The sequence below is a fragment of the Ambystoma mexicanum genome, chromosome 2q, assembly GCF_040938575.1.
Source record: "Ambystoma mexicanum isolate Mex_15411 chromosome 2q, UKY_AmexF1_1, whole genome shotgun sequence".
Classification (NCBI taxonomy): Eukaryota; Metazoa; Chordata; class Amphibia; order Caudata; family Ambystomatidae; genus Ambystoma; species Ambystoma mexicanum.
The window spans coordinates 587625459-587697547 of record NC_090924.1 but is presented as its reverse complement, the minus strand read 5'-3'; positions in this window follow the sequence as shown (position 1 = coordinate 587697547).

Sequence of the window (72089 nt, the reverse complement as noted above, 5' to 3'; positions counted from 1 at the left end):
ATGTAGTCTTTGCAGATGTTGATCCTATTAAAAGTTTGAAAGAATGTGAAATCCAAAATGCCGATAGACAAGAGATTAAAACAAGTAAGACAAAGTTTCAATATTTTCAGTATACGAGACATGCAAAGGACAGCACCATTGGTCAGACAAAAAAGCAGTGAAAACCTGTAGTTATTTCTCACCGCCCAGGACAGTCCTCAATACAATGTGGAACATCTAGAAACAAAAGGAGAACCTTGTTCCATGTTCAAGAACTAATCCCTCAACATTGATTTTTTTTATTTCACTTTCAAATCAAACCAGTAGTTATTACTATATGCAAACTGAAAGTGAGCAAAGGAAAACAGGCATAGTAATTCAGTAAAAAATGCAAAAGCACAATCTTGAATGATGACATCCAATTTCCTTTCCACCCATGACATTAACAGCACAAATTGTTGTGTCCAATCAATTATGGGTAGAAATGAGAAGAAGGAAGGCATTACTTGCTGTTGAGCTGTATCTTCAGAATGTAGAATGCCACATCCAAATTATGACTCACATGTTAGTGAAGAGAACAGTCTATGCCAAAAGTCACAGTGCAACTCTACAAATAAGCTATTTGATTAGAGAGTGAACAGCCAAAGTCATTCAGCTATTTAGAGTTATTGAGAACAGTGTTTTCAAAGCCAGTAGTAATTACTTGGTGCCATGCTGTGATTGTACAAAAACCTGTGAAACACAATACATTCTGCCCTGAGGGTCAGTGAAAGTGTTGCCCTCCTTTTGACAATTGCTATACCGACCAATAGTCCAGGAATTTGTATCTTCGAAAGCCTTGCCTCCAAGACACTCCCCCAGAAGCAATACCGACAGTGGTATACATAAATCGGCTGCTCTCTTCTTCTATTTGTTTGGAAAAAGTTCAAACACTATTTTAGAAGTGGTGCAAAATGTCCTATCTGTGTGGCTTCAGGTGCAGAATCTTCACTTTGATAGTAGCTGATAATGGGCAAACATATTGTCTGTATTGTGGAAGGTCAGATTACACTATGTGCAGTCCTTTGCCCATTGCTTGAATTTTACTGTACTGTCCCTGAGTTTCTAAAGGAGACCAGCATCATTGATACCTTGCTACGAACAGCAAAGTAAATATATGGCCCTTTCCACCATTCCGTGAAAGTACTGCAGTATGAGCAAACATCCAGGCAAATCGCTACTTGCCATTTCAACAACTTGTGCAAAATGTGGCAAAATGTGGCCACAGATTAGAACTCCACTACATACATTGGGATGTAATGTGTTATGTGAGACTAAAAGTTCGCAATGTAGAAGTAAACCTTGGGTAACAAGAGAGTTACTTAGTATCATTCATGTGCCCATTTTTTAATGAAAAGACTACACTTTAGTCAACGTTTAGTTTTTTTAAATGTAAATTTATAGTAAGTAAGTGCCCTTTTGATGACACGTGTTTCGACGATCACAGTCGTCTTTTTCAAATCAGGACTGGTGAATAAAAAATCAAAGATAACATATATTTTACATTCATTAAGTAATTCATAATCAGTGCCACAGAAAATGGTGTGATATGTAACACAGACAGTAGGGGTGGGGGGATTAGGGGAGGAATGGTAAGGATAAAGAGTGTTGCATTCAAGATGAAAAAATCACATCAGTACATTTGCAATTTGGAAACAGAACAATCAAGGAGAAATACATGTAAGCGGGGGGGGGAAAGGGAGAGAAAGAAAATGGTTTTCATGAGTTCATTCGTCTTAAAGATATCCATATAAAATATAAAAGTAAATTATAAATGAACTATAACTTAAAGCAAATGGAATTCAGTCTTACCTAAGTGGTATTATTGAATGATTTGTAATGAAGCTTTTCAGCAAGTCAAACAAAGTCATGGGTTCAATCCCATCCTGTCAAGTAAGTTTGGCATGGTTAATTGTTTGTGTGGATTAACACACATATTATTACACTCTTTTCTTTTTCAGATCGGTTAGAATGGAGTTGATTTAAAATTCCTGTACTTATAAATCAAGACTAAACAACAGGCTTGAGGAATCTAATGTTCGTTTAGTTAAATGCCGTCGGGTTGATGAAAAGAAAAGCCTCGTGCGGGAGAGGTGCATGTTCATATAGCATTAAATTGAGCTGATTAAGCCTTATGACCAATTTGAACGTATAGTTTACAAGTTCTAACTCATTAAGTATGCCGTTTATCATGCGGACCGAGAGGTCCTAATTAACGCAGCTAGCTCCTTACCTACGGCATCCGTGCAAATCCGTCCGCGTTCGCCAAGCAAGAGCGAAAAAGATGGTGGCTTAAGTTATTGTTGATGCGGTTACCACGGTGACTGTAGTAGTCCGTCTGTAGTTTCTATTGTGAGCGCCATGTTAAACCTTGCAGCATGTCGTTTCAGATGGGGTTAATCAAAATCATTAAAGTGGCACATGGTACAGCACTTAACTTACTTTCTGAGAAACTGACACATTTGCTGAGAGCATGCCATATTTAGTCAAGGGATCCCACTGACAAATATGTTATAGCAACATGTTATGACAATGGGTAGTGCCCTTCAAAGCTAAGGACGTGTATTTGGCATACCTCTTGCTGACTGAAGGCCTCAGCTGCTCCATACTTGCTAATGTTTTCACATACTGATGGACATAGAGCACTGTAATGTGGCAGCCCTCCTTGACCCACAGTTTAAACTGACAACGTCATCAGAGTGTCTGGAATGTTTCTTTTATTCAAAATAAAATGCTTGTTTCTGAAGTATTCAAAGCCTTTGGGGTTATTTATGTTCTGTAACAGATACGGAACATTGTTATATGTGTGTTTACCACCTTTTTTTCTGATCTGCCTCATTTTGTTAATTTTTAAGGCAGAGTTGTGGAGCAGGTCCGGCATGCCATGTCTAGCCCAATTTTTCACTCTGATTTACAAATTAGGATGTATTAATGGCAGATTGGATTTTAATGCCAGTGTTAATGCAATAGATCCCTACCACACCCAACTGAAATGATCACCTGGTAAAAGCAGGCAAATTCCAAGGTCATCCCCCTCCTGAAACAATGAATTTGGGGAGCAATGTACAATTTTCCATCACATTGTTTTACTGCTCACTTTTCAACAGCCTGGTAGAAATTAGGACTACTGAAAGGAGTGGACGTTTTGCACAAAAATATGTGGGGAATTAAAATGTCCTACCATGGAATATTTCGAAGAGGTTTGTGACCAGTCTCCTAGTAGACAAGTCACTACTTAAACCCAACATCATCCAGTCAACTAGTTGGAGTACCAGTTTAGATACATCACACATGTTAGAAATTACTCCACATTAGATGCAATAAACAGTACCTGTTAAAACAACCTTGGTCCCCCTTCCCATTCATCCTGTGCAACCAGCGCCTAGAGGTTTGTGCGCTCTTATAAATGTACTAAATAAATAAATAAATAAACCTTTTGGGACAAGATACACATGTACCCAAATGATGACACTGTTGGTATGCAGGGAGCTATGCACAGAACACTGTTGACAGCTATTTCAGAGAAGGTGTCACAACCATTTGACAAAGATCCATTGCAATTCCGGAGAGAAAAGAAGAACATCTGGCTGGTCCTTTCAGATTAGCTTGTTAGATGTTGTGCTGCCCTCAAACCTGTGCTTATTGAGGGCAACTTTGTCGCACAACTGGACATTTTGCACCTGAAACATGCACTTGACTAAATGCCAAAAAATGTTCAGTGCCTTGCTTTAATGAAATGTACCTACAGTATATACCAGAAACATTGACTCCCAAGGGAAACGCAACAGGGATTCAGTAAACGTGGCTTCAAATATGGACACACTGCTTAAATTGGAGGAGGTTGGCATTCATTATTAGCATTTTCAGTAGGTGATCAAAACCAAGAAAACATATTTCAGTATGAGAAGGATTAAGAGCAGTCAACCACGCACACCATAAATAATTGTAGCACTTTATTTCACAAGGTATGCAGTGCCTGTGTAATATTTGTAGTATCACAGATAGGCTTTCCTGTGAGAGAAAGCAAAAAGCAATAGATATCAGCTTTTCTGAGAAGAAGAGGCAGAGTCACCTTTCATATATAAGCTTTTTATGTGAGGGAGAGAAGATTAAACAATTCAAATAGCTGCTTGTATGCAGGTGAGAGACAGAACACATTTTCAGATAGTAGGTTGTCTGCCAAAGAGAGCCACACTAATTTATGAGAGAGCATCTTTTCTTCCAGATAGTGGCTTTTCTGTGTCAGGGGACCTAGAACATTTTCTTCAGAGAGTAGCCTTTTCTCTAAGGCAAATCCAGTCAATGAAATTTCATCCCATACAGAAAATCAGTGACGATTATGCTTATCACTCCAGACAGTCAATTTCACTTTACTCAAAACTTGAATAGCTTCACTTCACTTTTCCTGCCTTTGATCCTTATATATCAACATACAGAGACTGCCTCTAGCAATAAAGTTGTCGGAAACATGTTATGACAGGAGAGACCAACCAGCATGCCAGGGTTTAAAGGGGTAGTTTGCTCAGAGGTTTTATTGGCCCAATCGATCAGGCATGTATTTTAGAGCATACATCGATTGTTTTAAAAAAAAAGTCCAATGCAATTACGTGGGTTTTGATCACTTTAAAACATGCAAAAATGATGGGTCAGCTACCGCCACATTGTGATAATCCTATCCATTGATTCATCGCCCTATGTTCAATTGGCCTTGCAGCACTAATTCAGATCAACTGCCCCTCAAGCTGACATCACTAGATGCTCACACCGCCTTTTCACAACACCAATGCATGTCTCACGTCAATGCCCTCTGTGCGCAATGCATTGATGTGTCTCCATGGAAATGGCAAGAAAGTGTAAACAAACGCTTTCTTGTCACACAACGTTGGAGTTTCTTTTTCATTCATGTCAGTGCATTTCATTTTGAGCTTCTCTGACTTGTTTCTGCTCTGTTTAGCTCTCTGCCAAGTACAACGCACTGACAACTAGTACTTATACTGCCTAAAATGAATTAAATCAGAATTCGCTTTCCATTTCCTATATTATGGACAAATGTCCTTGAGAACTTTTAAAGTTTGAGCCTAATAATCTTGTCTTTTCACAATGTGTTTTTGTAACATGTCTGTTTCTTCGCTTGTCTTTCTTTAACATTCAATGTTAATGGGAAACCTCTTTTCTTTAGTGCATACAAACAAAAACGTTTTTATTTACCTCACTGTTGATTCTTTACTTCTTCACTATTCAGGAACTATGGCAACAATTCAGCCCTTCCTGTACGATCCGGAATATTGAGAAGAGGAAATTCTTGAAAGAGAAAAAACTCAAGACGATGCAGAATCAGATGAAAGTTATGGGGATCAATCACTGGACCCTGAACCCAGTCGCATGGACCACATTTCCACCTGGTGTACCTGCCATCATTGTGAGTTTATGCCTACTCTGGTGCAGAATTGCAATCATGTTTCCTTCACTTGGAAGTATCTTCCAAACAGTTTTTGCTGGAATGTGTGTTCGCATTTCTAATTGATCCCTACTTGAAATCACAAGTACTCTCACTACTTTGCATGCAAAGGTACTTTTTTTTTATTTGAATTTATTGAGTTTTTGTTCTTTACCAGTCACATTAATTGAAAATGAGTGTTAAAACAATATCAGAACATTTCAAAATGACTGGCTCTGTATGCTTTTGTTACATACATCCGTCTTTGTACTGTAACAGTTTTACATGACTTTCCCTTCTCCCTCCCTCCACCTCCCAGTGGGTCGAGCAGACATCTTTGGGAATATATCTACGCATATCTTTGAGTGGTCACAGTCTATTAATGAGGGCACTACCCATTTGTTGAGACCTTTTTAGTTTTTTCGATTTTGCCTTTACTCACAATCTTATGAGTTATACCCTTTGTGTCTCGACCCAGTGCATCAAGTCCAATGGCAGTTTGACTCCCCTGACAAATGTTTATTCGTAAAGTCCATCCATAATATCTCACATTGTGTGGCTCTCCCGTGAAGAGATGCTGTTATCTTTTCCATTATACGTAGGTTTGTGGCCACATTAATCCATTCATTTTTGCTCGGGACTGTGTTAGGCTTCCATTTTGTTACAAGTATGGCGCGAGCTGCTAGAAATAGGTGAGGGACCAAACCTTTAATTCTTCTCCAATCATCATCACATTTTTCAAGATCAAACAATATAAGATGGGGGTCTGGAACTCTTTGAATACTGTCTATTTCTATAATCCAACCTAGGACCTCATCCCAAAATACTCTTATTCGGGGACAGCCCAACCACATATGCCAGTAGTCAGCAACTTCACCACATTCCCGCCAGCATCTTGGGTTAATTGTTTAGAACATCTTGGAGAGCCTGAGAGGGTCCTATTGCCATCTGTGCAGCAATTTGATAGCATGTAGTTTATATTGGCTGGATATGGACGTTTGCGATGTCGCTTTGCACATCCTTCCCCACATTTCTGGACTTATTTGTTCACCTAGGTCTCCCTCCCATCTTTTTCTCAATGGATCTGTAGTCCTGTCTCCTGCCTGAACCAGTTCTCTATATATGGCTGATATCAGGCCTTTCATCTCTGTTCTAGAGTCTAGTAACTTTTTAAAGGGGGCAAGCTCTTGCATCAACTTGTCTTTCCAAGCTGGTTTGGTTAGAATGCCTTTAATCTGTGTATATTGGAAAGTGGACAGTGTGCCTATCCCCAGGATTTCAGTTAGTTCCGGTAGTGTGATGAAGGAGTCTTTTCTCTGTAGCTGCCCTACCCTCTCTAATCCAGCCTTGTACCATGTTTGAAATCTCCCTACGTTGGGGATGTGATCATTAATTCCCGGGGACCATAAGTGACTCAATGGGGATGGCCATGTGGTGATCTTTTGCATCCTCGTACTGTATCTCCAAATTCCCTATATGGTGTTCAAAATTGGATGGTCTTTGGTACTTTTGAGGAGTTTCTTTTTAGGGGCCCAAAGCCATTCCGACACTGTGGCTGGCATTAGGTAGTGGCTGTCCATATGTATCCATTGAGGTTCTTTGTGGTTGCGTAAATGGGGAATTAGAATGCGCAGTTGGGACGCCTCTTAATATTTTCTAAGATCGGGGAGTCCCACTCTGCCTTTATCTCTGGGGAGTGTTATGGTGTCGTGTGCAATTCTAGCTTTCTTCCCCTGTCAAAGGAATTTCACTATAGTGTTCTTGGCCTCGGAGAATAAGTATTGGAGCGTCTCTATAGGTGACATTTGAAAGGGATACAAGAACCGGGGGAGGCAAAGCATTTTGATAGCGTTGAGACGTCCTAGCCAGGAGATCGTCAATTTACTCCATTTATTAAGGTCGGCGTGGATTTGTTGGAGGAGTGGGGGGAAATTAGCTTCATATAAATCCGCCAGATCTTTAGTGATCTGTATCCCCAAATATTTAAGCCTGGAGTGTTCGGTTTTGGGTCCAAGTCGGGAGTACCTGATTTAATTTACCTCCGTCAATCCCCGCAGGGGAAACAGAATGGATTTGGTTTTGTTCACTTTAAACCCGGAGAGTCGGCCATATTCTTCGAGTGAGTAGAGAGCCCGGGGAGTAGACGTCATGGGGTTAGTCATATGCAGAAGTATATCATCGGCGTAGAGGGCCACTTTATATTCTACCTCTCCCAGTCGGATTCCCTCTACCTGGTGGTCAGCCCTCAATGTTTGTGCTAGGGGTTCAAGGGAGAGTGCAAAAAGGATTGCAGAGAGGGGACATCCCTGCTTTGTGCCGCGTCCTAGTTCAAACATCTGGAGTATTCTCCATTGACAAATACAGATGCTTTGGGGGATGTGTACACCACCTGTATCCCCTTCCTGAATCTAGGGCCAATCCCCACATTACCCAGGACTGCTCTCAGGAATCCCCACTCCACCCTATCAAAGGCTTTTTATTTGTCGATTGAAAGAAGGACAGGTTTGTTGTTCATGTTCTGGGATGCGTGAATGAGATAGAGGGTTTTGCGCATTGTGTCCACCTCTTTTCTTCCCAGTATAAATCGAACCTGGTCAGGATGTATGAGTTGTGACATTAGTGTCTCCAGTCTAGCGGCCAGAACCCTCGTATATATTTTTACGTCAAGGTTGAGTAGGGAGATAGGGCAGTACGATCCACATTTTTTGGGGTCTCTGCCATCTTTGGGAATCACCCTAATCAGGGCACGGGTGAAAGAGTCTGGGGCTTTCCCTGTTTCCAATATGTCGTTAAAGAGGTCTGTCAAGAATGGTGTTAATTGTGTACTGAAGGATTTTACACCTAGTGTTAATCTCTTTATTGTGTCTTGAACTTCTTGCTCGCATATGGGGGATTCTAAGAGGTCTGAGTCCTGGTCTGATATGTTGGGCGTCTCAATTGAAGACAGGTAGGATTCGGTACCAGGTTGATCAGGATTTTTCTCTGAGGTGTCTAGGGTTTCATAAAAGGAGGCAAAGCATTCGGGGATGGTAAGGGTTGTACCAGGCCGGACAGTGTTGTCATCAATTATTTCTAATACCTTCCTCACCGCTCTTTATTCCCTTAGTCTTGAAGCTAGTAGTGCATCAGCTTTGTCCCCTTTCTCGTAAAATTTCTGTTTCAGGAGTCGAAACGTACGCACTATCTGCTTGTGCTCTAGTAATCTCAGTTTCTCTCTTTTTCTTTTTGCTTAGTTAATTTTGACGGGATCGTTCACCGCGTTCCTCATACTTTCCCCCTCCAGTTGAGAGATTTCAGTTCTGAGCCTGTGTTCGATAATGTTTCTTTCTCTCTTCTTGCAGGACCCTTCCTTTATTAAAATACCCCTCCAAGTGGCTTTCCCTGCCTCCCAGATCTTTTGTTTGGATACCTCTCCGGTGTTATTTATTTTAAAATATTTGTTTATCTCAGTCTCCAATGTCGTTTTAAAGATAGGGTTTTTCCAGAGACTTTTGTTACATCTCCATTTCACTCCCATCACTGGTAGATCCCCCACTGAATGTCTGTTAGCACCATATGGTGATCTGACCATGTAACTGGGGTGATCTCTGAGTGTGTTGTGATGTCAGAGAGGTCTTTGGACAAATATATATAGTCAATTCGGGTGAACGTGCTGTGTGGATTAGAGTAAAAAGTGTAGCCTTGTTCATGTGGGTGCATATCTCTCCACGTATCTATCATTCCGTATGTGTCCATCATCCCCATGAATTCTGTGCGGTCACCTCGGGTTTGGCTTCTCGCATCGGGATTACCAGGTTTCCAATCTTTGGTTGGGTCTGCCCATTGATTAAAGTCCCCTCCTAGGATGATATGGCCAGAGGCCTCTAGTATGAATTTAGGGATCGTTTTTTCCAGAAATCTACCCTGCCCAACATTGGGGGAGTAAAGAGTAGCAATCATGACCTTCACCTTAGCAATGCTTCCCATCACCAATAGCGCCCTCCCTTCCACGTCTGACCAGGTCTTGGTTACTTCAAATTCTATACCTTTTCTGATGAGAATCCCCACTCCCCCTTTCCTCAGCGGCCCGATCCCCAGAATTCCATCCCTGTACGTTTACCTAATATTTGCCTTTCCTCCCCGTTAGCGTATTTTGTCTCTTGTAACAGGAGAACATCAATCTTGGTCCTACGGAATTCTCTGGATACCAGCGATCTCTTAGTTGGTGAGTTGAGCCCTTTAACGTTGAGTGTCCCTACTCATAGTGTGTCTCTTCCCATTACTTCAGCTGAGAGCTGCATTCGGGTGAAACCTAAATGGAGCAGCACGAGTGTTTAAATTTAATTGGACATTGATTTTACCTGCTAGCCAGCTCCCCCCTCCAGCAGCATTGAGAGCATCAGGCTCTTGCCACATTGAGGGAAGCGGAGCCGCTCAGGAGCACGTGACACTGTCACGTGACTATGCCAGCATCTACAAAGACACTGCACTGCCGCCCGAGCAGCGCTGAGAGCTGCATTCTGGTGGAAACCTAACCGGAGCAGCACAAGTGTTTAAATTTAATTGGACATTGTTTTTACCTGCTAGCCAGCTCCCCCCTCCAGCAGAATTGCGAGCATCAGGCTCTTGCCACAATGAGGGAGGCGGAGCCGCTCAGGAGCACATGACGCAGTCACGTGACTACGCCGGCATCTACAAAGACACTGCACTGTCACCCTCGCGGCGTAAGCCCTGGTGGCAGAAGGGCTGGTGCTGTTTGGCTGTTCGGCGTCGACGGCTGCCGGGTGCCATATGCTAGTAAGCACTTCAAACCCATTGTGATCATTGACTGGTGACTGATTCTCACACCTGGCTCTCTTATTTGGCCCAGTGTATTTATTAAAGCTGCAGATTTAGTCATTTCATTTGTGGAGTGTTGCTAGAAACTGCGGAGTTGCAGTTTAAAATCTGTCACTGCAATCTCTTTGATCTGGACATACGCTCATCCAGGTCTAGTAGGCCTGTGTCAAGTACGCATTTGCACTTCTCTGCAACGAGTCAGCAGAGTGTTCACCGAGAGGGCACAGAAGGTGCCATGGATTCAAAACTAACTTCTTCAAACTATCCAAAGAAACAAGCCCCTCAAACACGGAGTTGTACATAAATGTCTGGAGCCTGCAATCAAAGCGCCGTTCATGAGGCAGACGAGGAGCGCCTTTCTGTGCACTCCGCCTCTACATCTCCTATCAACATCAACACTTGTGTTGCCCCTAATGACTGCGAGCAACTGAGTAATGGACTATTGTGTATTTTCCATTCGCCTAAAAAACAGAGTGCCGCAACCGTTAATCAACCTGGCCACACCGAAGCGTGTCTCTTTCAGCTGGGAATCCATCCCCACAAGGACATTGCGGCAACTGACACACAAGGTACATGCCAAACCACTAACCCTCCTTGTCCTATTGTGTGTGACGCGCCATCCACCTCTACCACCCCCTCCTTACCAGCTGGGTGTACGCCTCACCGGGATCTCCGAACGGCCCCTCTGAATGCTGACCCCAGCCGCTCGATGCAAGGCGTGTGTGTGGGCGCAGTTAGAGCGGTCGCGCATGCTCGGCACAATCCTGGCATTCTGAGCGATGAGCGGGTGGCACACTCAGTGGACTCAGGGGAGAGATGTGATCGAGATCTGGCAAGCCAGACTCAACATGTGATAGTGAGGATGCATTCTGTGTACCGCAAGAAGAGGCCTTCTTTAATGTACCACAATCTTTGTACAAAAAGAGAGACAGAGAATCTTGTGGAAGTTTAAATTCTCCCTTATACATGGATGCCATGGGAGAATTACTGCGTGACATTGACCACTCTCAGACCAAGTACAACGCCAGGAAAGCTCAAGACAGTGCTCCCTCCAGTAAAGAACTAGACTCCTTGAGGACCCCACAACTTCCCCTGCAGAATGCATATGCGAGTAACACTAACCGCACTATCCAACACCCCACAACTCAGCCCAGCAGCCGTGAAAAAGGGTGGACTCAGAGCAAACAAACTACATCTCCCAAACTCTGCTCGGAAGAATAAAGCAAGAGCAAACTCCCTTTCGGACATACAGACGATCAGATGGCATTTCAATAAGAAAGACCTATGTCTCCCACTAAAAATAGCCTCAGACCCAAATAGAGAGCTCTGCGCAACGACACCTGATGCAGAATGGACCGAACTTGAAGTCACTGATCAAGAACTACTTCAAGTGACAGGACTCTGCGATCTAACCAAATGTGCATCAAATCAGACTAAGAATAGGGAGCTACTGAGCCTCCCCTTAGAAAACAACATCCCTTGCAGCTTTCCCCGACAAGAGAAAGATTCCTCTGAGGTTGGAACAGCCATCATTAAACCTCTAGCCTCAAACACACAAGATGAGAGTCAAGGACAAACACCTAACAGTCCAACTGCAGACGCTGAGGCCATGGCAGAGTTCAGCTGCCCAACTGAAACTCAATCAGACCCAAACTATGTATTGGAGAAGTGGACATAAATTTATCAATCTCACAGATTGCCCCAGAAAATAAATCTAAAACCACAAATCCAATAACACAACAAAAAAAAAACAGTATTACCCTGATTATTCACCGACACCTGCCCTAAAAATATATGTAGAATCTTACATTGATGCCATCAAAGAAGAGAGCTAGAGAGAAAGAAACGGAAAATGTTATTTTCAAAATTCTCATTGACCTAATGGAAGATGCTCGAGAGGATAAAAGGGCCTTCCTCCACTGTTTTAGTGACACAATAACTGTCTTGAAACCCGACGCAAGCAAGCATCAAGGTCAAACGGCTGAAAGAAGTACTTCAACTGACAGTGAAGCAGTGGCTAAAATACCGGACACAAACACTCAGACAAAAACACAGGTTCCAACGACAACGGATTCTCAAAATATCAACAGAAAAGAAAACCCAGAGAAGACAGTTAAAACTGGACCTGCCTCAAGGCCGGCCGTTCAGGCAGTGATAATAAACTCTACGACTGGCCACGTCCAAAATCCATCTAAACCAAATCAAAATAAAGAACTATTCCCTTTATTCAATCCAGAGACCTCAAACGAACCAAAAGAAAAGGAAATAGGAGCTAGACCCAAACAAATAGCTGAGAGATCCACTAAAAAACAAAATCCTCTGGTTGGGACACAAAATAAGAAGACTAAAAACCTACCGCTGCCTAAACACACTTCAAGTGGAGGAACCTGCCACTTTATTCGGAACTTGAAACCACTTTTAGATGCAGGTCATAAACCTGAGCAAATTGCCCAAGCAATCAACACTGAAAAAAAAGATGAAGTATGTCACAAATCGAAAGTACAAGAATTTGTCACCGAGGACACAAATGCATATGATGAAGAAGTCGACACCAGCACTAACCAGGACCAATACGCTCTACTACTGCTCTCTGTCCATGATTATGACAGCATCATAGAACTGGATAGTCAGGAAGGCCTATCGGAGGCGCAGAAATCAGAAGGTTACGACGAGGAATTAATCAAAGAGAGACAACAGCTCCCCAATTCTGCACTCTCCAAGAAAAAAGGGATCGGTTAGAACGCAAAAACTCAAAATGAGTTCAGACAACAGCAACTACTCAAAGTAATGTTGGATCACTCAAACCAACACCAACATAAAAAGAGAGACCCCCCCACGACGTGAAAACCTAAGAAAAGAGACAAGAGCTCCATGCGATCAACCTCATGCTAACATCCGCCCTCATGATCAAAGAACAAGAGGGGAGAGGCAGACTGGCCATAAACTTGTAATTGAGCGAGTACTGAAAGCAAAAGACGGTCTAATTCTTAACAGATCTAACCTTATGAAACTACTCCACAATGTACCACAACTATGCGCTGTAGAGCCAAAAGACATTAAAATCGTGGCTTTCCCAAAAGAAGACGAAACAGATCGAATCTGTATCCACTTATTTTCATAAGCAGTCACGAACCTAATATGGACAGCCGCTGATGCACTCAGACCTCTCGGTTTTGATATTAAACCATATGATTCTGCAAATGACGAACATAGATCAAATCAGAGCAAGATGTCTCAACACCCATCGACCCACACTCCAATAAGGGCACTTCATCCTGAAGATGACCAGAACGCTAAACCAATAAGGTTTTTGCCAACAGTTCTGCGAGGACCAAATGCCCTACGAATGAGAATAAAAGGAAGTGTTGGAAACAAGGTGGTGGACCACACAGCAAATAGCAAAGCCGTACTCGTGACAAAAATCGATACAGAAAAACCATGGGACTGGCCAGCTGGGACCCTAGCTCCAAAAAAAAACTATTAGACCGAAAGCCCAGAAGTCACAAAAAAATTGCGAATAGCGTCATGGAACACACGAGGCTACTTACATCTGTTGGAACAACTAAATGAAGAATTACTGACGTCAGACATTATATGCATCCAAGAATGTTGGCTTCTTGAGACTCCAACTAGGACTGGGTCAACTTGCCTACTGAACAAAGGATACAAAGGTCAAAAAGGTAGACCTTCCGCAGGGCTGTTGACTATCATGAAGAATGATTACAAGGGCAACATATTCCGTGCTGTGACTCCTTCACCACTTATACAAATAACCATAATTCAAGAGCAAAGTAGTGATCGCCTACTGTGTGAAAAGCGGTTCCAAATTATAATCACCTCTACTGGAACACCAAAGCTAAAGACGGTGACAAATTTATGGACACTGTGATCCAACATATTGACGAGCTGAGAGCTGAATTCGAAAATCCCACAATAATCATATGTGGTGATCGGTTCATAGACATAATTTCGGATACAAAATATTCGAAAGTCAAAAAGTCGAAAAAAAAACATCGAAAAAAAAATGTCGAATTTTTTTTAATGACTGTTTTTTTTCGAAATGGGGGGGTTCCCCCCCAACCCCCTTTTTTTTTTATTTTTACCTATTTTTTTCACAGAAACTAGAGCCCAAAAAAAAATATCGAAAAAAAAAACAATTCGACATTTTTTTTTTCGACATTTTTGATTCGACTTTTTTGACTTTCGAAATTATGTTTTCGAAATTATGACTGGACACCGTGGTGATCTTAACATAGATTGCACAAAAAAGAAAACTCAACTCGCACAAACAGGCCAAAAACAGCAGAAGCTAACGTGCACGCAAAATTGGTTAAGAGAGATGAGCAGCCGGGACCTCTTGCAGGTAAACGGAAATGTTACTGGCGACCTTCAAGGAACAGCGACATGGAGCTCACACAATTCAAATGCGACTCTTGATTACTTTTTTGTGGATCGTGGAACCTTTGAGAACATCTCTGTTTTGGACATAATACCAACTAGAAAAAGCAACCATAAAATACTGGTTCTTACGTGCTCACTGTTAACAAACCAACAGGAAAGCGGCCCTATCTACAAAAAAATTGGCCCTACAAAGTTGAAGTGAACAATGGCCTAAATAGTCTGAGATTGGCGCCAAAAATGACACCTACTCTTACAAAAGCAATAGAGTGCTGACAATCAGCCAGGAACGCAGGTGTTGAATACGAAGCCTGTCTATCCGAAAAACAAGGCTACAACTCAAAGCCTAAAACTGCCCGACCACATAAATACAACTCTGAAATAGCAGAAAAGAAATCGGAACTCAGAATGAAACTCAGAGTACTAAAGAAACAGAATACTCAGTGTGCACTTGTCGAAAGAGCTTCACTAAAAAAGGCTCACCGAAACTGGCCAAAATCTCACTGAGCTCAATTGTTCCAAAGAGACTCTGAACAAATGCTAATAACAGCCAATAATAAAAATGCCAAATACATATGGGCACTAATGAATCAGAAAAATGGTCCACAAGGAGCGGAATAGATCAACCCCATTCATGAGGGAAAATGGATCCAAAATTTCCAAGAAATTTACAGCAACGGCATGCATGAAGAAGACCAAATCCAAGAAAACTCTGACAAGACCGCATGGAACTTACCTTTTGAGAAATCTGAAATCACCACCTTAATTAAAAAAGCTAGCAGCTCCCGGGCACTTGGGCCGGATGGTTTGTCAAACGCCATACTAAAACAAGCCCCAGAAGTATGGGCCGACATGTGCTACACTTTATTCACAAGAATCATTAACCACAAACAAGTACCAGAAACATGGACAAAAGCCATAATCATTCCTATACACAAAAAGGGCGATAGAGCCAAGCCTGAGAACTATCGCCCAATATGCTTCTTGGATGTAATAGGTAAAATCTTCTCCGGCATCCTTCTAAAGAGACTAAAAGAATGGATCGAACAATCAGGAAATTACGATACTCGGCAAGCACGGTTTGTCGAGAAAGTTGATTGTGGCCTAAATCTAGTCATACTTAACTTACTGAAGGCGAAAACCATTTGTGAAAACCAGAAGCTCTATCTTGCATGTACAGCTGCCTTCGATAGAGTAGATTGAAAAACTCTGTGGGCCAAGATGGAACAGAAAGGATGCCCGAAAGATCTAGTTGCCTCAATTAAAGCCCTGCACACCGGCACCTCCATACAAGTCCGGTTAAACCAAAAAGGGACACTAACTAAGGCAATTCCAACAAAAGAGGCCTAAAACAAGGGTGCCCCTGGGCAGCCATCCTTTATAATTTCTATATCTTGGAAATAAAGGACCGGCTTGAACCATTGAGAGCATGTTCTCCTAAAATAGGTACCACAACCATAGGCCACTTACTGTATGCAGACGATCTGGCCATCTTAGATAAGACCCTTATTAGTCTGCAGAAAAAACTTGAAGCCCTGGGATGCCTTTGTTAAAGAAAACAAACAAAAAATTAACCCTGGCAAATGGGAAATTCTAATAATAAAAACAGCGAGAGCAAGAGTGAAAAAGCCTTTTAAATGGTGTGTTGACAACAAACTTATTCCGATAACAACAAGCTCAAAATATCTGGCAGCCATAATAAGCGCTGATTGGAGCGACCAACCATGGATAGAATATCTACAACATAAAATGGGCCAGTTAACGGCCCAAGCACTAATCTTGAAATGAAGATATGGCAAGTTTTCAATTCAACCAACAGTAGATTTCTATAATGCGAAAGTAATCCCATCAATAGCTTACGCTGGTGCCACTGCCCTCAGAATATCGTGGGAAACCTGGGAAAAGGTTGAAGCCAGATTCTGGAGAAAATTGTTGAGGCTACCACAATGTGTTCCAATGAACATAATTCGCCACGAACTGGGACTCCATTCCATAAAGGCCTCAATTACATGGAAGGCATTGTCAACCTTTAGGAAGATGTTATGTCCACCACAATACACAATCCTAAAGGAAGAAAACAAAAAGCTCCATTCTGGCCTCTAAGTGCGTGGAAAGAAAGATGTAAGGAAATATTACAGAACCTGCACGTAACAGAAGACACCCTATGTAACAACCCCAAGAGGCTGAAGACTCTGTTACTGTCAGTCGACTGGGCGCAAACAGAAAGAGCCCGTGGTAGTTCCAAATTCCACACCCTTTCAAAAAGCCTCAGCTCAGTACCAAAAATCCTGCCGGCTACCTGAAAAGGAGTGTGAATCCTACTCACAGAGATCTAATCTTACGATGCAGATTGAACATTATAAGAACAAAAATAAACCTGAAGAAATGTGGCATCGTAAGTGACACCACATGCAGGCTCTGCGAGCAGGAGGAAGAATCCCTACAACATTTGGTAATGTTCTGTCCTGAGTTAAAATCGACAAGAGACCAACTGCTACATCCAGTACTAACTCCGACTTGTGAGCTGGACTCAGACTTGTGGTGGTCGGCTTTGTATGATAACCCGAATCAAAAAGCTACAAGAGCACTCGGCATATTTCTACAAATGATGTTGATTAAACTAGAAAATAAATAAGTGACTCGTCAAACCAACAGAAATGATGCCGTGATGGTGGAAGAAACATAACCCAATGAATGTGTCCAAATTGAGGCTAAACCAAGGAAGGAAAAAAAACACCAACAAGAAAGAAACAGTGAAAGAACTGAAATCCAGGGACTGATATACCATGAGAATAAAAGAAATCTCCCCGCTGCCTCTAGCCTTTTCAAGGACTGTGGCCTTGTCTTTAAAGCGGTGGAATTAGGGCAAGGACCGATCTTGGCCCACCCGGGGGACCTCTGGCTCTATGGATCCGTTCCATTTTAGGTTATTCTATTGCGTCATCTGCCACTAAGAGCTTGATGATGTCATGTAGCATTTTCTTGAGATCACTTTTGGTTTCCCCTTCTCATTCTGGAATCCTGAAAATGCAGAGGTTGTTACGTCTTTCCCTTGTTTTCCAAATCATCCATCTTGAGCTTGAAGTCCTCTTCTCGTTGCTCCAATTCAGTTATCCTCTGCTCAAGCTGTGCTTCCAGAATGTGTATGGACGCTTGGTTGTTCTCCACTCCGTCAAGCCTTTCTTCCAGGTTGTCTAGCCGCTGTGTGATCTTGTCGATTTTATCTCCTATGTTGGCCCCCGTGGTCTTGATTTCACCCAGCAAGGCTGCAATGTCTCCTTTCGTGGCTGCCGAGTCACTTCTTGTGGTATCCATCGTTGCCATATTGGAGTTGTCAGGCCAAGTAAATGTGGGGATGTAGGCAAAGGAGGCACATTTTTGTCTCACGCTCATATGGCCTTGGGAGATACGTTGGCAATGTGTTGTGATCTCACAGAGGGCGGGTTGGTCCAAACTTTTATTGGAGGTCGTGGAAGGATATCGCTGAGTCCCTTTAACCACCAAGAGGCAGAGTACCTCACGTAGTCCCTTTCAGAGGTTTACCAGTATTGCTGTTGGTGGGAGGTTTCGTTGTATATATAGGTGCAACATGATCGGGGAGGCTCAATGGTATCTTCTTGATATGTGGTTTGGCGCTCGGTTTTCCCACACAGCCCTTTCTCCTTCCACCATATGCATGGGGTGGTGAGTTGGTTGCCAGACGATGAGGCTTTGCTTTTTGAGCATATGGGAGGGTGTCTTCAGAATTGTTCCAGGAGTAATCTGCAGTATTGGGGCCGCTACCGGGTTCTTCCATGTTTTACCCACTCCAGGGTGTGCACTTGACTCCAATTTGGTTTCCACTTCGGGAGAGGAGAGGAGTGGTGGTGACTTTAGTCTCCAAGAGGTGCCCTTTGTCTTGCTGTGTCTGTAGAAGTGCAACAGATAGGGGCGCTGTGCACGTTTCTCCAACTGCAAGGGGTTATTTAGCCTGTTGGTCCCTGGTGGCTTGGTCTGGTTAGGTTCTTATTGAGTCCCATGGGTAAATGCCATCAGGGCCCACATGTTTTCCCACCTTCTGCAGTATCAGAGTGAGTGTAGCAGTTCCACACTATAACGTCCTTTGTGTTTAACAGTTTCTTCTAGGGCACTGACTTTGTTGAAAAGTGTTGAGCTCTTGGCTCCTTGTCGGCCCTTGTTCTGCTCCCCGCTCGTCTGGATGTGATTGTGCAGTTATCCTGGGGTCCTCCCCTCCTGTGAGGCAGTGAATGGTTCGGGCTTGCAGAGTACTTGGCTGCGCTCCTAAGGGTTGTGTAGTGGCGCTTGGGGCTCTCAGGAGCTGCCTGTGTGACGGTCTATGGAGCCGCAGGGACACGGGGTGTGGGGGCCTTTGCGCGGCCGCCCACTGCCCGTGGTCCCAGCAGGTCACGCGTCCGCAAGGGTTCCCGGGTTTCTCTGGAGGGAGGCCCTTCGGGTCGCCGGAGTGCACAGAGAGCTGCAATGCACCCAAGGACGACGGGGGTGGCACACAGGCCCCCACCTCTGTTATACCTCAGGCAGGGGGTCCTCCGGCAGCCTCCACCACCCGGCTCAAGTCAGAGCCTCACACTGTGCCTCCAAGAGCAGTGGGGGAGAGCGGTTGACGTGTGAGTCTCATCCCGTAACACTACCACAGCGCAGGTAAAAATGGGGCGGGCCTCCTGAAGCAGCGGTCTGGACACTTCCCGATCTAGGGCACCCACCTCTACAGTTCGTTTCCTCACTGGTGTTCCTTGCGGAATTTATCTACTACTTGGGACCGTGGCATTGTACTGATCCTGCGGGACCCGTCGGCAGATACATGGAGAAGCCTTTCTCTGCAGTAGGGACCTACGGCACACGTGTGTCAGATTGATTTCATTTTCACCTCCGTGGTTTTAGTGGGCCATGGTTTCAAATGAGGATTTCGGGGGGATACCCACTCTGATTGTTGCCAAGATTTCTCCCAATGCAGGGGAAGGCCTTCACACTGCAGTCACTCGCTTTTTTCCTGCGGGGGGTCCAAAAAGTGGGGGCTCAATCCGCTTTTTGGGGCAGGAACAGCGGAGCTCACGCAGAGACCATGGATGTCTCTGCGCCCTCTGGTGGCCACGAAAAAGTACTTTTTAAAGGATAACACTGCCTTACATTTTACAAGATAGTGCAAACAAAATATTCATTCAAGTAAACTATTTCTGTATCTCTTAGAGGTGGTACAGACTACTGGTATATTGTGCCTTTACATGGTGGATTCATGGAAGACTGGGATTTTGCATTCGACGAGTAATACCTGCCTGTGTGGTTCGAGCTATTTGTGATGATTTCCCCAGTGACCACAGACAATACCATAGATTTATACAGACAGTACCTTGACCACAGCAGTATCATTTGTAGTGTCATTTCCATCCACTTTACCAAACTAAATAAAAAATATAAAAAATGAGTTAATCTGAACAGTTGTTACAAATGTATTGTAAGTACAAAATATGCCCAAACATCTAAGAGTATCATAAAAGATCGGTGTGCTTTAACAAGTTTACTGGTCTATCGCGCTCACCTCATCCACATACATTCCCCTCCACTATCAATGATAGCTTGCACCTTCTTGCACCTTTGGGTGTGCACTCGCAATGCGGATGGTAGGATAGGAACGCTCAAGGTGCTGAATACCATGTACACCACAAAGGGTTCTTTCTCATCGGCACCCTTATCCACATGGCCACCCCAGACCCCTTGTCTCCAGATTCCCTTTTGAAGACCACATCCCTGCAATCAACATATGTCTGTGTCCTTTGACTGTGTTCCGGGCCTATTGTGCTCACCTCATCCACATCCATCCCCCTCTGCTATCAATTGCAGTTCGCACCTGGGGCGTGTACTCGCAAGGGGGCTGGTAGGATCAGAACGCTCAATCTGATGAATACCATATACACCACAAAGGGTTCTTTTGCATGGGCACCCTTATCCACATGGCCATCCCAGACCCGGTGTCTCCAGACTCCCCTTTGTAGACCCCGTCCCTGAGATCAACATATGTATGTGTCCTTTGACTGTCTTCCGGGCCTATTGCACTTGCCTCATCCACATCCATTCCCCCCTCTGCTATCAATGGCTGTTCACTACTTTGGGCATGCGCTCGCAAGGGGGCTGCACTGGCAGGATTGCATAGATGTATAGATGCCTGATGGGTGTCAACAAACACGTCAGACATCCACATACACACCCACTTCTATAATCCTTTATAAACAATATGGGGGTTAACAAGAAAACATCTGTGAATTCGACAACGGATATCGCCAGCTCTTCACTTTTTACCTTGCTTGCTGAGTCAGCTCATCTGTTCTTCCAAGTAATGGTTAGTCAACTTTTACTATTGTTATCTGTAGTGTCAACATTCTGTGGTAGGCCACTTTCTATTGCTTTTTACTCAATTTACACTATTCTCATTTTACCGTATTCAAAAATTCTACACCATTATGAACCGTTCTATGCATTTTTATTGCTGTGTTAGCACATAACATTATAGAGTATTTTTTCCAAATGTAATCTTTCGTAGTGCATGTTATCAATGCATGTTTGCTTGAGGTGCCATTTTTTATAAAGTATTTTATGTTTTATTATCAAAGCAATATGATATTTGATTTACTCACTCATACTTTTTTTTATAGTATTATTTATTTATATTTCTTTAACAGATCACAGGGACAATCCAACAATGCCTTATTGTATCATGTTGGGTTGCACTAATAAGAGCCACGCCAAAAGTACAGTCCTGCATGTATTTCCAAAGGATTTAAATTTAATAAGAAAATGGCTCTTGAGCTGTGGAATTCCAGTGTCCGAAATTGAGAATGTCTTGGATGACGTGAGGGGCAATCTATACGAACAATCACAGTACACTAAAAAGCGTCACCCCAAGATCACTTTGCAAATTAGTTCCCAATGCTGTTCCAACTGAATTTCAGCTGACCCAGGTGAGTAGTGGACAGTGAATTTTTAAATGTATTATACCATTTTCTATGACCACTCAATATACAGAAATAGTCTGTAAAGAGGTAATATAATGAACGGTTTTCAGTTTTTTGGGGAATATTTCCATTGTTATTTTATTACACAAGTTTCCTTCATGGCACGATGTATTGTGGTTTGTACATTTTGAACTTTAGATTACTTTTTGTATCCCTACTTTAGAGATACTCCAATAGATCAGTGCAATGGGAGCCTTTGCAAATGCAAACTCAGATCGCGTCCTTCAAAAATATGTAATTTATTTAAAATGACCATGTCTGTCTTTACGTAGACCGCACTGATAGAATTACAGACGTTACCATGGAGGAAACCACAGACATGTCATAACATCCTAAGGTTGAGGCCACGCAACTTGCAAACAAACCTTTTTTTATAGCCCGTGTTGAGGTGTAAATTATAATATTGATGTCCATTTGCTATTGAACAACGGTATGAATATATACATGCATTAAAGTACCTTGATGCTACATTGACCACTATTCCTGAGTCAACAGCAATCTCACTCACCTTTCAAGTAATTTGTTTAGAATATTACTTCAGATGTGACTATACAAAATATGTATTTTTTCAAGTTCAACTTAGAACATTTTGATTATTATTATGTATAATATTAGCTTTTGATACAAACTGGCTTGTGTGCTTCCTTGTCAATAGCAACAATCTTTTTACATGACTTTTTTGTTGATTTTACATTTTTATTATTACAATTACTGTTGGAACTTCGACAAAATACTATTCTTCTACTGCAACCGGTCGGGATGATAAGGTATGAGACTTGCTAAATTATTGATTTATACTAATAGTTAATGATTAAAAATATATTTTTTACGTGTAAAATAACTTATCTTTTTGATCATGTTCAATACTGTCAGCAAATTACAAGGGATCATATCAATAATCTTGATGTATTTATCACAGAAACACATGCAACAACAAAAGAAAATCTTCAGAAAAATGTACTTTGTCACTGAATAACATAGACCCTTTGACTATATGAATGGTTTATGTTTCTGTTTATAAACCTTGTGCTGCTTAAAAATGGAATCAGTGAAACAAAATACCATTACAATGCATCGAAGGGGCCACAATGTAATTAACATGTTTTCCAAAATGATCTCCCACCAACTCCCTGCGTCATCTCTGAAGGTTATCAGGTACATTTTTCAATTATGTCTTTTTAAAATGTTACATGTACACAGTGTTCGAATTTAAGCCAATACTAATTTAACGTTTTTTTATCAGATGATTAACCATATCTTTTACATAGTTTAACTGATATTGTACGGTCGACAATCATTAATAAAACTTTCTCAAGATGTACTTTGCAAGATCAAAGATTTTAACATTAAATTGTTTAACAATTTATACAATGTTCTTTGAATTTGTTATGTACAAGGAATGTACTACAGAAACGGTCGAAATTGCAGAGACACATGGACAAGACGTATACATAAGATATTGTAAAATGTCAGTTATCGTCCATTTTAACTGTGATGTAATTTTTAATATCGTTTAATGGTTTCCATAGTCATATGTTATTTTATATGTATATATCATTCTTTAAGTGGAAGAACACATTTCAAGGGTTATACAATTTCAAAATGCTATTTTTCGGCTTGGTCTGGTGGTCGGCAAATCCAAGGAAATCCATGGAAAATTCAGAAAACCAGGGCATGTTGTAATTCATATATTCTGTATGTGTGCTATAAATTAAGCAAGTTTTTATTCTCTTTGATTAGAGGCCTAGGAAGAAGAGGAGCATAAAGACTCAGGCAACCACACAAACTAATGATGTCACTTGACAAACCATTGTCACTTGGGAGCAGCTACATTTTGAGGCTCAGCATGGTCCTAGCAAGATTCAGTGTCATGATGAAGATGTCCAGTGTCCAGAATTGTTATTGAATGTCAGCAGTGACCCACGGAAAGTAACCCTGGATCATAGTTACAGCACACAACATCACCCAGAAAAAAACAGACAACAAAAAAGATGTTTCAGAATTGCTTGCAGAACCGCTCACTCAATGTACACCCTCCAAAACAAATGCTATCTAAGAAACAGAAAATTATACCTGTTTCCCAAATACATGTGGACAAATTGGAAATATCCCACACAGAAATAACAGAAGCATTTTCGCTACTGTTTGACGATTGTGCTTGTGATGTGGACCTCCCTCTTCCTAGTTGTTGAGGGCTTATCCACCACCATGGAATCGCAAACCACTGTACCTCAGGACGATTGGCTGTTAAAGGAACCCAAATAGATTATGTTCGACTGCTGCCTGATACAGATTATGGACATTATTAAATGTGATAATAAATTGCTTAGGTGGATTTTTGGGGTGCAATTGGTGAAGTTTACTCGTCTAGTCAAAGGCACAAACCTCAAGATTAAGGGTAGCTGTGTACACCACCATAACTCATTTTCATGTCTGCTCGACCTATACTTGGGAAAGTGCCTGCTGGAAATGTAGTTTGCTCACCTGCTTTGTTGTTTAGAGGATCAACATACAGTATAATTTCAAGTTTTTCTAACTTTGTGGGACTCAAGTTACTTTCAAATACACAGTACTGCAAATATCAGAAGGATTTCTTGTTCCATGCTATTAGCCAGGCATGGACACTTGAACAGTTGTCAATAGACAATGCTCTCACTGGCAAAAGGCTCTGGCCTGCTGGTGATGGACAGTCTGACAGTCTAGGAGTTTCTACAAAATACTGCACTTACCAATTCCAAGACACAGGAACCAAAAAAATAGTGGGTTCAGTCATTGTGCAAGTATCTGAATGTATATCGTCTGTTGCCATGGAAAAATATGGTTTCATTAAATCCATTCAACTTCTGCAATCCAGAGGAATGCAAATAGACCTGATAGTCACTGACAGGCACGTTTCAATAGTGAAGGCCCTTTGAGAGCAGTTCTCAGACATAAAGCATCAATATGGTTTATGGCGTATCACAAAATCAATTTCTAAAACGATTACAGCTGCTGGAAAAAAAGGCTACAGAAAACGTTTTGAATTGGTCACAGTGTATCAGCAACCATCTTTGGTGGAGATTCAAAACTTTTGATGGTTCTGCAGATAGTCTGCTTGAAAAATGGTGTTGCTAACATACACACTTGGACAGAAAACTAGCATTTCCATAAATGTGCAGATGAACCATTGAGCAAGGAGCAGGAGCATAAAAAGGTGGTGGTTCCAGGCTCCTGTGGGATGTTTTAACCCACTAGGCTCTGCCCTGTGACATCCCTGTGTGGTGATGGTGCCAGAATGATCAAAATGGCTGCAAAAGCTGAATGCTCGCCAAAACCTATGAAAATTGCGCTTTGAAAGCAGAAAAGATGGCTGCCAAATCTACTTTGCCTGTTGTCAGTAGTGGGAAGGAGACCCCACTGCTGAAACATATCACTGGGCTGCCTACCAAGGAAAAATGGAAACTGCATGAAAGGCAATGCTTTCTTGAAAGAAACCCCAAAATTGATCTTAAATCCTTTTTTCTTGGTTCCTGAAAACACAAAATACCGGTCCAAAACACCACAAAACATCCAATATCCTTGCTGGGTGTTAACTGCCACTTCATCTAAGGAATCAATATGAACACACAATGTCAGGAAAAGTGGAATCTATCATCAAAATATCCACACTAAAAAGTGTGCTTGCCTGTGAAAATCTGTCAAAATATGGGCGCAGATCCAGCGCCTGCCTGTATGACAGCTGTCATTAGTTGCACCAGAAGCTTAAACTTGTGCAATTGAAATCAAATGTCTGGGAATTAAGTGACCTGTTATCAAAAGTAATATAGGTTGCAACTATTTAATCTCCACGGTTTAGAGACTGGAATCAGTGTTCTAGTTGCTTTTTTAAAAATTGCAAGTTTTATTTTAAATCAAGAAAAATGTAATAAATTGACAGTGAATTTAAGCTGAACTCAAAGTCACCAAACCAGTTCCCCCTAGCTTCCCCCAACAAAAGGCATCTCTCCTGCTTCCCACCAAAGTCAGGAACTTACACCTTTGTTTAGATTAAGTCAGGGGAGGAGGCTAAAGTGGCCTCTGCCAGGAGGTAGAGGGCGGAGATTGCTCTGGAGCTGCAAGATGGAGATGGAGGCGGGGACAGACACTTTTGTTGATTCACAAAGCACAGAAAACATATTTTTGAAAAAGACTGATAAAGGACTGTGCGAATTTGTAAAAATTATAGAATTCACAGCATTGTTAATGTGATTTTTTTGTGCACCTTTTAAAAGGAGCCAGAACTCTGTGTGATGTTCTGAGAAGGCACAGTGTTAAAGATCTGACATTGCAATTGCTGGCCATGCGAACGCATTGAATAGCTCAAGATTTTGTTTCCAGGGCCCAGTCTATGCCATAGAACATTGTAAAAGAGGTTTACCCTCTCAAACTTGAACTTGTTGAAAGGTTGACTTCAAGATTCAAATGATGTGTGGCTCTCTTCACAGTAACAAGCTTTTCTACTGTGTTTGGAAATTGTACTCATTGTACAATAAAGCGAGTAGTATGTCACTTGAGATGTAATTGTTAAATCATTTATTTTTTATTAATCACTGTTTCTGAAGCAATGTCATTAGATAGGCCTTAACAATTCTGTTTTTGTTTGATTTTTGTATTTATTAGCATCAATATAATTGATTTATATCAGAACAATAAATGTCAGTCTGATTGTTTCAAGGATGTGACTCAAATCAGATAAAATGTAGAAGAGACTGGTGAGCTTAAAACCAACAGTTACCAGGAGCTACTTTTTGCTCCCCTAGACCAACTAATGTAACGCTGCAAAATAGCTCATTGTTCCATAGTAGTAGCTCTTGGTGACCGGTTAAGGATGGATACTCAGGCACTGCTTCTAATTCCAGTTTATTCAATCCTAATGTTGTGCCCTGTTTGTAATGAAGTTACAATAGTTGAAGAATCTAAGAAAGAAATTGGAGCAGTAGGCATACAGAAACTCAATGTCTCCAGAGTGTTGGTCCTCTCTAGGCTGTACTACTGGAACAGCCTCTTCTTCAATATGCCAAAATTCTCCCTTCGCCCCCTTCAACTAATCTAGAATATGACTGTGAGATTTATCCTTGGTCTCAAGCGCAGGGACCTCATCTTTCAAGCCCAAAAATATTTCCACTAGCTCCCAGTGGCTGCAAGGATCGAGTTCAAGAACCTCTGCATCATTCACACTGCTTTATGGGGTACAGGGACCCCACTAGATCCAACTCTTTCCCTAAATACCTCCCTCTTAGAGAGATCAGATGCTATTCCAAGCAAAGAGTGTGTGGTAGATCTCTTTCCTGTGCAGGAGCATCCCTCTGTAGTGGCCTCCCTGTCCCATGCAGGCTTCTGCCTGATCTCCTTAAGTTCCAGAAGATTTGCAAGACCCAACTTTTCTCTTCTTCATTACCCCTGCTAATGCACCATCTGTCACATTGTATGGCTGCATTGTCCCTTCTAAGCACCACAGGAAGAGTGCAGGAGTGTTTGGCCGGAATTATTGGAGTAACAACGTTGCTACGTGGAACATGCAGTCCTCTTTCTGTCTCCAGCTTCTGTCTCCAGTTGCTCCTGCCTCTCGCCAGCTTCAAAGGGTTAAAACCCTTTTCCTTAGCGAAGTGGTGTTTGGCCGGAATTATTGGAGTAACAAAGTTGCTACGTGGAATATTGCAGTCCACTTTCTGTCTCCAGTTTCTATCTCCAGTTGCTCCTGTCTCTCGATAGCTTCAAAGGGTTAAAACCCTTTTTGTAAGCATAGCGAAGAGTGCAGGAGTGTTTGGCCGGAATTATTGGAGTAACAACGTTGCTATGTGGAACATAGCAGTCCTCTTTCTGTCTCCAGCTTCTGTCTCCAGTTGCTCCTGCCTCTCACTAGCTTCAAAGGGTTAAAATCATTTTCCTAAGCGAAGCGTAGCGAAGACGGCAGGAGTGTTTGGTGTTTGGTGGAGGGTAGAGGGCTGAGGTTTTTCCCTCTCACCCTTCCCTCCCTATATTACCGTGTAGAAGATCCGGTCTACGTGAGAAAAGAAGCAAAATGAGGTCCTGTAAGTACGCCAAACTGATATAAATGAGAATTCGTGACTAAATGAAAGTAAACAGTGCACTGCATTCTATGAGGAGTATTAATAGTTCTGCATGCAATCCTTTGTTTAAAATCAAATTACATTTGAAAGTTTTAAATTGGTCATTATTTTTAACAAATAATTATTGGTGAAGTCTAACGACTCGATATAAAATGAAACTAAAACAGCTCAAACGTTCCGGGCTACGAAGCAAGGTGCTAGGAAAAAGCAAAGGTAAACATACTTGCAGCCCTATTCATGCAATTCAAAACACTTGTGATGGCCCTAAACGGAAAAGGGGCAAGAAGGATACCAAGGCAGATACGACCCAACAAACATAATGTTTTTTTTTACGGCATAAGACCAGCAATATTAAATAAGGAAATTGGCAAAAACGTGGATCAATATTTAGAGCCGGTAAATATGCAAATACAAGCAAATGAAAGAGAGAACCAAACAGCATTGGAGGGTGAACATTCTCCTTTTAATGAAGGCTCACTGGACAACAATGGGTCACTTTTGGCCTTATGTGTGAATGTGGGAAGGAAAACCATGGGGCTCAGGGTACAGGGAAATAGTAGAGAGTCCCAATTCTCTAACCCATCGGCAAGTCCCAGTATGGACCATATGGCTCGCCCAAAATCGAATGAAGATTTTTGTGCTGATTAATTGGCTACAGAAAGGAGGATTAGAGACAGATGGCCGTCTATCTCTGATAATGCTATTCAAGCCATGATAGAGGCATTGCCAAATAAAGTAGAAGCTCTTTTTTCTCTGTGTTCAGCAAAGACTTTTCTCTCTTACTACAAAGCTGATCTTGGCGAAGATCCCCAAGTTTCCAGTCTATTGTACCTGGCAAGGTTAAACCGCAACCAATAAAAATGATGGACAGAATAGAGGGGCAATCCCGGAGTATATCTGAAAACAGAAGGTGTTCCTTTCCGCAGTCAGTGGTAAATCCTGATATTATCATGAAACGTGGCACGTCTAATAATACATGCGAACCCAAGACTCAGTGAATATTGTGGCAGAGACAGAGGAGGACGCCAGAGACGCCCTATGCATGGAAATCTCTTTGATGGAAACTGTTACACCTGAGGACAAAAAGGACATACAGCATGCAGCAACACAGCATACTATTCAAACTGAGCCGAGAGAAAATAAGGAAAACAGTGACAGTGGCCAACATAGTATAACCATAGCCCAGACCCTGGAATCAGGCCAGAGGGAATTTACTAAGATACAATAGGATGGTACCAGAAGATCTGTGGTATTAAATGGCCCTCTAGATAAATGGGTTCAGTTCTAAGCTCCGGAAACAGGGAACTCTAATAAACCACAAGTACTGATGTCAAACTCTGGGAAACATGGCAAAATGGACCTCCCTGGTGTAGGTTTGAAGAGGGTCCAGGTGGCTGAATTGAGAGATGCAGAGATGACTACCATACAGCAAAAAGTCCATAGACAAAGTGTATTGGTGTGTCATCTTTCTGGCCCCACAAATCCCACTACACAAATTTGTGATGCGAAGTCATATTAAAGTGCTGCCAGGGGTTTACATCTATGCTTTAAAGTAGGTATCAAGGGTTCCCTAAGACCAGTGAAATACCTACAATACAAGTACCCTTTTTTAAGTACGACAATGAAACTTTGGGCACGTCGGTCAGGCTTGATGAGATTGACACCACGGATTCAAGCCCTTTCTTGAACAGATCAGCTCTGCTGTGCTTATAGTCGACTATGCCATGGCTATCCTTGATAACAACAAAAGACATAGTGCAGATAATGTTGCCGGAAGTGGGAAGTACAACAAATTGGGCCATCATACAGTTCAATAATAAAATTGCAGTATCACTGCTATGTGAAAATGCACAAGCATTGTTAAAAATTGGCCTTAGATTAACAGTATGCCAGGCCCGATTGCAAAATACAGACACTAACATTTCAAAAGGCGATAGCCAGCAAGGTCAGAAGATGGTGGATCAGATATAGGGGGATTTGCCAAAACTGCCACAAGTGGGGCATGAAGAAAGACAATATGCTTAATCTTAAGCACAAGAGTATGGTTCTATGTCCTGGGAAGCTGATAAGAAGAGTGCGTCATATAAAAGCAGGGAAAAATCGTCCTTCTGACCCTTGAGACTTGCTAGTTGGAACACACAGATACATGCACCTGCTGAATAATGCTGATTCACTACAGCTTTTAAAATCTTATGATATTTTCATGTTGCAAGAGACATGGCTGGATAGCCCCCTATGTATAGAGGGTTATAATATACATCTCGAGTCTGCAAAAAAGGCTGATAAAGGCAGACCCTATTGAGAGCTTGGGATAGCAGTAGGTCAGAAATATTGATCAAGGCTTGTGTTAATGGACTCGGCCATGTGATGGCATGGCGGTAGTGGTGGAGCAAGAGGGGACCACCAATTGGGAGTTGCAATTGGGAGTTGCTTTTGATAAATGTGTATGACCCCCCGGGCCTGAAGGCCCTTGACGATATCCAAAATAGTATTGAAGAGATATTCTCAATGCCAAAGGGGGAGGGAAAGATACAACTGAAGATAGTGGGCGGCGATTTAAATTCCTGCTCTGTTGACACCAAACTTAGAGCAAGTTACAATAAGATTGATCCAAGGAGTGTGATGATACAGGAGAGAGACAATAACAAAGGAGATAAATGGATTTCTTTCTTAAGTGAGTGGTAAATGTGGATGTTGAATAGTAGAATAGTGGGTGACATCCCGGGAGCCTATACATGGAGTGGATTCAAGGGTGCTGCCATCTTGGACTACCTATCTGGCAACAACGTGTGGATGCAGATGGTGAATACATTATCAGTAATACACACAGAACAGAGCGACCATGAAGCTTTGGCTTTAGAAATTAATTTATACCGAGAGTAGGGGAGGATTAGTGGGGTTAAGAATATTGTGGTAAACCATGCTGGAAACGTGGTACATTGGACTGATGATAATCTTACGAAGATCAATTATTTATTAATGGATTATGCTGGGACTTGCCCAAGTATGATTGAAAGAATGAGTGCTGATGGGATTGAAAGGTGGATCCAAAAGTTAACCAAAGAGGCTGGGTTTTCAAAGAACAGAGGGTCTGCTTTTTGTAACAAAACCATCCATAGCTATGATAAGATAATACAGGATGAAAAACATAGGATGCGTAGAGAATTACGAAAGCTACATAGAAATGGGGTTAAGTCTTTGGAGTTGGCTACACAATGTAAAGCAATAAGAATTAAATAACAACTATGGCTTAGACGCAGGAGAGCCTCCATCCAAAATGTGGACTGGCAGTTAATGATCAAAGATCTACAGAGTTACTGCCCCGGAAAATCTGGGTGAAACTGTCAAAAGTAAAAGGTGATGTAAGAACATGGACAGTAAACCCTATACAGGAAAAAATCTTGAAAGTCTACTTGGAAGACAGGCACCTGCTCAAGTACCTAATGCGCGCCCAGATTATGAAATTGGGGGTTGGACACTTAAATTGACTAAGAAGTTAGTCAAGAAAGTGATTGTTAATTTAAAAAACTCCAGATCACCAGGTCCAAATGGCCTGGCAAACATTGTACTTAAGAAAAACCCAGACCAGTGGTCCCTTATATTAAAGGTCTTATTTGAGAAGGTTTGCCATACTGAGCACATTCCTCTATCGTGACAAAAGGTGATATTAATGCCAGATTACAAAAAGGGGGACAGGACCTCCCGATAAACTATAGATTATTATCTATGTTAGACGTAACAGGTAAGATATTTTTGACCTTTGTGTTACAAGCACTTCAAGTATGGGTGAAAGAATCTGTCATGGTTCCTGCCCCTTATGTCCCCAGCCCTCCAAGATGGCAGGCTGGACCCAGGCCACAATCACCTACATGGCCCTCAAGGGCCTCTCCATCCCTCCAAAGACCCACTTGGAGTCAGACTTGGTGCTTGTGGCACCAGACTCACTCACTCCCATAGGATAACATTGGGGATTGGACTTGTAGTGCATTGATGGGGACAAGATGGATTTCCCCAGATATTTTGGTTCCCAGAACTGCATGTGCAGTCTAGTCTTTTGGGTGTGGTTCAGCCCAAAGACACCTGGGATACCCAGAGACTATTTAAGCCACGCCCAGGCTGAGAAACATGCTTTGTGTTTTCTGCACCTGCAGCGTGACACTCACTGTGTTCGGATTGGTCTCCAGTAGACCTGCATCTTTCTTCTTTTCTTCTGCGCTCAGCTCCTGCAAGAACAAGAGCACTGTTAGGAACAGCCTTACCTTGCAGTGCTTCTGCCCATCATTCATCGCTTCTTCTGTTCTGCGGGCATCTTCGGCGGTGTCATTCCCATCCCGGCACGCCGCTTCCTAAGGAAAAGGGTAAAGAACAGAAAAAAGGCATTAGTAAGCATTCAGCAAATCTTCGCTTATTTTTAAAGACTGTATGAGCTTCAAACGCTTACCTGAATCCCATCCGCTCTGGGGGAACTCTGTCTCCGGAACTTCTCATCCATCTGCAAGAGGGAAAAGACACTCCAGGTTAGCGTGGAAACATCTAGAGGCGCCGCTGCATACTGCACTTACTCACCGCATTTCTTCTTCATAACCGGCATCCACGCCGAAAACGTTGCGGCACCTAAAAGACACAGAAAAATAATTCAGTTCAATACAAATACGAAAGGGTCGCATCGCGCATCGTGCTCTCAGTCACCTTCAGCGCTACTCATCTCAGCAGCACGTCGCCAACCCTGGATGCCGGCCATCATCTAAGGAAGGAAAGGAACGAAGTTAGAGAACTGTTCAAAAGACTCATTATACTTACCTGTCGGACTCTTTCCAGTGAAGTAACTAGGAAGCAACAAGCCTGCAACAATCAACGTGCCCCTGCGCTGAAAGCAGGATAGAGAGCACACTTTCCAAGAAAACAAGGTGAGCTGTGGATCTAAGGGAAGGGTTGGACCCCGGGGAAGAAGGGGTTCAAGCACACAGAGACAATAGGGAGTTACACTCTACCAATCCTGTGTTTCAGGCCCAGTCTCCAGTCGAGTAGACTCCAGGGAAGGGTTTGAGATCGTAAGAGGTCAGAACAGGCTGAGTGACATCCCTGTGTATACCAGGTGAGCGTTACAGAATCTAAGGTATTACATTTCACTCAGACTGGGTTTTGGGCTGGGTCGGGCACAAGCCACAATCTTAGAGTCCTTGATACAGTTATTAGAAGCACTCTGGCCTCAGGGAGACAGACTTTGTATCTACATAGCATAGATAGGGCACACTTTTTTGGGAAAATTACTTGCAGGGTTTTCCCGTCCTGGTGGATCAATATTCTGAAGGGTCTGCACCAACACACTAAGGCTGGTGTTAGCCTTACAGATGAAGGCATGGTAACGGCTATGGTAGAAATGCAGCGGGGAGTGAACCTTGGCCCTGACCCTGTATAATTTATACATGTCCGATCTTCCAGAATGGTTAAACCCAGAGGTGGGATGTTGTCCGAGGGTGGGTGTCTGCCCTATACTTTGGGCCTGGTCACGACTTTGGCGGTAACCCTTAAATCCGGCGGTAGCATTATTACCGCCGGATTTAAGGGTCCACCAAATCGGGACTTTGGCGGATTTCCCCCCAGCTCTGAGCTGGGGGGAAATCCGCTGAAACTTAGCGCTACTACCACCGGCGGGAAATCCACCAGTGATAAGAGCGCGAATTATCCCCATTGAGCCCAATGGGGAATGGGGCATTCCTGAATGGGTTCAATGGGGAATGGGGAATTACTTTACCGCCGAACTCGTGATCTGGCGCTATTAGCACTGGGGAGTTCGGCGGTAGGGCTAATATATTAGTGCCGGCGTTAACGCCAAAGTCGTGATCAGGCCCTTTGTCTCTTATATGCGGATGACCTCATACTCTTAAACCACACTTAATCTGAGGCAAAGGCCATGTTCGAGACTTTGTGTAATTATGCAACTATTAATAAACTCACCATCAATATGGGGAAGACTAAGGTGTTGGCTGTATCTGCAAAAAAAGTAACATGTCCCATCTTTACTACATCTCTAGGGAGGCTAGAATATGTCGATTTGTATCCTTATTTAGGAGTAAACTTAAGTGGTACAAAAACACATAAAAATATCATAGAAGCTAAGAAGACAAGAGCATCAGGGCTGATGGCGCCGATATTGAAATTTGCAAGAGACACAGCTGGATAGTGCCTAGAGGGTATATTAATGTTATATAAACAATGTTTTCCCTTATGGTGCTTTATGGACTCCAAGCTCTTGCCATGCAAGATTTAGCTTGGCTAGATAAGATTGAAGGTTGCTTTTGGAAACAGGTTTTGAGACTCAAAGTTGGGGCGTCGATACAATATATTAGTTTAGAACTGGGTTTGACGCCATTGAGAGCTGAATTACGGAGAAAACAGGGCCTATTGTATATGTAAATCCATGTAGACCCCAAATGTGAGTTACTTGGTCTATTGGCTGATCGCGGCCATCGAAAGGACAGTTTCGAAGGTTTGGTTAAGGACTTCTTCGATCAAATAATTTGGCAGCCAGATTATTTTAGGGGCACCTCCTATGAAACATTGCAGCGTGTCTTAAAAAATAAATCAATGGGACTGGGTGGCAAATTATTCAAACGTGGAGACCCTGGGTAGCCATATTTATATGGGGGGGGTATCTCATAGTTATCTTAAACCACAATTGTATATTAGACAATGCTCCTGTGCTTGAAGGTGCATGCCTTTAGGCTGTGGTTGCGGATACATCAGCTCCAAGTACTGGCTCTAGTGGGACCACAATTGGGTCTACATCGCAGTGAGAGATATTGTCATCTCTGTAAATTACCTGAAACATTGAGACACCAAGGCATATCCTTACAGAGTGTGCAACCATGGGTAGTGTTTGTATGATTTTGTTAGGATCCTTTGTGTCAAACTACGATTGTATTAAGAGTGATGACTTTTGGGTATTCTGCCTGATACAGATAACCAAAAGGTACATATTGCCCTTCATCAGGTTTGGAAAATAGCCAGAAAGAGACTTGAGCTTGTTACCAGAGGCAATGGATATGCATCACAACCTAGTAGAATTAAATAGAAGTTGGAACTACACCAATGAGGTTTTTGATAAAGTGTCTGTTGCTAAGTTAAGTATTACAGATTTTAATAGAATAGACGGTATTTTACATTTTTATGAATTCAAAGACGTTTTAAGATTATGTGAGACCAGATGTACAGGTACACTGTACACTGCTAGCATAAACACTTAACACAGAAATGACATTGCGGAAACGGCACATTTAGTAAAATAGTAATAGTAATGAAATGTATTTTAAAATCATTGGAACCATTTTAATACTAATATTTTAATATGTTAATATTTTTAAAAAATTGGATTGTTGTACGATATTCCTTGATTGTTGATGTTTTAGATTTGGTGTTTGAAATGTATTGTATTGTGAGTGTTTTATGAAGATTTTGTAAAGTTTCACAAGAAACTAAATAGATAAAGAATAATAAGCACCACAGGGCACCAGAACTTCCTCGCCCAGTATACCCCAGCACTCTTTCTTGCTATCCCCCACCACAGTACCACCTGCACTTGCCCTCTGGGCCCCTTTCCCCTGTCAAGCCTGGATGGGTGTGCATCCCTACCAAGCCTGGTCCACCCCAGTCCTCGCGCTTCACATGTGCTCTTCACTCCCTGCTTCCCCTGGCACTTGCCCACCAGGCCTCCCTTTAGCACTTGTCTAGCCCCATTGATCCTCTTTTTACCCTTCCTCCCTGAATTTGTATGCTTCCTCTTGCACCGCACCTCCCTCCCACCCTAGCATTTTCCCTTTTGCCTGACCTACATCTCCCCCACTTCCCACACCCACCCCCCTGCACTTCTTGTTATTGCTCTTGCCTGATCTGAATGGCACAAAGCCTATTAGGACCATTATAGTCCACCCCTCTTTTTTGGCGTGTGGCGCACTGAAACACCATGTTTTGTATATACAAATAACCAATATATAAATAAAACAAATAAAGTCTAACCTCGCTCGAAAGTAGGAATCATGATAAATGGGTGCAGAGAGCAATAGACCAAAGGTTTATGTGCCACAGTGTTAGCCAACATTGAAATAACGGGCGAAGGAATATATCTTGCCAATGTAGATTATGAACATGCACCTGTGGCCTTTGCACATTCAGATCGTGCTGTGGAGGCCCACATGTGGAGGACAACCTAGCACGCATGCATCAATGCAGGAAACAATATGATTGCTGGAAGTGATATATACAGAAACCAGTAAGCCTTTCAACTGCACTCATTCAAGGCATTCTGGAATTTTAGTGTTTGTAAATAAAACAAATATTTGTATTGTTGCTCATTGCACGTATTGCCCTTGCTGCAACAGTCCACCCAGCCTGGTGCAACATCGCCCCTCCCTTCCCGGTCTGTCCATGCCGCCTCTATATATCAAACCACCGATTTGTATACAATTTCTGTTTATTTCACAAAAGAAGAGGCCTGCGTGGCCAAAAAGACTGTACCTCACTATTAATACATTTTTTCTGGCATTTCCCTATTGAAGTATAGGGAAATCCAAGCCTGTCTGCACCTCGCCTAGGGTCATCTTTGAAAGAATACGTAAATGTTGTGGAACCAGGCACACTGATATCATTCCAATGGAAGTACATATGTTCATATGTGGGATAATTTAAATATTTTGTTGTTTTTCACTGAACAGCTTGCCATTAATATTGTTCAATTTTGTGGCATGTGTTCCCAAAACGAAAGTCCCTCCGACACGCTGTAAACGCTGGATGAAGGGTTGAATTGTTATGTGTCCTTGAATCCACTGCACTAACAGTTTGAAGGCCAAAAGGTGTCAAATATCCACAAAGAAGTGATAAGATGCACTATATTGAAAATGTATGTAGCAATGTTAAGTTTCTATTACTGAGATCTGTCTTTTGGAGCAGTTGGTCATCCGTCACATAAGGAGAATGCAAACACAAGGCACAATGTAAGCAGTTTTAAGTAATGTTTATGCAAGTGAGGAAGGCAAGAGTGCTGTATGCTTTACGTTGTGACAGATTATTGTTTTATTTGGCGCAAACAATAGACATTGTATGTGTTAATTGTAACTTAAATTGATAGTTAACATAAATATGTACTGTGTATATACAATTATAAAGTGGGTACTGAAATATTTTTGCAATCTCGATTTTCCATAGTTACATTATACCAATGTATACCAATGTATGCTTGTCGTGGGTAAAGTTTACCGGTCGACAGCTTCTTCAACGGCAAATTTGACAATAATCATCAACAACACATCTGTGATAACCATTATCTGGGACAATCGCCAGACACCAACCTGTCCTTTTGCAGTTGCAGTGAAAAGGAGCAACATGGCAGCCTGTAGGTTCTGAAAATGTGTGGATGTGAAAGTGTTGCATTTGAAACTGAAACCACTAATTTCTTCTCTGTAATGGAATGCCATTTGCGTTGATCATAAATTGGCAATGTAAGTTAATAACTTTCTGTGAAGAATGCAAAGACTGGGACTAATCGATTGATGCATGGAATCAGCATTCTAAGATCAACTGTAGAACCATGCAATGTTCGGGAGCTACAACCTCTATTGAACAAAGTTACCCATGTTTTCGTTGATTTATGACCTCTTTTCAACATTATGTCAAAATTAAAGGTACTTGTTACGCTCCCAACTATTGCTGTTTTCTTCAAAATAAACAGTTTTGATCATTTTTGTGAAAAGAAACAAAAGTTTTGCTTATGTTTGTGGATATTTTCCTGATTCTGCGTTAGATAATGTTATGATGTCGGTGATGACAGGGCACGTTTGGCAACACTACCCACTAACGTTATTAAAATAGGTGGAGCTCATGGTGAGCGTCTAGTGATGTCAGATTGAGGGGTGGGTGATCTGAATTAGTGCTGCAAGGGCACTTGAACTTAGGGCGATGGATCAACAGATAAGCACAAGATGGCGGTGCCTGACTAGTCGTTTTCGCCTGTGTTAAAGTGAGAAAAACTTAGGTGAGCTGCATTGGACATTTTAAGAACAATCGATGTAATCTCTAAAAGGCATGCCCAATCAATTGGGACAACAACATTTCTGATCAAACTACCCCTTTAACACTGATTGTCAATGGACAAAAAAAACAGTGTCAGCAGTATTCAACAAATGCTGAAACCCTCTGGGTTCCATGGTTTCTCCAATCCCCTATTGAACGCTGATTGAGGCTGGCCTATGGAATAAAGGTTTCTGAATTGTGTGAATAATCTCTGGAATACATGAATACCCCAGCCAGTCCATTGGTTTCTTTCTCGCCCTCAGAAAATAAGTTCTGCATTTTTCTCACACACGTATCACAGGAAACTCTCCCACAGAAAAAGGCATGTGCATATCTCACCTCAGCCCCTCAGCTGCATGCTGTGTTCCTTGAGAGAAGATGCATGTACATGCATTTCACTCCAACAAGAGAGCAAAAATGTTTTCCAACCTAGGTAAAATGTGTTGCATATTTATCTCACCGCAGCCAATCCATTGCTTTCTTTGCAGCCCTCAGAAAATAAACTGTGCTATCATCTGACTCAAAGCAGTCACAGTAATTTCTCTGCCTCCAGAAAAAGGATATCAGAAGATGAGTACCGCTAAATTAGGTAACAAGTATTATTATTACAGTGCTTAGAGTTAGAATCCAGCATCAGAACTGTATAAACTGGTATTTTCTTGCAGTTTTGGGTTTTGTATTCATTTGGTGTGATTTTTTGAATCCATGTTTATTTTGTTTCTTGTGGCAGATAGAACATGGGGACTAAAAACTTGTACGAAATAAATTGGAATTTCACAATGAACCTTGCTTGGGAGGGAGTTCTGGGTGGCAGAAGGAAAGCACTTTAAGCATGCCACCTTAGCATTGCTCCATCCTCGTTCTTTTGTACCGTAAATTACCACATGACAAATCCTGTATACTTTGGAAAAACAATCCCGAAACAACTGAGCAGGAGGAGATTGGTGTCATGTCTCCTACGCAGGTGCGGCAGCATACTTGTGGTGGTAAAATTGGATGCTTTCTACCAGTCTACCAGCCTACCACTGCCTGACAAATGTAGCACACCACGGTTCAGGATATTATTTTTTGTGGTTCTCCTGAGGCAGTGCTGGAATATTGCAATTCGCCTGAACTCCTTTTTTGACCACCCTTCCCTGATGTTTGCTGTCTTCCAGAATCCGGCAAGCATGGCTGGTGTAGGCTACTGCTCCTATACTGCTGAACATAAGGAGCCAGAGTTGGTGGTTGCTGCTGCTGCTTAAATCGGCTTGGGGACGTGGAGGAAATTGCCCTTCTCTTCTCCTGCTGCTCTGCTCACCTCCCAATCCCTTCTCTGTCTCCATTTGCAAAAGGAAAACTTTGAAACGAGACATACAGCACACAAGGCATATCTCTTTCCTTCTGCATCCCTCTCTTTCCTCGCTGCCCCCTCTCTCTCAACCTTTCTCTTTCTCTCTTTCTCACTTTCTCTATCTCTCTATCTCTCTGTCTCCCCTTCTCTTTTATAACAGGAAAAAACAAAGGAAACAGCAAAGAAGTGTGTTTTTCACTTTCAGGTTCTCTTAATGGAGCTGGCACTATGCTATTGCATATAGATATCAACGATGCATTAACCCTTTAAGTGCCATGGGTTCCACCCCACAGTGCTAAGGCCTTTTTTGGTGATTTCGGTATGACGCCAATCAATGCCTTGTAACTTTTTTGTTACATTGGATATCTCAGCCAAATTTGGCCCCTTATTTTCCCACATGAAGGCGATCGTAAGGAATCCTAGGTTGCTGTAGTAGGGTGAGAGAAAATAACCGAAAAAGGGAGACCATTTTGTTTTTTTTTCAAAAAATGCCAATAAAATGATGTACAAAGAAGCCTGGGGTTTTTTCCTTGTAGGAGCTAGGAACAAATGTTTTGCTGTGCTGAATTCCCCAATTTCCTGGCTTCAAGCACAGGTTGAGTGGAAAAAATGATTTTGATGTGGTTATCAACCGTTTTGAGAGGTAGGTGATTTTGGCTGTTTTTGCCAATTGGACATGTGTGGACGGAATGGAAGAAAAGGGTAGGAAAAGCGAATTAGAGGACAGAAAGGCATACATTTCTGTAAAGTAGACAAAATTCTAAGTTTAGGAAGGGGTGATTAGCGCAGGTCAGGTTACAACAAAAGGTAGGGAAAATTCCATAGTTTGGGGAAAAAGCAGGAAAATGACCGAAACAAAGGTATGTGGTGGACATGGTTGGCTTGGTACAGCAATGGCTTCTATGAATTTTGAGAAAAACAATGCTCCGGTACATTCCCCCGACTCTTGCTTTAGGAAATCACACATTTTTTGTAGTGTTTCACAAAACAAGAATACCACAAGCCGAAAACTGAGCCAAGGTACACAGGAGTTTTATGCTTATGGCCTGAACAGATGTACTTACTACTTAGCATGTGTAAATCAGGAAAACCAATGTGGTGAGGAACGGCAAGCATACATTTTTTGAAAGAGCACAGGCAGACCTTTTCAAGCGTAGGTGACTTGTGGAGGTTACAAAAGTGTATGGTGCATAAAGCAGTGACTAAATGTAGGGCACATTTGGGAAATTAAAGGGTTGTGTGACAAAGGGCACCAGCAAATGGGTCGAAACATTATGAAAACCACACAAACACAACAAATGTCATACCTTCCCACGTTCCAAAAGGTGTCCCAACGAAAACGGTACCTCACATGTGTGGATGCACCTACCTGGACGCAAAGGGGAAAGCCGAAAACGCGGCTAACCCCAAGTCTTTTCCGACAGCTGAATTTCAGGATTTTCTCAGAAGCGCACACCACACAGATATGGGCCTAGGGTGTCCAAGCCACCAAGGAAAACAGGGAGCCCCATGCATTTCCGAAAAGAAGACACCAGTGGGAATCCGCAGATGTCTGACTTGCGCAATTCGGCCCAAAATGTATTACCCAGAAACCCCGGGAAAGTCTGAAATGTGGCCAAAAAACCCAATTTCTGCGCATTTCACTCGGCTCACCCAGAGAAACACGCAGCCAACAACACATGGCCTAGCTTACCGTGTTCCCACACCTGTACCTATGAAAACGGTATCTTACATGAGTGGGTGTACCTAACAGGGCACCAAGAGGAAAGCCTAAAACACGGCTAACCCCAAGTCTTTTCCAGCAGCTGAATTTCAGGATTTTTCAGAAGCGCACACCACACAGATATGGGCCTAGGGTGTCCAAGCCAGCAAGGAAAACAGGGATACCCATGCATTTCCGAAAAGAGAACACCCGTGGGAATCCGCAGAGGTCTGACTTGTGCAAATTGGCCCAGAATGTATTACCCAGAAATCCTGGTAAATTCCGAAATGTTCCAAAAAAAAAAAACAATTTCCGCATATTTCATTCGGCTAACCTACCCAAACATGCCGCCAACAATGCATGGCCTACCTTCCTGCGTTCCCACAGGTATCCTGACGAAAACTGTACCTCACATGTGCGGGTGCACCTACCTGGGAGCCAAGGGGAAAGCCTAAAAGATGGCTAACCCCAAGTTTTTTCGACAACTGAATTTCAGGATTTTGTCAGAGGCGCACACCATACAGATATGGGCCTAGGGTGTCCAAGCCACCAAGGAAAACAGGGAACCCCCATGCATTTTTGAAAAGAGGACACCCGTGGGAATCGGCAGAATCTGACTTGTGCAAATTGGCCCAGAATATATTACCCAGAAACCCCAGCAAAGTCTGAATTGTGGTGAAAAACCCCCCCAATTTTCACACATTTCACTCAGCTCACCCACCGAAACACGCATCCAACAACACATGGTCTACCTTGCCACGTTCCCACAGGTGTCCTGATGAAAACGGTACCTCACATGGTTGGGTGCACCTAACAGGGCACCAAGAGGAAAGCCTAAGACATGGCTAACCCCAAGCGTTTTCCAACAGCTGAATTTCAGGATTTTTTTCAGAAGCGCACACCACACAGCATAGAAAAAGCTGTAAACGAAACAAAAAACATTTCTTACCTACCGTCACCCCAGCAAAAACAAATCTACATTAATACTTTGCAATCACGGCCCCTCATGCAAGCCATCCCTGGTGGTCTACTGAACCTGAACCCTCCCAATGAAAACACATTTGGCCCTTCCTAGGGGCAGAAATGTGCCCACAGGGAGGGCTACATAAGGTGCCCCCTCACACTCCATTTGGGGTGGGGAAGAGGCCCACCCCAAAACTTCAGACAGGCCCCCCAATGGATGGGGAAGTAGGGTTTGGGCACCATGGGGGCAGATTGGCACACCAATGTGCCCATCTGCGCCAAGGGAAGTTTGGTAAACAAAGAAAAAAACTGAAAATGGTACACTACACTTTAGGGGGGGCTGAGGGGCACCCTACACCTCCGAGGAATTTTCTAATGTAAAGGGGGGTCTCCCTTTTCCATAAAAACAATTCCCTGGTGGTCTAGTGGGGGGCACTCGCCCAACACCATCCATGCTTTTCCCTTATTTATTTTCTCCTTGGGCCCATTCCCTAGAGGCAGATGGTCACCCGTATGCCCCAGCGGGGCCCTAAACTGCAGGCCCCATTCTTTGGGGGGCCTGCCCACTATTCCTGGTGCCCCCTCCAATTGGATGGGGGGCTACCTCATGTACTCCTGCCTGGGGGCAGAAATCTGCCCCCAGGGGGGGCTACAAGGGGTGCCCCCCATTTCCACCTGGGGTGGGAGGGAGAGGGCCACCACCCTTTTATATATAAAAAAAAGACATGGTGGCTAGTGGGCCCCCCAGGCAGTGCATATCCCAGGGGTTGGATTACTGTTTTGTGTGATCCTTGCTGCCAAAAAGGGTGAGCTATCTCGTCCTTGGCAACCTGGAGGTAATCCCAAAGACGAGATACCTCATCCTTGACACTTAAGGGGTTAAGGTGTAGCTTCCCTCCTTGTATTTTGTGACTGGCATCATGCATTTTATCTATTGACTTTGACTTCGCAACTATGTATAGTTGCCGCCATGCAACATGTGGCGGGCACCATTTATGTGCCTACCGATTTTGACTATGCAACTGGGTGTAGCTGCCGCCATGCAACATGTGGCTGGCACCATTTATTTGCCTTCTGATTTTGACTATGCAAGTGTGTGTAGTTGCCGCTGTGTAAAATGTGGCTGACACTATATACTTGTCCACTAATCTTCTATATACACTGTAAACACTTATTATTACTGTACCGTGACTGTATTCTTTTAGTTTTAGCGCCTTGATACTCCAGGGATACTATGGTGCGCTTTATAAATGTCAAAATAAAAATAAATAAATAAAAAGGCAAATCGACACATTTCAAGTAAATAGTTTCCTATAGTTCAAAAAATACTAAGATGATTTGAATTGTGTCCATTGTCTTTATCCCAAATCAAACCAGAGCGATCTATTGGTTCTAACTGGATTGAGTCGATTCAAGCCGACTATAATTCGGATTTGACATGGCATCATCTGAAAGCAGTGCCCCTACCAACACCACAGGCAGCATTGGAATTGTCTGAGGAAGTTCTGAGGCATAGCTTATCTGACGAACTGCAGTCAATGTATATTTTGTTGGAAAGGTGTGCTGCTAAAAAAAAAGTCCTCATGAGGGGTCTGACAATAAAGACTCACAAGATTTCTCATCCGCCTACCCATTGAATGAAAATGATCGCCATGTTGATGATATTAATTGTGATGATCACCATCATCCCATGCACTATCATCCCATGAGAAGAGGTGGGGTCACCATTTTTGCTAGACCCTAGTGCCCAGGGGATGGAACAGATTACCATCTCAGTTGATCATTATGAAGTACAACATGGGGCAATTCTTATGTTCAACTTGTACATGGAGGACAGAAGGACCAGCCAAAGGAGCGTTTTAAAAAACAGTAAGTAATCCCAGAGGACATACAGAATGCCATCACAGCATCTGGGAAACACAGGGGACAGCAATGTGCCAGACCCTGTCTCTCCAATGACTCTCTGACCAAGGTAGTAACTCTGGAAAGTCAGAGAATGGGATATCCAATATAGGCAGCAACTTATGGGGCCAGATGTTGTCTGGAATACTGTTTAGGGTGGAGTTGTCCTTGGCGGTGCTCCAGAAAGCAGTTGACAGGGATCGACCACAGCCACATCAAGGACACGAATCAGAAAGTCTCCACGCCAGTCATCCAGACAACGCCCCTCCCTGCCCTATTATGTGGGGTATGGATTTGAAGGGGTGTGCTGGGGTTGTTTCTGTAGGTTGGGGTGGGAAGGTGGAGATGTGTTTTGTGTTTGTTTCTGTAGATGGGGTTAAGGGTTGAGGGTTATGTTGTGATTGTTTCTGGTGGTGGGGTGGAGAGGTAGAAGTGTGTGTTGGGGATGTTTCAGTGGGAAGGACTGGGTGAGGAAGGATCTGTTGAAATTTATATGTAGTTTTAGAGAGCATGTGCATCAATAAATAGATGTTGAAAAATGTGTAAGTCAGGAACATCTTATTGCAGTCCTCATTTATTTGTTTACTTGGCATTTGTATAGTGCACCAAACCCGGAGACATCAAGGTGCTGGTTTCATCATACGCATTTTGTGAGTAATACTTATGATGCAGATTTGCAGAAGAGTAAGACAGTTACAGGATGCAGTTACATGGATACATGGATACAGTGCTTACAGTGTTGTTCATTTATAGATCTTGTGTAAACAGCCATGTTTTGAGGCATTTGCGTAATGTCCGCTGAGAGGGTTCGCTTCTTAAGGGTAGTGGTGAGGCATTCCAGTGTTTGGCAGCCCCTACCGGGAAACTGTTGCCCCCGCTTTCTAGTTTGAATCAAGGGATGGAGATCAAGTGTGTCAAGTGTGACTGGGAGGACCTGGATGGTCAATTGGACTGTGATTTTGTAAATGTACTGGCTAAATATCTTGGTGCCATGTTTGAGAGGCATTTGTGTGTTATGGTGAGAGTTTTGAACAGGATGCGTTCTTGCACAGGAAGACAGTGAATATCTTTTCTCGCCTGCGAAATGTGTTCTTTTTGTAGGGATGTTAAGTGCTGCTCTTACCGCATTGTTTTGAATAATTTGTAATTTATTTATGGTACTCATGGAAGAACCTACAATGGTGTTGTAGTAGTCAAGCCTAGAGACAATCAGCGCTATGGCAATTGTGATACAGTTGTCTGCAAGAGGATGGGTCTGCAGGCACTGACAAGTTTAGTAGTATAGGCCACCGACGAAGCAATTGTGATAACCTGTCTAGTTAGAGATAGTGACGAGTCTAGGTAGACCCCTAATGTTTTGACTGATTTGGAGACAGGGATGGTGTTACCATCAATGATGAAGAATTTATATGCTCTGTCAAGTTTGTTTATTAGAGACTGGAAGCCGATAAGGAGCAACTCTTTTCGTCATTGAGGCATAGGGAATGTGTCGTCATCCATTGAATGACTTGCTATATTGCACCTAGTGTGTTGGAGTCAGTGTCATAGGTACCTGAGATGGGTAGGCAGATTTGGGTATCATCCACATAGTTGGTGTAGAAGATGCCAATGGAATCCAGCAGGTCGAAGAGGGGCTTCGTGAAGATGTTATATAAGGTTGGCGAGACACGGGAGCCTTGAGGGATTCTGCAAGTAACTGAGGCTGGAGAGGCAAAAGCCAAGGTAGAAAAACTCTCATTGTTCAGTTAGATAGAAAGGGTGAGATCCAGACTATTGCTTTAGAGGAAAAGTGTCCTGCTGTGGAGAGGTGTTGACATAGAATTGTATGGTCCACCAGATTGAAGGCGGCTGTGAGTTCTAGTAAGAGGAGGATACCTAGTTTACCATTGTCTTTTATCTCATCCATTTGTATTTTTTAGTCTAGGAGAGCAGATTATGTTCCATGCCCTGGTCAGTATCCAGAATTAAGTTATCCCTAGGTTTTTGCTTCAATAATGTTTTGGATCTGTAGATAAGCAGCCCTGTCCAATATTTTAAGTAGGAAAGGGGCAGTTGTGATAGAGTGGTAGTTAGTAGGTATATTTGGGTGTAAGGTAGGTTTCTTGAGAAGGGGTAGGATCCAAGTATCTTTTAGGTTGGTTGGCACAGTGCCAGAGAAGAAAGATGAGTTAATGAGTGAGGTAATGAATGGGGCAAGCTCTGTTGCATAGTCTTTGATGACTGGGGCTGGGCAGATGTCTCCTTGACATCTGAATGTTTTTAAGCCTTTGATGATTTTGGTTATGTCATGGATGGAGACCGGTTTGAACTCAAATCGGTATGTAAGACGGGGAGGAGTTGGTTACGTTTTTGGAGCAGGTGGAGCATCGTGGTAGTTAGTGAGTTCTACACATCGATAGTGTTTTCTGCTTGCGATTCCTATACACCTGTCTCCTTGCAAAGGGTTACATGAATGAGACATGTTTGCAGTTCAGGTCACCTTTGATGTTAGTAAATTGGACAATTTGATAGGTCCGCCATTTGATGTCACTGCTGGCATTCAGTGTGGTTAGTAAGTGATGTGAACAGGGGATTCTGAAGAAGGTCATGTGATACCGTGCAACATGTCAACCGAGACCTGGAATATACCGGTGGCACAGAAATGTAATATGAAAAAAAGGGGGGAAAGGCAGGCACCAAGTTACAATATTTATTGTAATTGTAATTTAAGATCTGGGGAGCTGACCAATGTCCAAAGACACATGGACCCAATAATTGCCACACGAGGAATACTGGGTGTAAGACAACTCAGCTAATCAGTCGCTCACACACTGAACCCAAGATGGGGTTGCTTTAGTCTTTATAACAAGCTTGAGAAATTATTCTGTGAAAAAGTTCCAATGTTTTCTGGCTGAATTGCTGTTTGGAAGTAAAGACAAACTCTTAAGTGCGCTCAATCAAATACATTATTTAATTCTTGAACAGAAGAGGAGGCCAACTGTGGCCTCAATGTGTCGAGTGCTCTATTGCCAATGCATGTTGGAATTCTATACTTCTTCATCAGGGCAGAGACCTCTATAAAATCACAACATCAATTCATCAAACAGTAATATGATAAGATATTAAAGTTATCAATGTTAAATCAATAATGATAGGAACATGTACATACCACAGTTCGAAAGTTCAGCCCAATATGAACTCATGTGGGTAAGGAAAAAAGAAACAAAGACATAATTATGCAGTAATGTATCTACGGGTGTCATGATATATCCGATATCTGTTTGATCCAAGTAAGGAAAGTACGTCAGTCGTGTGACCAGCCGGCCTGGGATACTGAGACTTTTTTTGAGAAGTGTTATGTAGCTCCGTGTTCCAACTCTCTAAAATTCAAACAGAAATGAGTATGTCAATATGACATCATCAGCCTGATTCATGGAATTATTTGCGTGAAAAACGCAGATTTGCGTGCCTTTCTGCCTGAAAATCCTTGTTTGAAGTATGGGGATTTTCGGGCAGAAAGGCGCGCAAATCTGTGTTTTTCACGCAAATAATTCCATGAATCAGGCTACTAGTCGTTACTGTAAAGTGTCTCAAAAACTTTGCCTAAGTAAAACACTTACCTGCACTGTCCGTGCTTGTGTAATGCGCTGTGCAGACTAACAGACAAATTCCAATAGTTTACCAAATGTTCTTTTGAGTCGTTGCCATGGTGCCTGCAGAGACGCCCAGGCTCGGCACATTGGTGGGTGTGTCCAAGTCCAGTGCGCCTTGTGTCCCGACGTCAGAAAAAGTGCTGAGATCGAGACGTGCAGGGCTCCACAAGTAGAACATTAATGAAAATAAATGTGAAGTCCATAATTCATTGCCTTCAAATCTGTTCAAACTGATAATAGATAAGTAACGCGTGATTCTGCAGGCTTCATATATGGGCCTGCCCTCTTAAAGTTAAGTGCAGAAGCGTCCATGACAACGCTGACACTGCCATGGTAACTGTAACTGAAATTGACAGGTATGAAGTAAATGCTAACGGGAAACTGAACCCACTCGGCTAATTATAGTCAGATAGCTTGTGTCAAAGAAAAAGTCAACTTGAAAACTTAAACAGGTGAACTAATTGTCTAACCTATGTGTAGTTCGGAAAGTCGAACAATAAATTCTGCTCAGAGTGGAACCCAATGTGTCCATAAAATATAGCAAGGAAATACACAATTACGAATGGATGTAAAACACAAGCCTGACTGTCTATAATAAAACTTAATTACAGCAACTAGATTAACCCTCACCAGGTCAAAATCTAATCGGCAGTAAAATGTAGTTTGTTTGTATTCGGTACAACTACACAAGTAGATCCTTGGTCTTATAACGCATACAGTGTTATCAGTAGAAGGATAAAGTGTCTAATCAAACTGCAATGTTCAAGCAAATCTCATTATGTATTTGTAAAGTGTGTGGATTAAAGTGATGTACTGAAATAAAACACAATACTGTCAGCAGTGTGTCATCATAATGAACATGTTTCAGATCCTGACTGTTCGATCTTGTAGTGGAACTGTGCACATGTAACTTATGCCAGTAACTATAATAGTACTATAATCAGAGCAATATATTGTGATTATGCATATGTTTCAGATCTCAGATGTACAATCCGGTTGTAGAATCGTGCACATGTAGCATTAGGATAAAATGACTAGTGTAATTGCTTCAATCAGAAACGCATTGTGGAGCCAACACACTATACACAGTAACCACACAAGTATAGTATGTAGACTGTATATCTTCTTGTGAAGACCTCTTGTGTTGATAGATTAAATGTAGCACAAGAAGTTGATTTCTTCGTTCATGCCATGAGGGCTCAAAGACCTCAACCGGTCTATCCAAAGGGACTCTCTCCTGTCGAATTTGAGGTTAATGTCCTCATGGGGATTGTTCATAGTGACCACCTCCAGAATTTGGAACCTTATTTGTGACAAAGTATGTCTCTTTTCAGCCCAATGTCTTGCCACTGCAGAGTTCATGTTTGAATTCCTAATGCATGATCAGTGCTCGTTCCATCTGGTCTTAGCCATACATTTAGACTTGCCTATATAGCATAGACCACAAGGGCATTTAATCACGTAGATACTGTTGCTGCTATCACATGTTACATAGCTTTTAAGTTTAATCCCTGCACCTGTATGAGGATGGTTAATCGTGTCACCTTTATTAATAAAACCACAGTTTGAACAATGTAGACAAGGAAATGTACCAATTTGTTTGGTGATGAGTCCCTTGGTCAGTGGCTTTGTTGAGATTAACTTGTCCCTGAGGTTTCTACTCCTCTGGTAGGCAAATATCGGTGGTTCTTTAAATAAATGTTGTACTATAGCTACACAGGTAATTATTTGCCCATTCTTATTGATGATGCTCTTAATGCGATGGCTTTGCAGCGAAAATGTGGACACCAAGACCAGTGGAGGCATGCTCTTAACTTCCTTTTTTTGTGATAACAAAAGTTCACGATTTATGAGATTTATCCTGGCGGTAGCTTTCTGAATGTCGGTTTTCTTGTATCCACGTGCTAAGAATTTCTTGCCCATTTCTGAGTGTGCTCTTTTGCAATCATCAGGATCAGTCACTATCCGTTTGACCTGGAGGAGATGACTGAAAGGCAGGGTAAGAATCAAACTTGGCAGGTGGAAACTCAGTCGGTGGAGCAAAGTGTTCCTATCAGTATCCTTCCTGTATAGATTGGTGTTATATCCGTCATCATCAATTCTGATTTTCACTACAAGGAAGTATTTCTCGGTGTTGGAGATTTCATGGGTGAAATGGATCCTGGGATCAATGCTATTCAGGTAGATAAAAAACTCCTTAAGATCTAATTTTGTGCGGGACCAGATTCCAAAAATGTCATCTATATACCTGATCCATAGGTGTATGTTTCTCTTCCAGGTGTTGTGTTACAAAACATGGTCTGATTCAAATTCAAACATAAAACAGTTGGCATACGTGGGTGCCATGATGGGCCCCACAGAGGTTCCAGAGAATTGTACGTAAAATGTGTCCTTGTACTGAAAGTATGAAATTTCAGCAATAAATTGCAACAGAACCAGGATGAATTATTTCTGTGCTTGTATTTCTTCTGTTCAAGAATTAAATAACTTGTGAGTTTGTCTTTACTTCCAAACTGCAATTCAGACAGAAAATATTGGAACTTTTTCGCATAATAATTTCTGAAGCTTGTTATAAAGGCTACAGCAACCCCATCTTGGGTGCAATGTGTAAGCGACTGATTAGCTGAGTGGTCTTACACCCAGTTTTCTTGTGTCAGAAAGGTAATATGGCCACCAATAGGGGGTGGGAGGGCACTAGAGAGCCCGACAAAGATGGCCGCAAGCCCGTGAGCTCTGCACCACCTAACTGAGATCCGGAACGATAATTGGTAGATTCCTCTGTTGGAACCTTTCAACATGCACATAAACTGCAGCAGTAACCATCCTGGCATGACCTGAGAAAGAATCTGGTGAAAATAGGACCCGAGGAACTCTGATACCGGGTCTGTAAAACGGTGTGCAGACAACCAGGAGTCCCCAGAAGGTGGGGAGGAGGAGACCTTGGGTTACACACGTGGCCTTCTCTGGGACAGCGGAGTATGGAAGACGTCAGACTGGTGGGGGAGGCAGGAATACCCCTGCATACCGACCTCTCGGTAAAAACAGGCATAACAAGCTGAGGGGAGACCAGCATCCTGACAAGAAGAGGAGGCGGACCACCTGCCTACTAGACCTCCTTCTGACAGCACTGAGCACTCGTTGGGCAAGCCCGCGAAGTGCACCAGGAAACATTCCTGCATGAAATACTGTGGCACGGCAACCCGCCCAGCAGCAACCACAACCCTGCATAACAACCGGGGTAGATTCGACCACGGATTGCCGAGGGAGATGAGGGGCAGGACCTGTTGCAGGGCCCCAGGTGGCACTGGAAGGACCGCAGAGGCTGGAATGTGTGGAATGCCTGGCGAGTTGGGGGTAGACCCTGGCCTCAACGATTCCCTCCCACAGAGCAGGAAGTGGCGCATTACTGCATGGGTGCAGAGCTGAACGAATACACTCCATGGTGTCGAGAGTGCAATGGACATTCCGGTCTGCACCCGAGAACATGGTAGGGCGCAACCCATTCAGGAACTGGGTCAGAGACCATGCCATATACTCCATATCATAGGAACGTTAGCACACAAAACAATAAAGCTACGTAGTGCATCACCAGTCGAGGAATTACATATAACTACAAAAAGGGGAAACGCCCACACAGAGAACAAGGCTGGAAGAGAGAAAGTGCATAAACCACTGTGTATCCTCTCAGGGAAGGCACAAGTGCTGAAAGTGGTGGACCTGCATCTGTCCTGCAGAAACCTGGCATGAAGAGCGGTAGTCATATCCCCGAGACTATCATAACACTGAGAGGCTAGACACCTTGTTGAGCGCATCATACATGTTAGGACCGGCTGGACACCCCAAATCACCTACAGGTAGCAAGCGAGAACCTGGCTTGGGGTCCTCCAGGAGACACAACTGCCTAGAGATCAATATCCACTGCATTGGTCATTTATCATACAGACCGGGTGTGCACACTCACCAACTCCGAAACAGATACCCGGACCTACGGGTGATCACCAGGATCACCAGACTCAGGCAGGTCACTTTCACGCTACAGCAAACTGGATTACTCTAAGGCCCATGACAGTGAAGGCTGTGGGGTGAACCTGCCCACGGTCACCACTGTAGACTAGCTAGGACGTACAGCGAACTACCTGGGAAGTGGAAAGTGCTCACCTGGATATCACGGACGGCGCAGCGGCAGAAGAGGCACATAGGAGAGGGCACCGAACAAAACCATGGGGTCCTGGCTTAAACTATGAAACGAATCTCGACGATGTCCCTCGTTGGAAGAGCAAAGCAACATAAACCTGGGCGAAGCAGTCGGGACCAATCGCCTGAACAACGCTGCACCGGCAGTAGCGGACAACCTCTATAAGGCAAGCGCCTGCGGTGCCGGTGACCACTCGCACACCAGTTATCCTGGCCCCTGGTGATGTCCAAATCAGGTAAAGGTGGCAAACACCAGGCCAAATTGCACTTTGAATCAGCCGCTCAAGCTAAAAACAATAGTACAATGGAAACCACGTCCGAAGTGCGCTCCCAGGCCCCGGTGCAAGACCCAGCAGGCGCATTCCAAGACAGTAAAGAGATGGTCACACAGCCGCAATCCAGAATCCAATCCTTGGATGGTAAATTAGACTCCCTGACCTGCAATGTAGACCACATGCAGGTTCACTTAGACAAGCACAGCGAGCGACTGGATGAGGCAGAAAGGAGGGTCTCAGAAGTGGAGGACATCTCCACCTCCAGAGAAATGTCTGAGGTGAGAAGAGCTCTGAAGGAACTCGTGGAAAAGCAGGACAATCTGGAATCCAGATGGAGAAGGAATAACATCAGGATCATATGTCTCTGGGAGCATACCGACCAGAAAGATATGGAAACCATGCTAGAAGAAATTCTGCATGAAGCTCTGGGACCCGAAGGATTTTCGGAACAAAGCATTGTGGAAAGGGCACACAGGATACCAAGAAGTAGGAGACCCATCCCAGGGGCACCACCACGGCCGTGATAGCATGACTGCTTAATTATCGGGACTGGGATGTAGCACTACGTAAGGCTCGGGAGATAGGAACAGTTCCATTACAAAGACAGAATAATCTAACTATTCCCAGACTTCTCGGACAAAGGTACAAGCATCAAGGAAGACGTTTCTGGAGGTCAAGAAATTACTGCGGGACCGAGAAATGAAGTATGCAATGCTGTTTCCGGCTAAACTGTGAGTTGAGTACAATGGCCGGACGAACTTCTTCAACACCCCAGAGGAGGCTACAGCGTTTTTGTAATCACTACCGAGGAGCCCCAGACTACGTGGGAATAATGACTGATCAAACCTAATGAGAATATATCCTTTTGTAGCGTTTTAGCTGTGCTGTTAACAGTGATATGCCTTCGATATGACAGGAGGATATATGGTTAATCTGAAGTGTTAGGAGGTCGGACTCATAGCGGTCCCCTGAGCAGAGACTTGTTAGGGCACATGGTCAACGAAAGGGGACAGCTGAATAGTTGGGGTGGTCAGCACAGAGGGAGAGAAGCAAGCTCAGGGAGGGGAGAAGGGAAGGGGGTGACTCAGGGATCACTGACGTGTTGGGGTTGTTGGTGGGGGTGGGGAGGAAACAAGGTATACCTACTACATCACTTATACCAGACCCGACATCCAGTGGGTCCGGGCAATGGGAACAAACCATGAGTCACCAACCAGTCACACAACGGGTTGAGCATGGGAGTAATACAAGGTCAACACTGACATTCCTGGGCACACGGGCACCACTGAAAGAGCGCTGGCTATATATGTCACATGTAAGACATGGCTGCACTTAAACTCTGCCCATGGAATATAAGGGGGTTGAAATGCCCCACCAAACGCTGGAAAATACTACTGTATACGCAGCGACATCAAATAGGAATTGCTTTTTTACAAGAAACCCATCTCATTCCAGAAATGCAACCTAAATTTGGGAAAGCTTGGGGTTGCCACAGGTATTTCTCTTCGTATTTGTCATATGCAAGGGGAAGGGTGAGCACCCTAATATACAGTAATGTGGGGTTCCATCAGACCACAGTAGCAAAGGATGTGGGAGGGAGAGGTCTTATTGTTTAAGGCACTATTCAAGGGGAGTTGTACACGCAAATAAACTACTGTGGCCCCAATCTAGACACAGTGGATACGCTGGAATGGGTGGATTGACAACTTGGGCAGCTACCTCCTGGGAAGATCATTTGGGCTGGGGACTCCAACACAGTGATGCAACCGGCGCTGGACTGAACCGGGAGCTCTCAGGGATCAGGGAATAGAGGGACTAACAGGCTACAGGGTATGGCCATCTTGTGGGACATCGCTGATGTGTGGAGAATTTGCAATGAAGCAGAGAGACAACATACATGTCATTCGAGCCCTCACAACTCGGCATCCAGGATAGACTTTTCCCTAGTATCGAATTCTCTAATGGATCAGGTTGTGGATGTGGGTTTACATGCACACACTCTGTCCGATCACGCCCCTGTCGTGCTGGAAGTGAACCTATCTGGTAGGAAGTGAGGAAGACTTCCCTGGCACTTCAAGAGCGAGGGACTTACCGATATAGTTTTCCGTGAAAGTATAGCCGCAGCGATAGACGCTTACTTTGAAGTAAACGTGCGCTCAGTGCAGTCAGCTGGGAATCTCTAGGAAGGTTTTAAGTGTGTGATAAGAGGGGAATATATTTCCAATGAAACTGGGATTCTTAGGCAAATTAGACGAGAACTAGAACTCAAGGAAGGCAGACGGCATCTCAGAACCCCACAGATTGAGAACAAGTCAAAATTCGAGTCCAGCTACAAGAGTTTTAAGAATTAGCACTACGGGAGATGCAGTATATCAGTAGTCAGACTAACGTGCGCCAATTTGGGGATGGGCATAAACCAGGCCGAACACTGGCTAGAGCAACCAGAATGGATGAACAGCACGGCAAGATTCAGGCCATTATGGATGATCAAGGAAAAGGCTGATTCAAAGACACCGAAATAGTACTTGCAGTTCTTCAATTTTTATAGTCATCTATATTCCTCAAAGATACGGGCCTCTCACTCCGACATATAGGAAAACCTGGAGCAGGTGGCCTTGCACTGGTGCTCCGAGGACCAAAGGGAACTGCTGAACCACCCGCTGGCCTTAGCCGAAGTGCTGACTGCCATTAAGTCTTTACCAAACGGGAAATCGCCGGGACCCGATGGGTTCACGGCAGAATTCTATAAATACTGTGCTGAGAAGCTAGGGCCCCACCTGTTGAATATGTATCAACACAGTTTGGAGAGTGCATCGCTGCCGGACACTCTGAGGGAGGCGGTGGTCGTAGTATTGTTAAATCCAGACAAGCCCAGCAAAGAATGCTCGTCTTATCTTATCATTAATTAATTTTGACAAGTGGGTCAAGCCCCTTATAAAAAACCATCACTAAACCCAAACATCACTAAACCCAAACATTCCAACTACTGCCCTATCCCACTGTGCCATTCCATTTATGCTAAAAAATCCTAGATAAAGCAGCATATATTCAAATTCAGAAGCACCTCGAAACTCACAACCTACTAGGCCTCCGCCAATCACGCTTCAGACCTAGACAGGCACTGAGACGAGACAGCCCTGCTAGATTTGAAGATCCAGATGGACAAGGCCAAATATAAGGCCACTCCTCCCTTATCTTACTCCTGGACCTCTCTGCTGCCATCAATTTGATTGACCACAGTATTTCTAACCTTTCACCTAACCTCATCAGCCTCCTTTTCACCCAATGCAGCCAAATGGATCCAATCCTTCCGCTCTGACAGATCTAGGAGGGTTCAGCCACTGCCTATGCAGAGCCATCTCACATTACTTGTGGAGTCCCTCAAGGCTCATGTTTCTCCCCCACACTGTATAACATCTTTACTAAGATGCTATTCGACCTCCTTGATGACATGGAAGTCCCTTATACCAACTACGCTGATGATACTCAGTTCCTCATCATGCTTTTCAGGCTCCTACGAGAAGGACTCCACCCGCCTAAATGAAATTTACAGCAAAATACAAGATTGGAAGGCCAAGCACGGTCTTTCTCTAAATGATGACAAAACCGAGCTCCTACTCATCGTCTCCAGACAATGCCTCAATAAACTCAACCCACAATACAAGTCCTTTAATATCGACGATAACCTTATCAAGGTCTACCTCGACTCAACCCTTTCACTTGCAAGACAGGTTAATGCTACAGCATCCTCTTCGGCCTACACAGCAAAACTAATAACTGCCTGTAGACCATTATCCACCCAGAGTTGTATTATAGTAGCCAGAGCTTTGATACTATCAAATTAGACTATTGTAATTCCCTCTACCTTGGCACAAGCAAGCAAAACCTCCACAAACTCCAAAACCTGCAAAATAATGCCCTCCGCGCAGCACTAAACATTCCATGCTCTGACCATATCTCCCAAGCCAGACAGATGGCTCCCCATAAAAAAACAGAATTACCTTCGGAACTCTCATGATTACGCACAAATGTCTCAACAACATCGCCCCCAAATACCTGGCCGATAAATTCTGCAAAAAGTCTACCACTAGACCTACCAGAGAAAACTATGCCCACTGCCTCAGCATTCCCAAATATAGACTCCAAAACTCAGGTGGAACCAGCCTCACAGTCCTGGCTGCTAAAACATGGAATTCCATGCCCCCCCAGTGCTTAGAGACGAACACTCCTTCCCAACCTTCCGCTTCAAAGTCAAAACCTGGCTTTTCTCCATGATCCTAGCTACGTAAAACACCAAGCAACTAGTACCATGACCACATACTGTATATTTTGTAAAATGTGTATAACAGTACTCTGTTGCTAATAACTTTGTAAATTCACTTCCTTTGTAAATTATTCCCTTCCCTACCTACAAATTCTGTATTCCTGTGCTATCATCAATGTAAATTATCTGTATCTGTTTATTATTTCTTATCTCACCTGTATTTGTGTCTATATACCATGTCTGTAACAAAGTCAACTTGAGTCAAGCGCCTAGTTACTTCAGGATTCAGCACACTATACAAGCAAATAAACTAAACTAAACTAAACTAGATAATACAATCCTGGCCAAAATGTTGGCATCTAGGCTATCACTGCTTATGCCGACGATGTTTCGGGCAGATCAAGCAGGGTCCATCCCAGGACGATCCACCTCCCACGGGCTCCGAAGGATGTTTGGGATGATGTCGGCAATATCATGCAAGGATCCGGTGGTGGCGGGCATACTAGACGTCACCAAAGCGTTCGACTCGGTCTAATGGCTATTCCTGTTTGCTGTACTGCAATGGATGGGATTGGGTGCAGGATTCCTCGCCATGATTTAGCTATTATATACACAGCCGATAGCCAGGGTGAGGGCGAACGGCCATATGACACCGCAAATGGCCCTAGGGAGAGGAACCCGACAGGGATGCCCGCTCTCGCCACTGCTCTTCACTCTAGCAATCGAGCCGTTCGCAGAGTGGATGCGGGAGGCGCACATACACCAAAGTGTGCAACTACACACGCATAAGGTGGTAATCTCATTATATGCAGACGATATGGTGCTGTTCGTCAGGGACCCTAGGACCAATCTAGATCCGATAATGAGGGATGTTTAGAGTTTTGGTGAAATATCTGGTTTAAAAGTGAACACCACTAAATCAGTACTCTTCCCATTAACAGAGGCGGTTGAACAATACCAGGATGGCTGGGGCTTTCAATGGCTTTCAATGATTCAGACCTGTTATCTAGGTATCATTGTCGATAGGGATGACTCAGTGGTATACCATAGTAACTATCTGAGAGTTCTGGATCAAGCCCGAGCAGCGGTGACACGGTGGCAGAACCTCCCCTTGAATCTATATGGCCAGGCATCCCTAGTCAAAATGACACTGCTCCCCAGGTTCCTTTATGTGTTTTTGAACGTTCTGATATCTGTCCCCAGGGCATATTTTAAACATGCAAAGTCGGCCGTCTCACAGTTCCTGTGGCCGGGGAATTCCCCAGAATATCCTGGGATACTTTAGCGGCACCGATCTCCACAGGAGGGCTGGCACTGCCTAACCTTGTAGTATACTATCAATTGGCACAGGCAGGATATTGAAAACACTGGTATGAAATACAGGTCGATAGGAGACATGTGGAGGTGGAAAGAGCGGTGGTGGCGCCGGATCTTCTTAGATCAGTCATACTCACAGCACCGAGTAGAGCACACTCGACACGGAATCTAGTGGAAATGACTTGCAGACCATGGGTATACCTTGAAAGTAGGAAGAACGGTGAGGTTCACTACTCCCCTAGGCTCTCCGTGATATGTGTGCCTGAGATTCTGTTCACGGCCGAACCAGGCTTTGTGTCTTTGATGAAACGGCTGGGGATATCAAGTTTTGCGGAACTCTTCCCAGAAGGAATATTTGTGACTCGCAAGTGACAATACTGGAACTTCAATGTGGTTAAAGAGAGTCATCAGATAATATTGGAGTGCTATCAGCGGGCCATTTCACAGGAGAACTACAGAAGAGACATAAGCTGCATTGCAACAGCTCAGTAAATGGGAAACAAGTAAGAGTGTTGACAGATTCAGGCTATGATTATAATGGTGCCATTGGAAACGTACAGAGAAATTATATCAGCTGAACAATTAAAACTAGAAAATAACAGACAATAAACCTGGAGCCTTTTGAATATAGTAAATGCATCTGTTGGGATACAAAAAAAGCGTCCTAACATTTAAGGACCAAGTTACAACAGAAAAGTTGTACACAGTAACAAGGATTTTCCATACTGGTGTGGGATGATCAAGTAATAGTAGCGATAGAGATCCATGTGGTGAAAAGTAAGTGTTGTCCATGAACGCACCCACATGAGAAGACATTGTGAACATTAATCCTTCACTTATTGACAAGTTAAGGTGTGTCAATGGATATGTCCTGTGATGAATCCATGGACTGTATCCCTTCTCCCCAAGGGGGAGCCCCTCCCTTTGAAACTAGGGAGGTGATCCCCATAGGCTTAACATCCCCTAAAGGGCAGATCCCACTCGGGGACAGAGGGGGCCATCCCTTAACTTACAGGAAATCTTCAGAGAGGGATGATAGTTTTCCTCCCCTGTCTCAAGATCCCAATATCTTTGTTTGCTATATGGGAATTAAAGTGTGTGATGACTTGACTCTTCCTGTGAAAATGGCTGGTATGGTTTCTGATCTTCTTTGTTACACCATCCTCGCCTGTAATGAGAGAACAGCATATAGTCCCACTCTATAAAAAGAGTGAAAGATAATGGGCCTCATTAGGACCCAGGCGGTAAGGGGTTTACGGCGGCGTAAACAGCGCCGACCCTTACCGCCTGATTCCGAGGTCCCTTAGCGCCATGGAGGTTTTAACACCTAGCAGGTGTTAAAATCCATGGCGCTAAGGGACCTTGTTGTTAATTACGCCACCGTAAAAAAAAAAAATGGGAATGGGGAAGGGTAAATGGGTTAATGGGGACTTACCGCCCCACTCACCTCGGAATGGGGCGGTAAGTCCGCCAACCACCATGGCGTAAACATAGTTTACGCCATGGTGGTAAAGGTACGACCCAGGCGGTAACTTACCGCCTGGGTCGTAATGAGGCCCAATGAGTCAATAAGTACTGGGACGCAGGGGAAAGGGAACTCAAATAGCTGTAGAAGCCCAGTAACCGCCCCGTTGGAGTTGTGGCAGGAGAGTGGGTGCATATGTCCGGTGTGGTGGACCCATCCATGGCTGAGCCAGCGGAACACCCAAAGCCCTTGCCAGGTCAGCAGCCAGAAGCGCCCGGCCCAGAAGGACATTGAGAAGTGAACGTCACCTGGGAAGTGGACAACTGACAGGCAGAGGAGCCGGTGCCAAAGTCCCACTGGAATCCAGCATGAAGACAGGGCAAGCTCTGCCTGGTGCGGAACACTGAGAAGAAACCAAAGAAGTGGTGATGCGTTGGCCAAACGCTCCAACTCTCGCAAGGAGCACTGACCAGAAGTCAGAGGCATACAGTAGCCCGGGTCACTGGGAGGAGGGTGGTGGGGTACCTCAAAGTGGGGTAAAGACAAGGAACTGCCCACATGAAGAGAGGGCCAGCACTATTCTTTGTAAGGAACACAAGGAGACAACTCAGAGTGGGGACACAAGCCAAGAGTCCCCAAGTGAGAAAAAGGACAAAATACATTTAGTATACTTGCTTGAACTGTGCCAAGGAGAGAAACAATACAGAGACTTAGAGCCTAATTGACAGAGCATTTTCCAATGGGGTTTTGCCATTATAAAACACTTCTGTGAATTCTGTGGCCCTTATAGTATACTTGTTTGAGGTGCGGAGTGCCTATTCAAATAGACACACCAGGGTGGGGGTCTGCAGCCAGACAACATTCTTTTCCTTGAGCTAGGGCCCTAAATGTACCTTTGTTGAATGCATGGTCTTTGTTTGCGGTGGTAGGTACAGATCTCAGATAAGCATAGGATTCTGGAGAGAGGATTTGTATTGTTTTGTAAAACATCCTGGTGAGCACCCTTTTAGGTTTTCCTTTATAGAGTAGAGCAGAGAATCTTATGCTTAGGCATAATGATTTATAATAAAACACATTCAGACAAAATGCCACCCTGTCTGTCTCCTAATTCTGATCTACCACAGTGATAATAATATGATATTATATTTTATTTGTATTGCGCTCATACACAAGTATTTCAGAGCGCGGCCAAGCAAAGGGAGGGGAACAGGGGAGAAAGGAAGCCTTACTGTTCAGTCAAAAATTATAGCCTCTGCCAGTGACAGCACAAGGAGAGGTGAACGCATTTCTGGAAAATGACAATTAAAGAAGTTGAAACTACCGAATAGCTAAGCCCAGTGGCTCTCATTAAAAGAGGTGAATCCAAACAGTCGAGACTCTGAGTAGACCTTCTCAGTCTGAATAAGGGGAACAATTAAGGATATCTTTCCCATTAAATTGAACCTGTTAGGCATTTATAACTTGGTATGGAGTTTTCCGGTACATGAGGATGATGTTCTTTTGTCATCTACAGTGTCAGTATATCACAGAAAGGCAACGCGCTCGCCTTCGAAGCAAGACGACGCAGAGCAATACAGGTTTGATTCCCGGGTCCACGCTTAGAAACCTCTGGGTAAATAACCAATTATAATAATTAAATTATAATTATACGCGTGCTTTGAGACAGAAGTATTTCGTGCATGTAGCAACGAAGGAGCAATTGATGGAAGAACCGACATGGTGGTGTCGACTCATTGGTGGTGACAAAACCAGCTGGCAAATAATAACAGCCAAAATGCTTGAATACATCGTGACTGTTCTATTACAAGACAAGGAATCCTCCACAGAGTCCGAGCCTAACACAGTCAACAAACCGCAGTTGACTTGAACTTATGTCCGAGAGACAATTAAGAGATAAAATGAAACAGGAAAATATTGTAAAAATCTAAGTTTGATTAAAACAATAAAAAAAAAATAATAATAATAATTATATGTACTGAGGGACATAGAAAGGCGGTTTGCTTTCAGCACCAAAGTCAAAGAACACAATTGCTTGCTGAACAAAGTATTAAAAAAACTGCTAAGAAGCAAGTAGCTATTCCTCAAGCACGATGTGAAGTACCGAGGTAACAACGTGTCCGTTCATGTTATCCAGCCTAAGACTGACCTTCTTCAGATGCCACTCCACTGCAGCCCAATGACAGGAGCATTGAAAATCTGTTATGTGGTTAGCAGAGTACAATGCCAAAGGTACACAGGATGTTTCCATGAAGATAGAAGCAATGCATAGACTGTTGAAGAAAGTTGCTGAGTTCTACTATGACAAAGACGCTGAAAAAGCATTTTCTATTATCGAAATAGAAACGGCATCTGCACCTTGAATCCAGCTTTTCTATACTAAACTATTAACACCATTGAAGAGCATGTCATTGCCTCTGGCATTGGAGCAACCCTAATGCAAAATACTTAGGTGTGGCCCAAACACAGTAGCTGTTGCCTCCAAATCACTGTCTGACTCAGAAATTACCTATTCAGTGATTGAAAAGGAGATGCTGAAATGCTTATGGGTAGCAGCAAATGTTCGATAATCTGTTTGGGTCCTATTCTCCCAGCTACTAATGGATCATAAACCACTGGTACAAATGTCCAATTATGAAGGAACAATTGCCCTTCATTTTGAGTTAAGTGGTAAGTGCAAAAAAGTGTTGGTAACTGAATTACGCTTACCACTCCACTGAAATAAAGTTCACCAAAACTCAGTGCTAATTCCTCCTGTGAAATTTGGGCCCGCCGAATTAGCGTCACCTGTATTACCAAAAGTGGTAATTTCGACAAATTACTACTTGAAATACTGACAAAGTATAAGTTAATCCTTCCATAAATCCAGTGCAGTTACCTCCTCCCAAAAGGTGGTGGTAAATGCATGCAGGTGATGGAAATGAAGCCACAGGTGCACCTATTTGGTCACAAAAGGTTGTGTAGGGCTGCACCATACTCAAGCGCACCTTTCAACAACATACAGACAGTAGCATCCGCAAACATCGAGATCCAGGACCTCCTGCTCTACATTACGCAGCAGAGGCATACACACCAGACCGCGAAGCTCAAGAAGCAGAATGGCAGAGGAGTCAACTTGATGGTAGAGTGCCCTTCCCCGGTCCCCCTGTGCACTTACTGATTGGCAGTTGATAACACTCTACCAGCTTAAAAGAGAAACCAAAGCAGAGCTATGATACAGGATGATGTACAAATCAGAATCAACATAAAAAAGCAATTGCATACCTGCTGAAGCTTATGTTCGTGCTGCACTTTCTCGCAACAGGCACTTTTCAATAATGTGGGCATGTTGCATGGCATGTAGCAGTTGACGTTTTTTTACCGTGTTTTTTACTGTGCTTTCCCAGGATCTGAACGCTCACATGCCGCATGCACCCCAGCCCATCTCCCTGCCAACCACCCCTGCCTGCACAGGTAAATGCAAGACACAGTTCTCTTCAGCTGCCTACTTCTCTAACATCTTTGCAGCTCTTGATGGCACACGTATGCTATTGCTGGCGCTCAGGCATCAGGACAGGTGGTCAGGAACAGGAAACAACAGCAGTTTCCATGCATGAGGCCATGGTCCCGGGAAACGGTACACTGCTAGCATATACAGAGACCGACCGAGGGCAACGGACCTGGATCCTGGGTAAGTATAAACACCATCAAAAAGCACATAAAGACTTCTCGAGTGTATATGGTACCAATGTTGGGGGAGGCAGGGCAAGTACCTATTTGAGGTCCATGTAAAGAATACCCTGAGCTGAAGGGTCAGTAGTCTGACAGAGCACATAAGAACCACAACCCCACTGGACAAGACCCTTCATGACAACGTCAGAGCTTGACAGAAATGCATGATCTCAAATGTGCTGAGACTACAGTTAACACAATGCAGATTTCCTGTTCACAAATACAGCGCTACACTGACAAAGAGTGATGGCATTAACACTAAGGGATCCGATTCATGGAATTAATTGCACAGAAAATCGGGTCTTTGATTGCCTAACTGCATGTGAAATGGAATCGAGTGCGCAGCACTTTTTCGTGCTTTGCAGGGACTTCATGCAGACTCGGCACACCACTGGGAGAGGCTGAGTGCCTTGCGCGAGGCACGGCACAGCACGTGACCGTGACTTGCGCAGAGGACAGGTTAGGGGGCGGAACTCAAAAAATGAGGAAGAACTAAGGAAAATGCAAGCGTTACGAGGGGCGGCCCGCAGGCAGTCCATTGCATGCCAACTATTGCCAACTATTGCGTGGAACGATACATATTCATGGATCCGAGCGCTCAACCTCTCGGTGGGGAAATAGCCACGCAAAACCCACATACTATCCGTCACCGGCAGGCAGGCGTACAGACACTTGCGCATATGATTCACCACACAGAACAGTGTAATGGGGTGCATAAATGGTTTACGGGGATTGCACGCATATTTTTTCCAGAGTTACAAAAATTCATACACATGCCATCAGGGTGCCAGTAACAGTTCCGGGGGACCCTGCGCAGGGTCCCCGGGATGCAGGCCTGCTTGCGTGGGACCAAACACACTGTTTTGAGGGTGCATGTATTCGTGCCCATGGAGCACAAAAGGTAGCTGTTCCTGGCTGTTCCTGCTTTGCAGGGGGGTTGTGTCAGGGGGGTTCTGGGCGCAAATTACATATACGGTTTCTTTGCGCAAACAATTCTGTGAATACGCAGAACACGGAGATGTACTTCTGCATGCAGGCTCACACAGAATCGTTCACGGTGCACAGGCTTTGCGGGATCAATGTACACATTTCCATGAATCGGGCCCTAAATGTAATTTTCGAAGAACTGGAGCACTATAATAAAGTGTATACGATTGCCAGTGAGCTTATCAGAGTGCATGCATAAGTGCTCAGTAAAAGACATCCACAGACAACATGTTCATTGCCAATCAAGTTAAAGTGTATGACTGTTACCTCTAGTGGGTAAGTGATGTGTGAAATGGGGGATTCCCAATGTGACATTAACCATTCCCACCTTATTCCAATAGGCAATATGTAACGTAGGGATAGACAACTAGTGATTTCAAATGTGCTATAAGTACAGCAGCTGACATGTTAACCATTTTGTCGTGTCCAATCTTTACACGTATTCATAATTTTGTTACCAACACATATCCCATCACCTTTGCAGGTGACTCTGGTACCCCTTGCTCCCATGATGGATGACACCTGTCCAAAACACAAGGATAGCACAAGAGGAGGCCTACAATGAGGCACATATTAGGACCAGGGTCTGCATACATTTTGCATGCTGAAAGTAAGGCTCTGGGGTCTTTACATGTACATTAGGAGACATGTCCTCTTGCCCCCGGTTATTGACCCCCCCCCCCGCCACCCAGTGGTGGATGATGACACAATGCTGGGGACTACTTGCACTATACAGCAACAGTGATGAGGGTAGTGACATATGTCTTGTAAGACAATAACTGATTGACAATTTCTTTTTAGGATATGCCTTTCATTTACCTTACACGATTGTATATAGTCACATAATACATCTGTCAAACCAACTTAAAGATAAATGTAGTCAACACATTAGATTTTTAAATACCATTTTTTTGCAGGCCAAACTACATCCATGACCACCCTCGAGCCTCAAACACCAACACCCATGCCTGAACCTCATCCCCAATCCCCAATAACCATGCCTTCCCTCCATGCTCAATTCCCAACAACTGTGCTCTCCCACCACCCTCATTTCCCAACACCCATGCCCTCCCTCGATCCCCAAATCCATTATCAGTCTTTATTTCCCTGGGGGTTTACCAGAGGTGTGAGAGTGTGATGGCTCTCATCACAGTCTCATTTGATGCAGACAGGTACTCTTTCAACTCACCCACCTTTTGCACAACAATAATACTGCCTTATGTATGGGGCTGGAGGCTGACACCCTGGTAATGAAGTGGGAGCGGCTAAACTTGAATCTCTTCTTCTCAAAAGACTGTTTTGTCTCCCTGCGCATGCCCCAACTCAGATTATCTTCCTCGAGTTTGGCATCTTTCCTTTTATGGTGAGAAATAAATAAATGAACAACCTATCATATCATCATATCATATCATATCACAGCAGCTATGTTTACTGAATTCCCTTTGGCGTCTTGCTAACGCAGAAGTTGGTACTTTGAATTCTATCTTCTTCAAAGCCGCTCCAAATTAAATCTTCTTATTTGCAGGGTGGTGCTTTGTACTGTATTACCAATAGATGGCTGCCATTAGCCCCTGGTGTTTCTTTGAGTTGGTCCTACTCTTGCTTTATGGCTGCTATGCGATATGTTGTCTATGCTTGCTTCCGAGAACAGTATACTGCACACCTGGCAACTAAGTCGAATAGCAGTTTTTTACTGAGTACCTTCTTACTCGGGATTCTGCCCCGAAGTACATTGAACCATTTGTGGACAATGCCTTGGCATGTTGGCATAGGATTATCTCAAACTGAAAATGAACGCTGTTAAAACCTTGGAAGTGATGGGTGCGTGGGTTAACTTACCCAGGTCCTTGTGCTTGTGTCAGCTATGTGACTCTGGCTCTCTTGAGTCTGTGAAGCACTTGCTGACCCATTGCACAATGCTGGAGGTTCATCGATCCATGGCTCTGCTTGCGGCTGGTTTGACCCACTCCCTTAGAAAAGAGGCACTTTGGGAGCTAATTATGAGGGGAAACCACAAACCGTGAATTATATTTTGTACTATTTTTTGGAAAAAGGTTGTCTGCATTTTTGCAAACCTGCCGCCTCTGGTGGGACATTAACTATGAATTTTGCTTGATTGTCTACGTTAGCCTTTGAACAATGTTGTTTTATTCCTGCTGCTAACCTTTTGTCTGTGGATTTAAATGTTTCTTTTCTTTTCCTCCTGTTATAAATCTGTTGTCTATACTGCAAAGTAACATAATAATAAAATACAAATAAAAAATGATTTTGCCATCCATCTCATCGCCAGCCCAGGAACCTTTCCCAAATGGCAATAAGATTTGGCTACAATACAAGGGATGCTTGCTCACAGAGCTGATGCCCCACTGATGTTCTTGTGCCATGCACGACTCTGTCTTCATAATCATTTGTGCCATCAGTGTCCTGCAGATGGTGCTACTGCAGTGCATGGCCAGTGGCTAAGGGTGAGGGAGTGGTTGGAAAAGGGGGGGTGGTGAGTGGAGTCCAGTGGGTTAATGTCCAGACTTGAACGTTTCAGAGTACGTACACTGGAGATGCAACAGGTGCAGGCAGATGAGTAGGTGGAACTTTCCTCTGTTGTGGTTACAGCTGCCTCCCACAGACTGCCAGCAGGAGTGGTGATGATGGTGATGGCAGTGGTTTGAGCTGCCTCCATAAGACTGCTATCAGAAGTTATGGTTGTGGTGGGGGTTGGAGCCTCTGACACTTATGGAGGCCATGTTGCCAGGGTTGATGTGGGCACTTGCTGTGAAGATGAGTATGTGGTGGACACAGGCAATGAGTGCCAATATTTGACTTGTCTGTTTTTTCCAGCTACTGGTGGAACTGTGCCATGCACCCCTGCAGAATACATTTGGATTGGTCGTAGCAGTCAATGATATGGTGAGTATGCAAGCACCCCCAACCACCATAGCTGTCTTGGGCTCCTGTTGGGACAAATGAGCATGGTGTCACTTATAGTATACTTAGGGCTATAATTGTACTTTTCAGTCATGTTCATTGTGTGCGGCTTAAGGTCCATATATGGAAGGGACTGGCCATTTACAGAAACTGCTCTCCTGAACATCAGTGAAGACCTGCTCTCTAACCTCGATTCCAACACCCCCTGTGTTTTCATCTTACTTGATCTCTCTTCTGCCTTTGACTCGGTCAACCATGCCATCCTGCTCAACCGTCTCCGTGATAACCTGGGTATCACCGATCAGGCCCTGGCTTGGCTGACCTCCTTCCTCTCTGATCGAACCTCTCAGGTCCAACTTAGGTCCTTCCTCTCCTCTATCTCTATCTCTACCTGTGATGTTCCCCAGGGATCTAACCTCTCTCCCTGGCTGTTCTACCAATACCTGGCACTTCTTTCCCACAGCATTGTCGCTCTCTGCCCCAACTTTCAGTGCTATACGGATGACACTCAGCTCATTTTCAGGCTCCCTTCAGCCACCTCTTCTCCTTCTCTCATCTCTGTCTGTCTGCCATCCAGTAGTGGTGTGCTGCCAATGATCTCTGCCTTAATGCCAGTAAGACCGAGATTCTCCTGATTGGCACACCTGTCCCTCCTTTCCTGTCACTCTCTGGCTGGCATCTCTTGGCCCTCTTCCTGCTCCCACCTTTGAGGCTAAAAACCTCTGGGTCATCTTCGACTCCCCACTTTCCTTCTCTATTCACATCTCTGACGTCTGTAAGAAGTCACACTATCAGCTCCACTCCCTCAGAGGTATTCTTCCTTTCCTCTCCTCCCCCAAAAGCTCACTGTCTCCAGAGCTCTGGTTCTCTCTAGGCTGGACTACTGCAACAGCCTCTTTCTAAATCTGCCTGTCTCTACTCTCTGCCCTCTGCAACTGATCCAAAACAGGACTGCAAGACTTGTCCTTGGCCTTAAGTCCAGGATTGTATCTCTCCAGGACTGAACCCTTTGCACTGGCTCCCAGTGGTGGCAAGGATTAAGTTAAAAACCCTCTGCATTGTCCACAAGGTCTTCTGGGGCCTGGGACCTCAATACCTTCAACTCTCTCTTCCTAAATATCTTCCTCCTCAAGCTCTTCGCTCATCCAACTCCAACTCACTCAGGGTTAGTCGCTTCTCCAAGCAGCAAGTTGGTGGTAGATCTCTTTCTTCTGCTGGGTCCTTCCTCTGGAACAGCCTCCTTGCCTCTCTGAAACTTGAGGAGAACCATCTCTGGTTCCGGAAGCACCTCAAAACCGTCCTCTTTGCTTCTGCTTTCTCTCCTCCTCTACCCTGTTGATCTTCTGGCTGAATCTGAAACTGCACTGGTTACCTGGCCACCCTCTGATCTCGGGCGCAGGCCCACCCCCCTGCTAGTTGCACACCTCCCAATCCCCCCCGGCAACCCTTGCACTCGGAGACTGTTTCTGTATCTCTACAGCCCCTACTAGCACTTGACACCTGATGTCTCCATTTACCCTTGCAACTAGCTGGCCACACTTTTATTTATTGTCTTTATTTTTCTCTTATCCTATGTGCTGCAATTTCCCCTCCCATTTCCCCCTCCACTTTTCCCCTTCCCCCCTCCCCTGCACTTGTGCAATCTCAATATCACCTGGCCTAGTAGGATTGTTTTCTCTGTCTTCCCTCTGTTACCCTCCCTTACCTCGTTGCATCTTGAAACACTTGTGTATAGGGGCATTATAAATGCCATATCATATCATCACACATGGGCAATCTGTTACTTCCATCATGGCCTTCATGCACACAACATAGTACATTTCCCTTTCTTGGCCTGCATTTACAGGAAAGTTGCATGTATCACGTTTACAGGGAAGTTGCCCCAGGGTTGTTTGTGCTTGGTCATGCTCATGGGGCTCTATGCATGTGTTCTACATGATTGTCATAGGTGGCAATAGTTGATGTTTAGGCCTCTGAGGTTTGGTGGTGCTAGCCATGGTGTGTCTCCTGTTGGTAAGTGATTGACCTTACGCAGGCTAATGCATATTTTGTGCTGGATTCTGTATGTCTGACACACATTTGTGGTTGCCAATTGCCCACTAAAAGGCTGTCACGCACAGTTTCTTTCAGAAGTGGCAGTCAGGGTTCATCATGTTTTGGGCATGCACGTGTTTGGGATGACATGCTATAGTGGTAGGGAAGGACCCAGCAGACACTCCAAGGAAATGGTGTTCCATGTTAAACAGATGTTAGCAATGTTTCATCATGTTCTTTATTGATGCCTGTCCCCTTTCCAGAGTGCAACCTTTCTTGGCCCTTAATGGCTGGGACGACTGTGTTGGCTGTCAGCATAGACATTGCATTGCCTGCCACAGTATCAGCGGTATTTCTGCCGCACACCACGATGTCTGGCAGAATTCTATGTCAAGACGGAGGCGAGCATTATGCTTCATCTTCTCATTTATTTGCTCTCCAGCAGTTTCAACAAAATCCATAAAATAAACATTTTTTTTTTCAAACTTCCTTTAAAAACTTCATTTCCCATCAACCCTAGGTCCCTGTTCCCAGTGTCCTGGTCATGTGACCTAGTCCTTCCTCTTCCTGTAACCTCCTCTTCTTTTCCTGCTCTCCAGAGATAAGTACCCTTTTTATCTAGCTGCATAACACAACAGCGTTTGTATGAGGGTTTGATGGTATTTTAGTTTATATTTTAGAACTGTGTATGTACATATGAGCTGCGAAGGCAGGGCCGCGCACCGTATCATTCCAAGTTCGGATTAGGTAGTTTTGCTAACGCGGCGGCCCCCTGCTGCATTTCCAGCACTTCAGGGGTGGCGCCAGAACGTTCCGGTTTCACAGCGAAGGAACCGTGAGCAGACCCGGAGGAGCCTGGGAGGGTCTCCTCGCCTCACGCTCGCAGTCCGCGAGCGAAGAATTGAACCCCACCCTTCGGGTGGAGGAGGACAGAGGCTTCGAGCCTGTCTGCGCTGCGGCCCGCTCGCACGCGAGCGCGGCAGCGGCCCCCACCCTTGGGGGGGCGGAGCGAGAGCTCGAACAGAGCTCCGCTCGCACCCCCACCTTCGCGTGGATGGAGCCTAACGCCGAGAGACCAGCGTTAGGATTGGAGGAGCGCTCAGCCCCCTCCCTTGGGAAGGAGGAGCTGGAAACGCTCCGGAGCATTTCGCGGGCATTGCGCTCCGGTCTTCCGTCTGTGACACTCGCGAATAGTTTTACCTAGAGGCACGGAGACTTCAAAGAAAATAATTCAAAACGAAATTTGGCAGATTTACAGCTCAGTGAGAGCTTTTCTCATTACTACAGTGCCCTGCACTCACTATCATAGAAACTGCCTTGCAGCACAGGTGCAGCCTCAGGAGAGAGTGATTAGTGGACGTGCCAAGACACCTACACAGGTATTACAGGGCACCAGCCAGCACACACATCATGGCTGAATATGAATGGACAAGAAGCCACATATTCAGAAGACTTGCCCAAAGCTTCAAAGATGTGCTAGGCGAATCACTCATAGAGGCAGTGGCTCTTGGGGTTAGACCCCTGCAGGAACGCCTGTACACGATCGAATCTTTCCTGAGCCAAAGAGATAAAAGCACCTCACCACGACCTAGCACGTCCACAAGGGCCGTGCCAGAGGGCCCTCAGGGGTGTAGTAAGGCCCGGAAGAGCGCGAACTCTTCTGACCCCCCGGGCCAACTTGACGGGGTAGATCTTAAGGCCCCAGAGGCATCCGATGCTTTCCTTAGGCTGAAAGAAGCTTTTATGTCCAAGTCGGGGGTGCCATGCCTCATGACCCCCTACCCAGGGGAAGATAATATGGGAGATACAGAAGAAGAGATCCCTCTAGAAGAGGAACCCGCCGAATCTCTGACATCCTCGCAGGAGGAAGGTGAGAAAGAAGGAGATGACGGGAGCTTGCCACCTCCAAAAAAAGAGGCTGAGAAAGTTGAACAATATTGAGGAGGAAACCTCTGACATGTTTCAGCCAGAGGAGATCAGAAACCCGAAATCTTCAGAATGGGTGCCCTCTCCGAGAGTGGTGCTATATATGACACAGAGGCTTCGAAAAGCACTGGAAAAGGAGGTCAGGCAAAGGATGAGGGCGAAATGCCCCAGACCGGAACTCCCAGGAAAGGTGGCAGAAGCACCGGAATTAGACCCCAAAATGCTAGCCTTTGTAGCTAAGTCAAATAAAGATCCGAGAAAAGGGATTGACTGCTCCTGGAGGAGTTGCCAGGAGAAGGTCCTGGATCTAGCTGGGCCTCTGGCAAAGATTATGGACCTAGCAGAACGAGCAAAGGATACAGGAGAAGAGATTGACCCGGAAGTATTGGCAAACTGGGCTCAAAGAGCCGTATGTCTGTTAGGGAATGCAAACTGTGCGATATCTTCAGAGCGCAGAAGAGGCCTACTCCTGAAAATAGACCAGAAGTTAGGAGACCTATCCTCTTACGAGGCGGGCGAAGCGGCCCAGGGCCTACTTTTTGGTGAAACATTCGGAAAGGAGATGGGGAGGTTTGTAGGGACCTACACCTCGCTAGAAAAAGGGCAGGCCTCAATAAGAAAGATTTTTCCCGGAATGGTTTTTGGAGGGACCAGTCGATACAGAGGCCGAGCGGCCGGTCGCTATCAAACGTCCAGAAGGCCTCATTCAAACAGAGCACAATACTGGGAGGATAAGAAACCAGACACCTTCTTCCAACCCAGAGGCCGTTTCCCCAGAGGAAAGAGAGGAAGAAGTCAAGGAAGAGGACAGTACGTCCCCTCAGGTGAGAGCATCCATATATCCTGCAGTAGGGGGGAGGACAGCGAAGTACTGGGAAAACTGGCGCGCGCTTTCCAACAACGCTTGGGTGCTGCAGTCAGTCAGAGGTTTACACATACATTTTATCCAGACCCTGACCCAGTGCAGTGCCCCCAGACCTATAGTGACGGCAAGAGTAGAGAGAGAGTTGTTACACGCAGAACTGCAGAGTCTAAAGAAGAAGGGAGCTATCGAGCCGTGCAGGGCTCCAAAGTTCATCAGCAATATGTTCCTGGTTCACAGAAAAGAAAAAGTGAGACCAGTCATAAATTTAAAGGACATGAACAAGTGGGTAGTTTACAACCATTTCAAAATGGAAGGGTTGCACCAGCTGAGCGACACACTCAGACAGGGCGACTGGCTGGCCAGAATAGACCTGAAGGATGCATATCTCACGATTCTAGTAGAAAAAGAATACGATCCTTCCTGGCCTTCGACTGGGACGGGCGGTTATGGCAGTTTGCCACGATGCCGTTCGGGTTGGCGTCCGCCCCCTGGGCGTTTACGAAACTGATGAAGCCAGTAGCAGCGGCGATCAGGGAGAAAGGAATACGGATTATTGTCTACCTAGACGATATCCTAATAATGGCGAGCAGCGCAGATATTCTCCGTTACCAGACCAGCTGGGTAGCGAACCTCTTAACTTCCCTGGGTTTCCTCGTGAATATAGAGAAGTCGGAAATGGCGCCAACAAGAAGGATAGAATTCCTAGGTTTTATCATAGATATCAAGACCGCGACCCTGGAGCTGCCGAGC